Source organism: Emydura macquarii, unplaced genomic scaffold, assembly GCF_026122565.2.
Source record: "Emydura macquarii macquarii isolate MOO-44397 ecotype Brisbane River unplaced genomic scaffold, CSIRO-AGI_Emac_v2 contig_1152, whole genome shotgun sequence".
In the NCBI taxonomy this organism is placed as follows: domain Eukaryota; kingdom Metazoa; phylum Chordata; order Testudines; family Chelidae; genus Emydura; species Emydura macquarii.
The window spans coordinates 175,619-230,887 of NW_027131289.1; the positions used below are offsets into that span (position 1 = coordinate 175,619).

A 55,269-nucleotide genomic window follows, 5' to 3' on the forward strand; every position below is an offset into this window, starting at 1 on the left:
GCCGGTGAGATGGTTGGCATAGGAGGGAAGGTCTGAACGAGAGGCTGGAGTGAGGGGGGCAGGCAGAGATACGTGGACCCTCACACCTCAACAGTGAAAAAACATTTCTCCTTGGTCACCCAGCCAAAGACAATCCACCTTATAAATAGAATAGGACCCAGGAATCCTGACTCCCAGCCCCCCCTGCTCTAATCACTAGACACTACCCAGAGCTGGGGATAGAACCCGGGAATACTGGCTCCCAGCCCCCCACTCTGAACCATTAAGACCCCACTGCCCTCCCCAAGTAGTGGATAGAACCCAGGAGTCCTGATTCCCAGTCCCTCTACTCTTACTAGGCCCCACCCCCCACACAATTCACTCTTGCTGTAGCTCACCATGTGCTCGGGAATCTGTTTTCCCAGGAGTGTTCGGTTCCCCTCAGGGATCTCAGGGTCCCAGTTCTGCAGACAGGGTCCCTGCAACACACACGCTGGGGAGCGCTCGGTGTGACTGAAGGATTTCAGCTAGAAAAGGAAGTGGCAGCATTTTCCATGAATTCTTTCACCAAGAGACTTATTGAGAACATAAAGGTGAAACAGGAAACCTCACTTCTCTCTTCTTGACTCCCAGCCCCCCTTTTCTAACCTGCAAGACCCCACTACCCCACCCAGAGCTGAGGAGAGACTCCAGGAGTCCTGACCCTCCCCCCAGGGCTCCCCTGCTCTAACCACTAGACCCTGTGACACCCTGTACCCCATGTTCCCCAGTTTACAAGACTACAATCAATTTTGTACAAAGTGCGCACTCCGGGGTATCATTCCAAAAGTCGTTATCTGCTGAACATCGTCGTCCAGCTGAAATATGTGTAGCAACATCACATGTCAAGTCATAAGACTCTACTGTATGGTTCTCAGGGAAATACATTGTGCTTCTGGGCAACACCCACAAACCAGACAAAGACACACTGGCCCCAGCCAGGTGTTAAACGGCCATTCCCCGCTTTCGCTGCCATTCTCCAGCAGGGGGAAAGGTGTAGACAAGAACTTTACCTTTCATCTCAGGGATGGTTCAAATCTCACGTCCGCAAAAGATCAAATGAGAGACAGCGACCTTCAACTCACCTCCAGTCGCTACTCACAGCACCTGCAATGCTTGACCCCACTCTCCGCCAGGGCAAAGGAGACATCACTGAACTGGGTGAGGAGGGGTCCTTGCTAGGAGACTTTCCAGCCAGTGCAGACTGCTGCCGGCTTTCGGTGAGAAATTTCTTTTCACTTTTAAATTCCCGTAGCTTGTTAAGTTCAGGCTTCGTTTGTGTATTATCTCTTGTTTTCTTTTATAACCACCCCTGACTTTTATGCCTCAGCACGTGTAGCCACTTACAATCGACCTTTCTGGAGAATCAACTTCTCTGATCATTTGATCTGAACCCGCGTGTTTGGACTGAAGTGGGAGGCAAGCTCCTTTCGGGATAGCGAGGCGAGTGACTTATCATTTTCCGTTGATGAACTGATGGATTTTCCATGAGCTTGTGCTGTGCAGGACGGCACCGAGCAGGACAAGACACACATTCCTGCAGAACAAGACTGGGACTAATAAGGTGCTGGTGTTGCCTTGTATGTAATTCAGGAGTGGCTGGACAGAGCATTCGTGTATTCAGCTGGGAACAATGTCACATGCCGGGGCCTGGGTAGGAACTGGCCAGAAGTGGCTGTTTACACAGCAAAGCAGTATTAAAAGCACCGCAGGCTAGATAAGTGAGGAGATGCAGCTGTTCAACAGTCCAGATTGTTCCATACCAGTACCTCCACGCTGGAGGAAATATTTGATAGTGAGCTTGTCAGTGTTGCAGGGAAAGGTCTAACATAACCCACCAGCTGGAGGTGGAAGTTAGACAAATTCTGGCTGGAAATAAGGTGTCCGTCCTCAACAGCGAGGAGAATTAACCACTGAAATGAGTGACTGAAGTTGGAGGGGGATTAGCCATCACCGGCTATTTTTAAATCAAAGTTGAGTGTTTTTTCCAAAAGATCTGCTCTAGAAATTAATTTGGAGAAATCCTCTGGCCTGCGCTCTACAAGAAGTCAGACTAGGTGACCACAGTGGTGCCTTCTGACCGTAGAATACAGGAAAATAAAAAGTCACAGAAATTTGATATAGTTAAGTTTAACCTGTGGGACTCCCTGAGACTGGAGACGCGTGACATTAACACACCTCACTCTGTAACAGTGTGCCTGCCCCCTGAGCACTGCTGTGTGGTCAGAGGTCACCCTGCAGCACCCTGCCTCAGTTTCCCTTCTTGGACTCATCAAGCACTCCACATTTCAGTCCAAAGGTAAATAAAACACTCACCTTCTCGGGTCCTGTTCATTTCGTCCTGACACACAACAGCCCTCGAAGACCCTCACCCAGTTCAGCTTTTCTGTCTCGTAGCTAGAGTCCCCAGCCCTCCCTCCCAGAACTGTGTGACAGTTCAAGATCCCCCCAGGTGGATTAAAGCCAATCTCCCCGATAAGGGCCAGCTACCCTTTGGCAGACTTCACTGGGGATTAGTGGGTTTAACCTTTTGTATATTATGCTAGGCCTGTAGGACAGTGGTCAAGCAACTCAAATTCTACTGGGCCTCCAACATAACCCGTGGGACTCCCTGCCACTGCAGATTAGTGGGTTTAAACCGTGGGACTCCCTGCCACTGGGGATTAGTGGGTTTAACCCCAGTGTGACAGTTCTCAGGGTACCCATGACTGTGAGTCTCCCCCAAGCATTGTTCACAGCATTTTGACCAACTCTGGTGGAGATCCTGTTGTAAACATGCTGCCTGTTGACCTCCTAGCTTCTAGCCCACCCTACTCTAACCACTAACCCCCGCTTCCCTCCCAGAGCCAAGGACAGAACCCAGAAGTCCTGGTTTCCAACACCTCCCACTCTAACAACTAGCCCCTCTTCCTCTCACACAGCTGGGGATAGAACCCAGGAGTCCAGAAATAAGGTCAACCGAGCTACGCTGATTGATATCCGCTTGCAGTCTGGCCCATTTGCTCCATGCCCCACAGTAACTAGTGATTTTCAGTTGTTCCATATGTGGGGCCTGCCCATCTTGTCATCCTTACCGCAGCCAGGTTTTCAGAAAGATCAGCACTTTCTGAAAGCCAAGACTCTTCGAAGGAGTCTCAAGCCAGGAAGTCCCAAAGCTTGAGGTACACAAAATGATGGGCTGCTTTGGAAAGCACAGGCCTCCAGCCCTTGTTGTTTCAACAAGTCTCCTGCTAGGAATCCCAGGAACTTGGACTTCTAAAAACACACAGTGCTAGAAGGAGACATCTTCTGGCCACACACTTCATGAGCACAGTGAAGAATCTGCTTAGTTTTAGGTGCAGTAATAGAGGGTTTCTTTTCAGAAGCTCCTGGTTCTGGGTATTTAAAATCATTGGTAGACCTAGAACCCATGAGGTTATAAAGCCTGGTGGGAATCTAGAACCCTATCGTGAAATCAGTTTTAAGACCACCAAGTGGTTGGAGTGAACAAGATTCTAGAAAATAGAGCTTTTTAAAATTTTGAGAGCAGTTGAACCCATGGGGTTCTAGAGAGCCAGGATTCTGGAACCTGTGAAATACCATGGGGTTTAAAGCCATACAGAGAGTGCAGGGCTCTAGAACTCTCCAGGAGTCTAGCTCCCAAGGGACCCTACTAGGCATAGACACGGTAAGAAAGTTGGAATCCATGAAGATGTACAAACAGCGAATGATGTAGAATGCATGGAATTTTGTGCTTTCAGAAGAGTTCTGACATCTAAAATGTAGTTCTAGAGTCACCTAATATAGAAACAATGGGCTCACGTAGCATTTAAAACCATTTACACTCCTGGCAGCTATTGCATTCTAGAACCAAAGAGGAATCTAGAATCCTCTGGACCCTAGGGGGATTTTATCACACCAAGAGACATAGAAAATATTGAGATACCTAGAACCCAGCCACTGTAAAATAGCCAGGTCTCTAGAACCCACAGGACTCCAAGTTTTTCTTTACTTCTATATGGTCTGCTTCTCACCTGTTTCTCCCACTAGACTCCGGTCCAGGCCCTTCACTATCGGTATCCTCCTAAAAAGTCGCTTTGACCAGAGCAAACAGGGATGTCCTAAGCACCTGATGTAATGTCTCCTCCACAAACGGGTAGAGGACTGGAGTGAAGCAGACGTTGAAGCAGAACTTGATGCTGCAAATGACTGTAAGACACCTGTCAATGACTTGGGCTCTTCTTTAAAGAGCATCAGGTCGTAGTAGAGGTGGTAGGGCAGCCAGCCTAGGAAGAATGACACCACCGCAGGCACCATGACTTTGAAGGGCTTCTTCCTCCAGGCCAGCCCTTTCTCCTTCATCTCCAGCCCCATACGGCTGTAGCTTCCTTCAGTGATGCAGAAGGGCAGCAGAAAGCCCAAGAACAGCACAAGGTGTGTGTGTTTCCCTCAGGCCTTCGTCTCAGCTCTATCCTGGTCACTAGAATGGAAATAATAATAGGTGCAAATGACCCTGCCATCCTCTGCCTCCCAGGTCTCCTGGAAAACCAGGTAGGGAGTGCTGAGGATAAAGCAAGTCAGCCATTCACCCACAATCAGCTTCCTGGCCCAGGACATGGTGCGGTGTAGCTGGGACCAGATGGGGTGGCAGGTGAGGATGTAGTGGTCCAGGCTGATGAGGGAGAGGAGGAAGGCAGAGGAGAACATGCCCAGGATGATGCAAGTGCAAAGAAGCTTACATGAGCCATGCCGAAGACCCACTGGAAACCCAGGAGGACGTAGACGGCATAGAAGGGGATCAGCAGGGTGAAGAAGAGTGAACAGGAGACCAGGTGGAGGAACCAGAGGGTGGTCATCGTCCTTCTCATCTTCAGCCCCAGCATCCACAGATACAGCCCGTTCACCACCACACCCACCAGGATGGTTGCGAAGAGCAACAGGGCCACAGCCAGGTGTAGGGTCTTCATGGATGCTGGGTCCTGGCTGGAGTTTGTCCAAGTTACAGTGGAAGGGTAGTGTTGCCTGGGTGCATGGTGCCCTGAGGAGAAAATGGAAGAGAGGTTGGAAGGGATGACAAAGGAGGGAAAAAAAGGAGAGTAGATGAGGACAAAGGAGAAATAACAGAGGAGGTTAGGAATGCACCGTCAGAGAGGACCTCTCTGGGCACCCTCTAGTTCTCCAGAATATCCAGGAGGGGTGTTCTCAGCAACTGGGCCATGGCTGGTGAACTCATGGCTACAAGTAAGAGCACTGGGCAGTGGGGGAGGGCAAGTGGGATAATAATCATGGGAGGAGTGGGGAAGGGGACAGTCTAGTAGATCAAATGCACAGCTATGCTGAGAGTACCACGTGGCTGTGATGTGGAGGGCTGGTTGTCTCTGGGGGGGGGGGGGGGGGAGGAAATGGGACAAGGGGCCTTTCCCTGCTAGGAGTTGTTACCTGTCAGCTCTGTGTTCTTGGGGAACTAGAGTGCAGTACCCAGCCTGCCTGACTCATGAAGGACTCCCCCCCACCCCCACCCAGCCTCTGCTTGAACCAGAAGTGGTCTATAATCAAGCTGGTTACCAGACTCTCTCCGATCTTCCTTTCCTCTTGCATGTTCTCAGCTTCCCTATTTTACTCTGCAGCAACGCCCCTCTTACCGAAGCCAAAGATCCTTGTAACTCCAAAAAATCCAAAATCCAAAAATCAAGGGGGTTACTACCAGAAGAATTTCAGTGTGAACATGGGGATCTGTTAATCTTGTGTGTGTGTGTGTGTGTGTGTGTGTATTTGTGTGTTCAACTCATTCTGGGGCTAGAGGAACCCAGCCCTGGGAAATCTAGGTCCTCCAAAGGGAGGAGACTTGCAGAAGGGAGAAGCTGCATGGACACAAGTGACACAAGCAATACAGTGATAGAATTGCAGAATCCCACCCCCGCCAGGAATGTCACCCTTATAAATGAGCGCACCCCAAGGTGATGGGCAAATCTGGTAACAGAGGCGCCGGCTCCGGTCTGGTTTCAGGACCTGGGATTGGCTGGGGAATGGTGCTCTTGATTCCTAGCTGGCAGAAGCTGGTGCCGGTGGAACTCACTGCTACAAGGTGGAAAAAGCCATCCCTCCCCAACCCCATCTCTTCTGTTCATCTGCCGTCACAGGAATTCCTGCCACACCCTGACTTGTGAGACCGTGCAGGGACTTTTTCATCATAACACAGGAAGTCTCAATCCACCGAGCTGCTTCTCTGTCCCACAGCCGTGCTGCCAGCCCTGCAAGAGGGACCTCCAGACTATTGCCTCTGCCTGGGACTGTGCCCCCCACGGCCTTGTTAGCATGGAGAACTCTGTGTGCTGCAGAATGGCCTAATGGTTAGAGACAGGTGAATGGCAGCCAGGATACCTGGGTTCCATCCCTGGCTCTTAGAGTGGGGTGTGGTTGGGCACGGTGAGGATCTGGGGGTCATAACTCCAGAGGTGTGGGAGGGGAGTGGGGTCCTGCAGCTTAGAGCTCTGTAAATGGGGAACACCTCATCTGAGTAATGGGAAACAAAGAAGAAAAATTCACATGTCCCAGACCTCAACTACTACCTCTGTCTATGAGTGCCCCATGTTAACCCCACTGATACCCAGGGGCAGGGAGTCTCACAGGTTAACCCCACTAATACCCAGGGGCAGGGACTCCCACTGCTTTGCCTTGACAATAGCAAATTTCTGTGGCTTCTAGGTGGGCTTAGGAAGGAAATTCCCCTTCAGACCCAACGCCTGGGCTTTTGCCCATCGTCTCAACTCACCTGGGCAGCAGCTGGTGGAAACACAGGCCCAGCGCAGAGAGAGGTGGATGGTGTGTGTTTGCCCAGCAAAGCATCCGTTTGTCTGTCCCTCCACACACCCATGCCCTGCCCTGTGTGTTTAGTTCACTCCCCTTAACTCTGGGTTTTCTACACGCTCCACCCCACCCCATCCTGCTCTTTCAGATCGAGAAGCCTCAAACCATAAATGGAGATTATCATTCGGACACTGTCTTAGGGGAGAACCAAGCTAAGGAGCAGCCATGGCTTTAAAACTAGCCCCCACTCCCCTCCCAGAGATGGGGCTAGAGCCCAGGAGTCGTGTCTCCCAGTCTGCCCCTGTTCTAAACACCAGCTCCCCCGTCCCTCCCAGAGCCGGGTTAGGACCCAGGAGTCCTGGCTCCCAGTCCCCCTGCTCTACTACACTGGACGCTTGGCCAGGAGCTCATCTATTGCGACGTGCCCCCGTGACGAGGAGGGGCTGTAATTTGCACACGTCTTTTTGTGAAGGAGGCTGTACCATGACCTGGAGATAACCTCGGCCCCATTAACTCACAATAAAGGCTGTGTCACAAATGATGCAACTCCTAGCCCAGGAGTGGGTTCTCTAGTGGTTAGAGCAGGAGGGGCGGGGAGCCAGGACTCCTGGGTTCTATCCCAGCTCTGAGAGAGGAGTGAGTTTGAGCATGATAAATAGGGAACGTCTTATCTCATTGACTTGAAACAAGGTGAAGAAATTCAGCCTCTGTCACAGACCCCACATAATTACATCCCTCTGCATTGAGTCCCACAGGTTAACCCCACTCATACACTGCGTCAGGCTGCTCCATGGGTTAACCTTACTATTCCCCCATGGCAGAGTCATACCAGTTAACTCAACAAATATCAGAGGCAGGGAGTCCCACTGGTTAATACTGTCACTAGCAAATTTCTGCATCCTCCAGGGGGGCTTAGAATGGAAATTGCCCTTCAGACACCGCGGGGACCTCCGCCCGTCATCTCGACTCCCCTGCGTAGCGGGGCTGATGGAAACGTGGAGCCAACGTGGAGAGAGACTGGGCCAGGGAGAAAAGCGAATGTTTGCCCAGCAAAGTGTCCGTGTATCCACCCCCCAGGCTGTGTGTTCACTTCAAACCCCGTATCTCTGAATCTTCTTCACATCCTGCCCCCAGGCTGCTCTGTTGGCCCCGGACAACAGAAACCACAAATGGAAACAACAACTCGCCGTCTGCCTGAGCAGAATGAAACCTCACAGCCTGGCCAGGCGATAAACCAGCCTGAGGCTGCAGCACGACCCAGCCAGGGTCCAGTACGACTTACAGCCAGCGCAGTAATTACTGTGCCTGGGCTCTCAGCGCCGCCTTCCCCGTCAGGGTCCCGGGCGCTGCCCTGGGCCTCTAGGCTTCCCACTCCCTGCTGGGAGCCAGGCTGCCTCCTGGGCTCTCAGTTCCCCACTCCCAGCCTGCCAGGAGCATGACGGCCGCCCGGCGGGGAGCTGAGCGCCCCCCGTGGAGGTGGAGAGACGATGTCCTGTAGTAGGGCACTTACATGGGCGGGAGCACGGCTGTCATGGCAACACTGAAGTCATTAGGTCAACGGAAGCTGCCCTACATGGACCTAGTGTTGTAACATAGACCAGGCCTTAGATCCGGAGAGCCCGGGATACACAGAAATGTGGGGTCCATCTGCACCCCCTGGGTACATATCAGCGTCACTCACTGACCCTCGATAGGAGCCACGTTTCCAAAGGTACCAGAACTCCAACATGGCTCTCCAAAGAGGTCCACGCCCCCAAGACACAGACACGTGAGCGTCCGGGCTGATACCCTGGGATGGACATGAGCATGCAGAAAGCAAAGGCGGATTCAGGGAGTGGCTCACAACCAGGTGCTGCAGACGTGGAGCTGAGAACTGCACCAGGCCTGGGAGCCTGAGTCCTGCCCGTAGCGGATTTGTTAAATGCCCTCCTGCAGCCAGGCCTGCAGACAATCCTTTTCCTTTCCGGACCAATGCTTCAAAAGGCTCGGAAATCCACACCGACACCCGGCTTGGCTAGAAATTGGTCGTGTCTCAGCAAAGGCAGGGACAGAGGGAGTGGGGCATGTTCGGGGGTTGTGATCCTGGGGACCTGCAGTTAAAGCTGCACAAAAAGGAGCCGTGCTTAGTTTTTTCATACTGGTCTGAGAACCGGACGCGAGACTCAGATTGGCTTGGAAAGTTGGCAGAAAACGTTCAGCACGGACGCCACATTGCAAAAGTGATTCTGCCACCGAAGCTGTTCGCACCTGTGCTTAGTAGCAGTTCACACCTCTGCGAAGTGAGACCTCCACCGGAAATGGAGGGTGAGTAACACGCACGCTGAGCTGAGCTGACACTTGCAGGCTTAGAGACACAGCCCCTGTTGTTTTGATCTAAACATGGAGATGTTTGTGTTTTCGTCCCTGTTATCACAGCATCTTGCTTCTAAATCTAGACCACATCAGATCAAGTCACATTCAAAACACTGACAGACCAGGGACCCAAGGGGTTACGAACCAGCCAGGAAGCCTAGAATCCATGAGATCTGACTGAATTTTGAATTAGTGAGAGGTAGCATCTGTCACGAATGCTGGTCTTCTTACGTGTGATCAGTAGGAGTGGAAGAAGATTTTTAAAACAGAGGGGCTACGTCTAACTTACCTGTCATCCTCCACCTTGAGCTGGTGGCCTAACCCAGCCTGGCTTCCTCAGACCCCCCAGTGGGTCTAAGTGACAACTGGTACAGCACCCCAGCAATACCTGCCTGACCTCTGGACAGATTCTGACATTCCAAGGCCAGAAGCATGGTGGTCCCCTAAGCTTACCTCTTGCCGAACATCCCTGAATTAGTCGCTGGTTGAACTAGAGCAGTCAGATCTCTTAGAAACCATGCCGTCTAGCTCTAAAAATTGCCAGTGATAGAGAATCCACCGGGAAGGATTTTTAAAGTCTTTATCGTCCTTTTGATCTACTGGCTCCCAGCCTTGGCCAAAGTTTTGTACCTTGGCTGGAGCTGGCAGGCAGGATCTTCATAGTCACTAGCTGGGACGTTACCTCTTCACCACCCTAACGTGTTTCCCAGCAGGCCATTTCTCTGGCACTGCTCTTCACTCCGCTGGCTTGTTTTCCTTACCTGCCACTCTGAAACTAAGCCAGAGCATCCGCACACTAAATATCCCAGAGATCGGGTCACTCTGTGTTTGTAAATTATATCAGAGCAGCCACACAAACCTCTGGAATCCAGGGAGTTTAAAGAAACCTGGGAATGATTATTACTTATTATTTTTTATTTCGGTAGCGCTGGCAGCCCCAGTCCTTGCCCAGGACCCACTGTGCTAGGCACTGTACAGACACAGAATGAAAAGACAGTTCCCATCCCAGAGAGCGCACAGTCTAAGGAGATGCAATGGATAGAGACCTGGGCTGCAATGCAGGAGACCTGGTTTTGTTCCCAGTTCTGCCACTGGCTTGCTGGGTGACCTTGGCCGTGACAAGTCAAGTCCCCCACTCTGTGCCTCAGTTTCCCCAATTGTAAAAATCAGGAGACTGTTACTGACCTCTTAGCTCAAGTTGTTTCAGATCTACTGATGAAAAGCACTAGAGAAGAGCTAGATATTGCTATTATAATAGAGATTCTTCTATAAAACTGTAGCAAGACGCTATCACCTTCCTCGGAGCCTGAGCCCGAGCAAGGGTTGCAATGCCCCTGCTGGTCAGATCTGGGCCCTGCAGGCCACACACCGCAGGAGCAGAGGGGCGGGGCCAGGACAGGAAGGGGAAGTACAAAAGGCCGGCCTAGTAGCTCAGTCAGGGGGAAGCTGTTGCCGGAGAAGAATGTGACTTCCTCAAGGCTGAGGTCTGGGCCTGAGCCAGGACCGCAGCTGTGCAGAGCAAACACCCCAATGACCAGAGCCTCCAGGCCCTAGACTGGTCACTGGGCCCTAGTAGCTGGGAAGAGCTACCAGAGACTGCTGACTGGGAGAAATCCCCGAGGCCAGTCCTGACCTAGAGGGACTGCCTGTTGCCGGGGACCCACTGGAGCTGCCTGAGCCCCGTGTGCCGGAGGACCCACCAGGACCCTGTGACCTGGAGGAGCTGCCATCTGCTGACGGCCCCGAGAAGTTCCCAGACCTGCCGCCGGCCGACAATGAGGGACTAGTGGGACTCCCTCTACCTGTCTACCCCAGAGACTCGGAGGAAGGCCCCGGCTCCAGGAACCCAGATTCAGGGTGGGAGGAAGTAGCCCAGGGGCAGCCGACATTAGTTAGCCAGGGTCTGTGGTCGCACCAGAGCCAGCGGGTTGCGGCGGAGTCTCTTTGCCACTGACAGGGACCTGGGCTGGGATGCAGTGGAGTCAGGCGGACCTGCGTCCTCCTCCCCCATTGCTAGCCACCCTGGGAGTGCTCGGCTCCTCTGAACCTGCCTGCCAGAGGATACTGAGTGTGAACAGCCCCGCCTACCTGAGGGCTGGGGGCTACAGATTGCGTTGAAAGCCCTCCCCGCCTGGGACTGGGGCTAAAGACTCATAACCCGCTAGCTCCTTCCTGTAGAGCAAGGCACTGCAGCCTTCCTTGGAGCCTGGGCCCGAGGAAGGGTCGTGACGCCTCTGCTGGGCCCTGTCGCCAGCCTACAAATACACTACAGCTAATGGAATTTACATCTAGAACCCCCTTGAGACTTTTAGCAAAGAATCTGAAACCTGCTGGATCCTAAGTGGTTTGAAAACACTCTAGAATCCAGTGATATCCTAGAACCCATCAGGAATCTAGAACCCATGATCACTCAATTGGAATGCACTGAGAGGCTTAGAATAAATGAGATTCTAGAGCCAGCTATTGATACACAATCCAAGATAATCAATTAGGTTGAACACAATGAGGGAACTAAAGCAAACAGGTTTCTGGAGCTGGCTAGAGATCTGGTGCTATTAGGACCCCTTGAGTTTGAAAACATTGAGAGATCTAGAATAATTGGGATTCTGGAGACAGCAGGGAATCTAGAATCCATGGACTCTGCTGCATTTATAAACATTTGAGATACCTGGAACCCTTTAGTTTTTAGATATATTGGGATCTAGGAACAAATGGGAGGCCAAGTTTTCAACTCCCTGAATGTCTGGGCACCTTCGGGTCGTCTCCTCTTTTCTGTTCTCAACTTCTGATCCATGTAGCTCGTTAGATTCGTGGTCACTGCTGCCGAGATCATCAACAAAAGCAGCCTTAATCAGAGTGAGAAGAGACTTCCTGAAGACCTGCCAGAACTTCTCCCCCACGAACAGGTAGAGTATGGGGGTGAAGCAGGCATTGAAGCAGGACGTGAAGGTGTAAATGATCAAGAGGGTCCCCGACACTGACTCTGGCACCTCCTTCCTGTAGAGCTTCACACCCTGGTAAAGGTGGTAGGGCAGCCAACCAAGAAAGAAGGAAACCACGGTGGCCAGCATGACTTTGAAGGGTTTCCCAGCCCATGCCAGCTTCTTCTCTTTCATCTTCAGCCCCACCCGGCTGTAGCATGCCACGATGGTGCAGAAGGGCAGCAGGAAGCCCAGCAGGAACCGAACCACGAAGAAGGCCAGGTGGACACGTCTCTCCAGGCCCTGTGTCTTGGTTCCTTTCCAGTCACTGAAGACATCATAATTGTTGATGCAGACGATTCTGCCTCCATCCACCACACGGGTCTCCCGGAAAGCCAGGTAGGGAGCGCTGAGGGCGAAGGAGACCAGCCACACGCCTACAACCAGCTTCCTGGCCCAGGGCATAGTGCGGTGATCCCGGGACCAGATGGGACGGTGAGTGAGGGTGTAGCGGTCTAGGCTGATGAGGGTGAGAAGGAAGACAGAGGAGAACATTCCCATGGAGATGCAGGTGTTCAGGAGTTTGCACATGGCTGTGCCGAAGGCCCAGTGGAAACCCAGGAGGATGTACACAGCGAAGAAGGGGATCATCAGGGTGAAGAGGAAGTAGCAGAAGACCAGGTGGAGGAACCAGAGGGTGGTCACCGTCCTTGTCATCTTCAGCCACAGCACCCACAGGTACAGCCCGTTCCCCACCACACCCACCAGGAAGGTGGCGAAGAGCAACACGGCAGAGGCCAGGTGAGTGGCCGTAACAGCTGCTCTGGTCTGGCTGGAATTCGCCTCCATGGTTGGTGGGAAGGTCGTGATGTCTTGGTCCATGGGGCCCTGAGGAGAGAAGGAAGAGGGATTGGAAGGAAAAACAGAAGGGGAAAAAGGAGGGTGGAAGAGAAGGAAAGGAGCAATAACAAGGGGGGTTAGGAAGACACCATCGGAAAGGACTCCTCTGGGCACCCTCTGGTCCTCCAGAATATCCAGGCTGGGTGCTCTCAGCAACTGGATGACGGCCAGTGGAACTACCCCGCTACAAGATAGAGCTCTAGGCAGTAGGGGAGAGAAAGAGGGATTGTAAATGTGGGAAAAGTAGGGAAGGGGACCATCTACAAAATCAAATACACAGTTATGCCGAGAGTACCACACGGCTGTGATCTGCAGGACAGGCTGGCTCAAGTGGTAGAGAATGGGACACAGTGTCTTTCCCCACTAGGAGTCGCCAGGTCTAATCTGTCTCCAGGGCAGGGACTGGCTTACTCCGGGAGCTGGGGATTGCTGGAGGCAGGCACTGGTGCCAGTGGAACTCACTGCTACAAGGTGGAAAAAGCCATCCCTCCCCCACCCTGTCGATTGAGTTCATCTTCCTGTCACAGGAATTGCTGCCACACCCTGACTTGTGCAGGGTTCTTCTCATTGTAACAGGAAGCCTCAATCCACTGAGCCGCTTCTCTGCCCCACAGCCGTGCTGCCAGCTCTGCACCAGGGACCTCCAGGCTATTGTCGCTGCCTGGAACTGCACCCCCCATGGCCTAGATGGCATGGAGTCCTCTGGGCGCTGCAGAATGGCCTAATGGTTAGAGACGGGCAGGCTGCAAATTAGGACTCCTGGGTTCTATCCCAGGCTCTGGAAGTGGGGTGGGGAGATGGGGGTTTAGACCCCCTGGGGTTGTGATAGGGAAGTGGGGCCCTGCAGCTTAGAGCTTCATAAATGGAGCCATCTCATCTGAGTAATGGGAAACAACAGAGAAAAAGTCACACCTCCCAGACCTTATCCACTACCTCTGTCTATTGAGTGTCCCAAGATACCCCCTGTGGCAGAGTCCCACTAATCTGCCCTGACAATAGCAAATTTCTGCACCTTCTAGGTGAGCTTAGCAAATAAATTCCCCTTCAGGCCCAAGGAGGGGGCTTCTGCTCATTTTCTCTACTCACCTGGGTAGGGGGTGGTGGAAACGTGGACTCAGCACAGAGAGAGACTCGGATGGTGTGTGTTTGCCCTGCAATCCTCTATGTGTCTGTCCATGCTCCGCTCCACCCAAGCCCTGCACTGTGTGTTTTGTTCACTCCCCTTTACCTTGCGTCTTCTACATGCTCCACCCCATCCTGCTCTATAAGATCGAGAAGGTGCAAACCATAAAACGGAAATGATCATTCGGACACTTTCTTAGGAGAGAAACAATCTAAGAAACAGCCATTGATTTAAACCTCCTCTGCCAAGGCTGGGGCTACAACCCAGGTGTCCTGGCCACCAACCCCCCGCTCTAACCTACTGGACGCTTGGCCGAGAGCTCACCTATTGAGATCTGCTGCTGGGAAGAGGAAAGGCCTGTATTTTGCACAAGTCTGTTTGTGAAGGGGGCTGTACCATGACCCGGATATAATCACCGCCCCCTTAGTTCACAGCAAAGGCTGAGTCAGCCCTCCTGGGTTCTAACCCCATCTCTGGGTGTGGAGTGAGTTTGAGCATGAATGAATTTCACTGAATGAAAACATGGTGAAGAAACTGACCCTCTGTCATAGACCTCACAAAGCTACATCCCTCTGGATGGAGTCCCACAGGCTAACCCCACTGATCCCCTGTGTTGGGCTGCCCTGTGGGTTAACCTCACCCTTGCCCTGTAGCAGGGTGTCCCACAGCGTAACCCTGATGCTTGCACATTTCTGCAGCCTCCAGCAGGGCCCTTCAGACCCACCGGCGGGGCCTGTGCCCGTTGTCTCGACTCCCCTGCATAGCGGGGCTGATGGAGACACGGAGCCAGCCTGGAAAAACACTCGGCCAGGGAGAAAAGTGAGTATTTGCCCAGGAAAGGGTCCGTGTGTCTGAGCGCCCTCCACCCAACCCCCTGTCTGCTCGTTCACTCCCTTTATCTCTGAGTCTTCTTCATACCCTGCGCCCCAGGCTGCTCTGTTGGCCCCATACAATGCAAACCACAAAGGGAAACAATAACTCACCGGCTGCCTTAGCAGAATAAAACCTCAGAGCCTGGCCAGGCAATAAACTAGCCTGAGGCAGCAGCTCAGCCCAGCCGGGGTCTGTGGACACGGAGGGCCAGGGATACACAGAAACGTGGGGTCCAGCTGCACATCCTCGGCGTATCTCAATGTCACCCGGCGGCCTTCAGAGGAAGCCACATTTCCAAATGTAGAGCTTCGAGGTGGCTCTGCAAAGAGGCACACGTCCCACAGACGCGGACACGGAGGCTGGCACGTGAACGGCTGGGCTGATGCCCTGGGGTTGGACGTGAGCATGCAGCAAGCAAAGGACAGGCGGATTCAGGGGCAGCTCACAGCCAGGTGCTGCAGACGCGGAGCTGAGAACTGCCGAAGGCCGGGGAGCCCAGGTCCCCAGATCTGCTCAGCGCGATGCTGTGGACAATCCTTTCCTTTCAGAACCGACGCCTCAAAGTGCTCCGAAATCCACGCGCCCGCTCGGCTGGGCTAGCAGTTGGTCGTGTCTCAGCGAGGCCGGAGGGGGAGTGAGTGGAGCAAGTTTGGGGACTTGTGATCCCGGGGACCCACAGTTAAAGCTGCACATAAAGGAGCCACGCTTAGTTTTTTCAAACTGGTCTGAGAACCGCACATGAGACTCGAATCAGCTTGGAAAGTGTCACGCTGCCCCAGAGACTCTGCTGGAGAAATGGGCAATCATTTGATCGGGGCGTTCATGAGATGCAACCCCCTGAATATGAGCAGCTGTTAATATTCACAAATTGCATGAATGCCCCTGTGCATAGGGAACCTCCCTTGAAAACTGACACTCGGCAACGGAGGCTGGGGTGGGGTTTGTGATGCAACTTTGGGGTCACTTGATCCAGGGGTTCCCGTGATACATCCCCCACTCCTGTACAAACGAATTGAACATTTTCAGAGGGTTATAACGTTCGTGGTGCACAGCGAGGGGGAAAGAGCAAAGACTCCAAACTTCAGGAAATGTCATGCACGGACGCCGCATTGCAAAAGTGATTCTGTTGCGCAAGCTGTTCACACTTGTGCTTATTAGCAGTTCACACCTCTGCAAGGAACGGCTTCCACTGGAAATGGAGGGTGAGTAACACGCACCCTCAGCTGACCTTTGCAGGCTTAGATACAGTCACTGCTCTTTTGATCTAAAATTGAGATATTTTGTTCTCGTCCTTATTATCACCTTTGATCAGACTTTGGCTTGATGTCTTCAGCCTGAAAGAGCTGAGTTGGGACCACAACTGGTGTGTAAATCCTGTGCCATTAACTGATTCTTCAGGGCTCTGGTTGTTCCAAAAAGCTGGGCGGGGGGACGACACTCACTTGGAGACAATCCCAAAAGATTTTTTTTTATTTTAAGCAAACGAAAAGGTGTGTGGCGTGGTGGAGACCCGTTGTTTCAGGCCGAACAAAATTATTCTTCCTGAGGTTGGTATTTACTCGTTTTCAATAAAATATTTTTAAAAATGAAGCAAATTTCAAGACAAAGCCATTTTGAATAAGAAAATTGAAACGTTTCATATTGAAAATGTCAGAGCTTTGGTTATTGAGTGAAACCATTTGGAAATTTGATACTAATTCACTAAACGTTTTGGTGTCACTAAATCTGCTCTAACGGCTAGACACCATTCCCTTCCCAGAGCTGGGGACTGAACCCAAGAGTCCTGGCTCCCAGGCCGCCCACTCCAACCTGCTAGACCCCACTCCCCTTCCAGAGGTGGGACAAGAAATCACAAACTCGGACATGAAATCAGCATAGCAATAGTGATCCTCACTGACTGGGATCTGACCTGTTCATTCCCTCCCTTTCTGACTTTCAGGCTTAATTTTCCAAAATAATTGGTGATTTTTTGTTATGGTTGTATTTTGGGAGGATTCCCGTACGGACATCCTTAAAGAAGCCTGATTCTCCAGAAGAAGGAGCTAAACACTTTGTTTAGCTTGAAGGTGTCTCAAGTCAGGAACTCCCAAGATGCTGCATCTTCCTTCTAGCTACTTTACCCTCAGAGTGGAGAATCTTCTCAGTTCCAGAGATGCCACATGAGAGGTCTTGTTTTTTTAAAGGCTCTAGATTCTCTACTTTTAAAAAAATGAAGTGACTTGGAACCCAGAAGTTTCTAGAAGTAGCCACATATCTAGAATTCACAGGATCCTATTGTTTTTTAAACATATAGGGGCTTGGGACCCTTGAGATACAAGAGCATGTCATATATGATTGGGTTTCAAGACATTGTTAGACCTAGAAGTCAAGATTCAAAATCTAGCAAAAAATCTAGAACTCATGAGGTACTACTGACTTTTTAAACACACACACAGACATGCACTAGAACCCCATGAGTTCTAAATATTTGGGTGGTTTCTGAACCTCTTGGGTTCTGCATCTGACGAAGTTTTCTAAAACCCAAACAGATGTGATGTGGTCTAGAACGTCAAATATGATGTTGGAAACGAAGATGTTGTAGACCACATAGGATCCGTAGGGAGGTAAAGCTTTGACAGACCTAGAACCCAAGATGTTCAAGAACCAGCCAAATATCTAGAATGCATAGGATCCTATTGGCTTTTGAAACAAACAGGGGCTTGGAAAACATGATGGTCCAAATGTAGACCACTTCAGACCAGATCACATTGAAAACACTGACAGACCTGGGAGCTGACAGATTAAGAACTGGCCAGGAATCCTAGAATCCATGAAATCCGATTGTATTTTGAATCAGTGACAGTTGGAATCTCTCATGGCTGCTAGTCTTGTTACATATGAACAGTAGGAGTGGAAGAAGATTTTTAAAACAGAGGGGCTACACCTAACATACCTGTCACCATCCAACCTGGGCTGGTGGCCTACCCTGGCCTGCCTTCGTCAGACCCCCCAGTGGCTTCTAGGTGACAAAAGGTAGAGCACCCCTCCAACACCTGCCTGACCTCTGAATAGCTCAGATTCCAAGGCCAGAAGCATGGTGGTCTTCTAGTCTGACCAGCTGCCAAACGTCCCTGATCTGCCAGTGACAGAGAATCCGCCAGGGAGGATCTTTTTAAGTCTTTATCATAGCTTGGACATTGCCACTTCACCACCCTGAAGTGTTCCCCGGCAGGTGGTTTCTCTGGCACTGCTCTTCACTCCGCTGGCTTGTTTTTCTTACTGGCCACTCTGAAACTAAGCCAGATCATCCACACAGTAAATATCCCAGCGATCGGGTCACACTGTGTTTGTAAATTATGTCAGAACAGCCACATGAACGTATGGAATCCAGGGAGTTCAAAGAACGCCCGGGAATGATTATTACTTATTATTTTTTATTTCGGTAGCTCTGGGAGCCGCAGTCCTTGCCCAGGACCCTGCTGTGCTAGGCGCTGTACAAACACAGAGCGAAAAGACAGTTCCCATCCCAGAGAGCGCACAGTCTAAGGAGATGCAATGGATAAAGACCTGGGCTGCAATGCAGGAGACCTGGGTTTTTTCCCACTTCTGCCACTGGCTTGCTGGGTGATCTTGGCCAAGATAAGTGACAATTCAAGTCCCCCACTTTGTGCCTCTGTTTCCCCATTTGTAAAAATGAGGAGACTGCTACTGATCTCCTAGGTGAAGTTCTTTCAGATCTACTGATGAAAAGCACTAGAGAAGAGCCAGATATTGCTATTATAATACAGATTCTTTTATAATACACTAAAACTAATGGATTTTAAACCATTTGGAAATCTAGAACCCCCATAATACTTTTAGCAAAGAATCTGGACCCTCCCTGATCCTATCTGGTTTGAAAACATTCCAGAATCCAATAATATTCTAGAACCAGTCAGGGATCTAGAACTCATGGTCACTGAGTTGGAACGCACTGAGAGGCTTAGAATAAATGAGAGCCAGCTCAGAGCCAGCTAGTGATACACAGTCCAAGAGACTCAATTAGGTTAGAGCACAATGAGGGAACAAACAGGTTTATGGAGCTGGCTAGTGATCTGGGGCCCTTAAAGACCCCTTGTGTTTGAAAAAAATGAGAGACCTAGAACACATGGGATTCTGGAGACAGCAAGGAATCTAGAATCCTGGGACTCCACTGGGTTTATAAACGTTGAGATACCTGGAACCCTTTAGGCTTTAGAACCATCGGGGATCTAGGAACAAATGGGAGGCCAAGTTTTCAACTCCCCCTATGTATGGGCACCTTCAGGTCATCTCCTGTTTTCTGTTCTCAACTTCCGATCCATGTTACACACTAGACTCCGGGACACTGCCGCCGAGATCATCAACAAAAGCAGCCTTGACCAGAGTGAGAAGAGACATCCTGAAGACCTGCCAGAACTTCTCCCCCATGAAGAGGTAGATTATGGGGGTGAAGCAGGCATTGAAGCAGGATGTGAAGGTGTAAATGATCAAGAGGGTCCCCGACACTGACTCTGGCACCTCCTTCCTGTAGAGCTTCACGCCCTGGTAAAGGTGGTAGGGCAGCCAGCTGAGGAAAAAGGAAGCTACCGCAGCCAGCATGACTTTGAAGGGCTTCCTAGCCCATGCCAGCTTCTTCTCTTTCATCTTCAGTCCCACCCGGCTGTAGCATGCCACGATGGTGCAGAAGGGCAGCAGAAAGCCCAGTAGGAACTGAACCACGAAGATGGCCAGGTGGACTCGTCTCTCCAGGCCTGGCATCTCAGTTCCTTTCCAGTTACTGGAGACATCATAATTGTTGATGCAGACGATTCTGCCTCCATCCACCACGCGGGTCTCCCGGAAAGCCAGGTAGGGAGCGCTGAGGGCGAAGGAGACCAGCCACACGCCCACAACCAGCTTCCTGGCCCGTGGCAAGGTGCGGTGACGCCGGAACCAGACAGGATGGTGAGTGAGGACATAGCGGTCCAGGCTGATGAGGGTGAGAAGGAAGACGGAGGAGAACATGCCCAGGGAGATGCAGGTATTCAGGAGTTTGCACATGGCTGTGCCAAAGGCCCAGTGGAAACCCAGGAGGACGTACACAGCGAAGAAGGGGATCATCAGGGTGAAGAGGAAGTAGCAGGAGACCACATGGAGGAACCAGAGGGTGGTCACCGTCCTTCTCATCTTCAGCCCCAGCACCCACAGATACAGCCCGTTCCCCACCAAACCCACCAGGAAGGTGGCAAAGAGCAACACGGCAGAGGCCAGGTGAGTGGCCTTAACAGTTGCTGGGGTCTGGCTGGAATTCGCCTCCGTGGTTGGTGGGAAGGTCGTGATGTCTTGGTCCATGGTGCCCTGGGGAGAGAAGGAAGAGGAATTGGAAGGAAAAACAGAGAAGGGGAAGAAGGAGGGTGGAAGAGAAGGAAAGGAGCAATATCAAGGGGGGTTAGGAAGGCACCATGAGAGAGGACTCCTCTGGTCCTCCAGAATATCCAGACTGAATGCTCTCAGCAAATGGGTCATGGCCGGTGGAACTCACCGCTACAAGATAGAGCTCTAGGCAGTAGGGGAGGGAAAGAGGGATAGTAAATGTGGGAAGAGTAGGGAAGGGGACCATCTACAAGATCAAATACACAGTTACGCCAAGAGTACCACATGGCTGTGATCTGCAGGACAGACTGGCTCAGAGTGGTAGAGAATGGGACACAGCGTCTTTCCCCACTAGGAGACGCCGGCTCTGATCTGTCTGCAGGGCAAGAACTGGCTGGCTCAGGGAGCTGGGGATTGGTGCTGTTGATTCCTACCATGGAGGAGCTGGTGCCAGTGAAACTCACTGCTACAAGGTGGAAAAAGCCATCCCGCCCCCACCCCATCGATTGAGCTCATCTGCCTGTCACAGGAATTGCTACCGCATCCTGACTTGTGAGACAGTGCAGCGTTCTTCTAATTATAACACAGGAAGCCTCAATTCACCGAGCCGCTTCTCTGCCCCACAGCCGTGCTGCTAGCTCTGCACCAGGGACCTCCAGGCCATTGCCTCTGCCTGGGACTGCGCCCCCCACGGCCTTGTTAGCATGGAGCCCTCTGTGTGCTGCAGTATGGCCTAATGGTTAGAGACAGGCAGGCTGCAAACCAGGAATCCTGGGTTCCAGCCTTGGCTCTGGCGGTGGGGTGGGGTGGGGTGGGGTGGGGAGGGGAGGGGAGGGGAGCTGGGGGTCAGAACTCTGGGGCTGTGGAAGGGAAGTGGGGCCCTGCAGCTTAGAGCTTCGTAAATGCAGGACACCTCGTCTGAGTAACGGGAAACAAAGGAGAAAAAGTCACACATCCCAGACCTCACCCACTACCTCTGTCTATTGAGTGTCCCAAGGTAGCCCCAGGGGCAGAGTGTCCCAATGATCTGCCCTGACAATAGCACATTTCTGCACCTTCTAAGTGGGATTAGCAAGGAAATTCCCCTTTGGGCCCAAGGAGGGGGCTTCTGCTCATTATCTCGACTCACCTGGGCAGGGGGTGGTGGAAACATGGACTCAGCACAGAGAGAGACTCGGATGGTGTGTGTTTGCCCTGCAATCCTCCGTGTGTCTGTCCATCCCCCCCGAGCCCTGCATTGTGTGTTTTGTTCACTGCCCTTTACCTTGCGTCTTCTGCATGCTCCACCCCATCCTGCTCTATAAGATCGAGAAGGTGCAAACCATAAAACAGAAATGATGATTCGGACACTGTCTTAGGAAAGAGACCACCTAAGACACAGCCATTGCTTTAAACCTCCTCTCCCAAGGCTAGGGCTATAACCCAGGTTTCCTGGCTCCCACCTCGCTGCTCTAACCACTACACCCCACTCCCCACCCAGCCCTGGGGATAGAACCCATGAGTCCTAGCCCCCCACTCGAATACACTAGACACTTGGCCTGGAGCTCATCTACTGAGCTCTGCCGCTGTGAAGAGGAAGGGCCTGTATTTTGCACAGGTTCTTTTGTGAAGGGGGCTGTACCACGACCCAGCGATAACCCCAGCCCCATTAACTCACAACAAAGGCTGAGTCCCCAGTGATGCAACTCCTAGCCAAGGAGTGTAGGGGTCTAGTGGTTAGAGCAGGAGGGGTGGGGAGTCAGGACTCCTGGATTCTATCCCGGCTCTGGGCGAGGACTGAATTTGAGCATGATAAATAGGGAACATCTCATCTCATCGACGTGAAACAAGGTGAAGAAATCGACCCTTTGTCATAGACCTCACATAATGATATCCTTCTGGATGGAGTCCCACAGGTTAACCCCACTAATACCGCATGATGGGCTGCCTCATGGGTTAACCTTACTATTCCCCTGTGGCAGGGAGTCCTACCAGTTAACTCCACAAATACCAGAGGCAGGGAGTCCTGCGGATTTACCCTGACAGTCACTCATTTCTGCAGCTTCCAGCAGGGCCCTTCAGACCCACTGGGGAGGCCTCTGCACATCATCTTGAGTCTCCTGCATAGCGGGGTTGATGGAAAAGCAGAGGCAGCCTGAAGAGACACTTGGCCCGGGAGAAAGGTGAGTATTTGCCTTGGAAAGGGTCCGTGTGCCTGACCCCCACCCTGCCACCCCTGTCTGCATGTTTGCTCCCTTTATCTCTGAGTCTTCTTTACACCCTGCACCCAAGACAACACAAACCACAAATGGAAACAATGAGTCATGTCTGCCGAAGCAGACTGAAACCTCAGACTCAGGGTCTGGCAGGTGGATAAACTAGCCTGAGGCTGTAGCACGACACAGCCAGGGTCCTTGGACACAGAGGGCCAGGGATGCACAGAAATGTGGGAGTCTAGCTGCACCCCCTGGGCAAATCTCAATGCCATCTGCCGGCCCGCGGAGGAAGCCACGTTTCCAAAGGGACCAGAGCTCCAACGCGGCTCTCCAAAGAGGCCTGCGCCCCCAGGGACGCAGCCATGGCACCTGGGACGTGTGCGGCCGGGCTGATGCCCTGGGGTTGGACGTGAGCGTGTAGCAAGCAAAGGGCTGGCGGATTCAGGGGGGCACGGCTCGCAACCAGGTGCTGCAGACACAGAGCTCACAGCTCCCCGAGGCCCGGGAGCCTGTGTCCTGCCTGCGATGGATTTGCTAAGCGCCCTCCTGCAGCCGGGCCTGCGGAGAAACCTTTTCCTTTCCCGACCAATGCGTCAAAACGCTCGGAAATCCAGGCGCCCGCTCAGCTTGGCTTGAAATTGGCCACGTCTCAGCAAAGCCGGGGGCGGAGTGGGGCACGAAAATGAGCCACTCTTAATTTTTTCCAACCGCTCTGGAAACCAGTTGCAGACTCCGATCGACCTGGAAACCGGCACGCTACCGCAGGAGCTGTGCCCAAGTCTGCTGGAGAAAGAGGAGATCAGTTGGTCGGGGAGTTCTCGAGATGCAGCCCCTGAAGAGGAGCGGCTGCTAATATCCAAATTGCACTGACCTCTCACCCCACCCCTGTGCGTAGGGCAGCTCCCTTGAAAAAACAAGATCACTTACCAGCAACTGCTGTTCTTCGAGACGTGTTGCTCAAGTCCATTCCATTGTAGGTGGGTGCACGCCTCTGCACGGTTACCCTGAACGTTTTTCCCCTTAGCAGACCCCATAGGGCTGGCTCCAGCCCCTCCTGGAGCCCCGCGCACATGCCTCAGTATATGAGGCGCTGCCGGCCCTACGCCCCCTCAGTCCCTTCTTTCCGCCAACTCCAGCAGCAGGGACGGGGGGTGAGCTATGGAACGGATGTGAGCAGCACATCTCGAAGAACAGCAGTGACTGGTAAGTAATCCTGTTTTCTTCTTCGAGTGCTTGCTCATGTCCATTCCGCTATAGGTGACTAACAAGCAATACCTTGGAGGTGGGTCGGAGTTACCGGTGAGCTGCCCTCAGCACCGCTCTGCTGAATCCCGCGTCTCCTCTCGCCTGCTGGACGATGGCGTGGTGGGATGTGAAGGTGTGCACCGACGACCAGGTGGCAGCTTTGCAGATGTCCTGCAGGGGCACTCTCTCCGGGAAGGCTGTAGACGAGGTTGGAGCTCTGGTTGAGTGCGCTGTGATGGTTCCCGGAAGTGGCACCTTCACCTGCTCCCAACAGAACTGGATGCAGGATGTGATCCACGAGGAGATGCGCTGGGTGGAGACAGATGAGCCTTTCATCTGGTCGACCATTGCAGTGAAGAGCTGTGTTGATTTCCAGAACGGCTTTGTACACTCGATGTAGAAGGCCAGGGCTCGTCTCATGTCCAGCGAATGCCATCTCCTCTCCTCCTCCGAGCCAGCAGTTTGGGAAAAAACACGGGGAGAAAAATATCTTGGTTACAATGAAATTGGGAAACCACCATGGGCAGGAAGGCTGGATGCGGCCTCAGCTGTACCTTGTCCTTATAGACCACCGTATAAGGGGGCTCCGAGGTCAAGGCCCTAATCTCGGAGACCCTCCTGGCTGAGGTAATGGCCACCAGGAAGGCTACCTTCCATGAAAGCAGGAGCAGAGGGTATGAAGCCATGGGTTCGAAGGGGGATCCCATGAGTCTCGAGAGGACCAGGTTGAGATCCCAGGAAGGCACCGGGTCGTGGATCTGAGGGTAGAGCCTCTCCTTGAGGAACCTGACCGACATGGGATGGGAGAACAGCAATCTCCCCTCTAGCGGCTGATGGAAGGCCAAAATGGCCGACAGGTGAACCTTCAACAAGGCCAGCGCCAGGCCCTGGAGCTTTAGCTGGAGCAGGTACTCCAGAATCGCCTGCATAGGCGAGAGGCTGGGCGGAATACCCCGGGACTCCGCCCAACAGGTAAACCGCCTCCACTTAGCCCAATACACGACCTGTGTGGAAGGTTTCCTGCTGCCGAGCAGAACTTGCTGGACCTGCACCGAGCAGGCTCTCTCTCCCTCCGTCAGCCACGGAGCCTCCAGGCCGTGAGGTGCAGGAAGTCCAGGTCCAGGTGCAACAGGAGACCGTGGTCCTGGGATAGAAGGTCGTGCCGCCTCGGGAGCTCCAGGAGCGTGGGGTGATTGAAAGGTCCAGCAGCATGCTGAACCAGTGCTGCCTCGGCCAGGCCAGAGCGAGGAGTATCACATTCGCCCTGTCCCTCTTTACTTTCAGCAGAACCTCGGGCAGGAGCGGAATGGGCGGGAACGCGTACATGAAGGTCCCCGTCCAGTCCATGAGGAACGCGTCAGAAATCGACCCAGTCTCGTGACTCTGGAGTGAGCAGAACCTCGGACACTTCGCGTTGCAGGCCGATGTGAATAGGTCCAGTTGGGGAACTCCCCCTTCTGGAAGATCATAGCCACCATCTCTGGGTGCAGCGACCAGTCGCAGTGGGGTAGAAACGACCTGCTGAGGAGATCCACCTCACTCCCGGGAGGTGAGAGGCAATCAGGTGGAAATTGTGCCTCACGGCAAGTCCCACAGACGGTAGCTTCCTCACAGAGGGCTGAGGAGTGCGCTCTCCCCGGCCTATTTATGTAATACATGGCTGCGGTGTTGTCCGTCAGCACCTGTACTGCTCTGCCTGTCAGGAATTGGAGGAACACCTGGCACGCTAGATGAATGGCGCTCAACTCCTTCACGTTGATATGCAGATGCTCTCTTCCCCCAACCAGAGCCCTGGGTGCCTAGGTTGGCTCTGATGTGGGCTCCCCATTCTACGTCCGATGCGTCGGAAATTAGGGTGACCGACGGGACCAGCTCCCTGAACAGAACGCCCTTCATCACTGCCCTGGGAGTCCACCACCAGTTTAAGGAGGTTAAGACGGGCGGGGGAACTGTGACCACCCGGTCCAATGGGTGTCTGCTCAGCACATGTACCGAGGCCAACCATGCCTGAAGCGGTCTGAGCCTCAGGCGAGCTGGTCTCACTACGTACGTGCAGGCCACCACGTGACCTAACAGCTGTAGGCAGTGCCTGGCTGGTGTTGTGGGGCATCGGTGCAGCTGGGAGATGATAGAGACCATCGCCTTGAAACGTGGCTGAGGCAGGAAGGCTCTGGCCTGGGAAGCGTCCAGAGTGGCCTCAATGAATTGTATGTGTTGCACTGGGATTAGTGTGGACTCCTGCTCGTTTATGAGCGGTCCCGGCCTGCTGTACGTGGAGCAAGTGAGGGACATGCTCTCCTGCACGTGGGACCTGGACCTGCCCCTGATCAGCCAATCGTGCAGGTAAGGGAAGATTTGCACACCCTTTAGTCTCAGGTGGGCAGCCACCACTGTCATGCACTTGGCCAACATCCTTGGAGCTGAAGATAGGCCAGAGAGCAGGGCTGTGAACTGGTCGTGGGAGCCAGCCACCGTGAAATGGAGAAAACGCCTGTGGCTGGGGAGGATGGACACATGAAAGTCTGTGTCCTTGAGGTCGAGGGTGGCTTACCAGTCTCCTGGATCCAGGGAAGGGTTTATGGAGGCTGGGGAGACCATGCGAAACCTGAGTTGTTTAACATATTTGTTTAGACAACGCAGGTCTAATATGGGTCTCAGACCCCCCCTTCGTCTTGGGGATGAGGAAGTACCTCGAATAGAACCTGCCCCCTTCTGCCTTGAGGGACCATTTCCACCACTCCCAGGTTGAGGAGGGTGTCCACCTCCTGCAAGAGGAGTCGTGAGAGGGGTCCCTGAAGAGGGACAGAGGTGGAGGGTTCTTGGGGGCGGTAGATGTAAACTGTAGGGCATAGCCCCCTGAGACTATCCCAAGGACCCAACGGTCCAAAGGGATCTTTGCCCATTCGGGATGGAAGGGCCTTCACCTGTTTAGAAAGGGGCAGGGCGGATCCAGGAGAGCAGTCGGGGCACCACCCTCAGGCGCACCATCAAAATGGTCTCCTCTGGTTGCCCGACCTCCTGGGGGGCCCCTGCTGGGGAGCTGAGGACGAGCTGGGGGGCTGATTTCTACTTCTAAACCCCCTAGTCCTATAGGGTTGAAAAGGCCTGGACGGAGGCCTTAGCTGCTGCTGCGCCTGTGGTCGTGACTGACGCCTGGAGAACTGGGGCGTGTACAGGCCCAGGGAGCGAAGCGTGGCCCTGGAGTCCTTCAGACCGTGCAGCTTCGCGTCGGTCTGGTCGGAGAATAGGGCCAACCCACCACCAGGGAGGTCCTCAATAGACTACTGCACCTCCCGGGACAGGCCCAAGGATTACAGCCACGAGCACCTTCTCACGGAGATGGCAGAGGCTATGGCCCTGCCCCGCCAAGTCAGCAGCGTCACAGGATGTCTGGAGCGCTGCCCTAGCCACCGTGGTTCCTTCCTCCACGATGGCGCTAAAGTCTGCAGCCTAGTCCTGGGGCAGGGCCTCAGCGAACCGCCTGAGGGAGTCCCACAGCTTGAAATTATATCTGCCCAGGAGGGCCTGATGGTTGGCCATCCTCAACGGCAGGCTGCCGTGGAATAAACCTTCCTCCTAGACAAGTCCAGCTTCTTATTGTCCGTGTTCTTGGGAGTGGACTTTGCCTGTCTCGCTGGTTAGCCGCATCGACCACCAGGGTTCCCGGAGCCGGGTGAGTGAACAGATACTCAAACCCTTCAGCTGGGACAGAATATTTTTTCTCAGCCACCTTTGACGTAGGGGCGGCCGAGGAAGGGGTTTGCCACAGGGCCTTTACAATCTTAAGGACCCTTTCGTGGACTGGGAGGGCCACTCGGGCTGGGGCAGCTGCCGCCAGCACATTAAAGAGGCTATCTTCGGCCTCTTCTAACTCCTCCTCCTCCAGCCCCAAGTTGGAGGCCACCCTCTTGAGCAGCTCCTGGTGCGCCCTGATATCCTCCAGTGGCGCCGAGTGGTCCCGGGAGACTGCCTCGTCCGGCGAGGAGGAAGAGGACTGCCGAGTTGCGTCCTGTGGGTGCGCCCCCTCCTGGCGAAGGGTTGCACCCATTGAGGGTTGCACCCATTGAGGGTCCCTCCATGGGGTCCGACTCCTCGTCCAAGGAGTGGTGTCTATGGACTCTCTCCTGTGCCGGAGGCACGGACGGCACCCCCGATGACAGGATGGATTGGGGCCCCATCCCCATCTCGATACCCCAAGGAGCCCAATAAGGCCATTGTTGCAGCCATTGACCCTGGGGCCAACCCAGGGCTGACCGCGCCATAGGCTGTGACACTTTGTGGGGGTGTCGGCTGTCCCGACGACTGTCCCCCCGGGAGACCCCGAGTCACTGGACCGGGGGTGCCGTGTACGTCCTCGGTCCTGGGCGCCCTTCCATGCCGGGGACCGCTCTCTAAAAGCCTCCGACCTGGAGGACGATGAGGACTGCCTCCATTGCCGCGAGTGGTGCCGATGAACGGAGATGCACTCCGAAGAGCTAGAGGTACCGGAGCATCGTCTCGGTACTGATGATTTTCACTGCCGCTTGCCTTGCGGCTCTGCAGACACCTTCAGTGACCGAGCTCGGTGCTGCTCCAAACTCCTCGGTGATGAGCCGGACTCCGGTGACCGGGTTACGCGTCATGGACTACGCGGTGCCAGGTCCTCTGATGGCGACTGGGTTCTGCGCCGTCTAGCTATGGGCAAACTCCTCGGTGCCGGGGATCTGGAACGGGAATTGTCCGAGCGCTGCCTGGCAGACCTCGACCGGTGCCGCCTCCTGCCGTGCGCTGCCTCCGGTGCCAGGGATCGACGTGGGCGCCGAGATGGAGACTCCATGTCCTGTGCCGGAGCAGGTCAGCTTGATGCCGCCGACCTGGAGCGACTGCTGGGGGAACGGCTCTGCTCTACCCTCGGAGACCGTCTGGCAGGAGATCTTCCTCCCCGTACCGGGGATCTCCACTGCCATTCAAGGGGACCCAATGTGGGTTTCCCCAGGACACCGGCCCCTTCTCCCTCAGCAGAGGAGGTGGCGTAGGCAAGGCCAACAAAGCTCTTGCTGCCTGAAAAGCCTCCGGCGTCAGCAGGGGCAGTCTCCCACTCCCAGAAGTCGGGGGAGGCTCCCTGACCGGAGATGCAGGCACTGGAGAAGACTCGACGGGCCGGGTCTGGTGCATCTCCGTACTTGACCCTGCCCGTACCGACAGCGCAGGGGAGTGACCGCGCTCCGCACGCTGCTTCTTCCTCTTCGGTGCCGGCGATGTTGCGCGGTGCCGTGCCGAGGCTGGTGCCGGCGGTGCACTCTGCACTGAGGTCACGCTACAGCATGAGCAAGCACTCGAAGAAGAACGGGCGCTCTGCAACGGAGGCTGGGGTGGGGACTGTGCTTCAGATTTGGAGCTGTTGGGTCAAAGAGATTCAAGATCGAGCCTCCCCCAATGAGCCGAAGGAACGTTTTCAGATAGTTCGGATGTTCTTGGTGCAGAGTGAGGGGAAAATCTAAGGCTCGGCCCTGCCTGAAAAGCGGAGCACGGACAGCCCCTGAACTCAGCTCCAGAACTGGAGCAGGGACGGCTACAGAAATATTTCAAAAGCTGTTCCACTCCTAGAGCGTTCGTACTTCGGCTGACGGGCAGTTCACACCTCTGCGAGCTGTAGGAAGGCTCTGCTGTCGAGCCCTGCTGCTGCTGGGGGGCGCGGGCCCCATGCTTAGTCTTTGCCCCCAGAGATGAGGAGTTTGATGTTGTCCTCATCCATCTCAGCACATCCACCCTGCCGTTTTCTGGGTGTTGCCAGGCAGGTGCGGGGGCGGGGTTAGTTAGGACAGGAGGAGGCAGCCCCCATGCACCCGCAAAATTTAGAGAACGCAGGAATCCTCGCTTTTATTTGTTGCCTGCTCTAACCACTTGACCCCACTTCCCTGCCAGAGGTAGGGATAGAACCCAGGAGTCCTGGTTCCCAGCTCCACTCCCCCAACCCAAAAGACTGGACTCCCCTCAGAATTCCCCTTGGTCTCACTTATCACGTGGTTGGGGGGGTCTGTTTTCCCAGTAGAGTTGGCTTCCCCATGGGGGTGTCAGGGTTGCAGCTGCCAGCTTGGGGCCTGTATAACAAACATTCTGGGGACGGGGAGGGCTCAGTGTTAAACATGTAAATAACATAGGACCCCTTGCGGCTATTAACCTATCTAACCACTCGACCCAGAAGTCCAGGCTTCCAGCCCCCCTGCACTAACCATTAGGCCATTCTGCAGAGCAGAGAGGGCTCCCTGCTAACCAAGCCATGGGGGGGGGGGGGAGGGGGAAACACGCTGGCAGTGGCAAGAGCCCCAAGGATCCTGGTGCAGGGCCGTGGGGCAGAGAAGCAGCTCGGTGGACGGAGGCTTCCAGGGTTACAAGGAGGGGGCAGGACCCTGCGCCTCCTCAGCAGCTCAGGCTGCGGCCGCAATTCCTGCACCGGGCAGTCGAGAACCACGGGCAGCGTGCGGGGGTCACTCTGTCTTGTAGCAGAGAGTTCCACTGACCCCCGCTTCTGTGCACTTGGAGTCAACAGCACCTGTGGAAGCCCATCTGAGCCAGCTAGTCCTGGCGCCCCCTAGAGGGGAAAGGCCCCATGTCCCCTTGCCTGCTCCAAAAACTTGTGCATCTTGGGTCAGGGGCCAGGACTCCTGGGTTCTGTTTCGGATTCTGGGCAGGGAGTGTGAGCCAGGAGTGGGAGGGCGGAGTCCTGGGGTCCGTGCCCGCTCTGTGCCTCAGTTTCCCCATCTAACACATTTGCCTGGGTGTGTCCCTGCTTCCCCCTGCTGGAGAGGATGAGGCCGGCTCTGTGTGTGTGTGTGTGTGTGTGTGTGCTGAGCGTTGCTGTGAGGTACCCGTGTGTACACAGTGATTGGCAGTGCCAGAATCCCACCCAGCCACGGGGAGAGCCCTGGAGCCAGAGGCACCTGCCCAGCGTCGCGCACTGTGTGTGTGTGTGTGGGTGGGTGGGTGTGGGGCGGGGCTGTGTGGATCTAGGGAGTGGGTGAAAAAGCTGGAAAAAAAACCACAAACGGGAGTTAGAAAGGGCGGGGGAGACAGGCTGTCTCACACACACACACACACACACACACACACGGTGAGTATCTCACACACACACAGAGTCTGTCTGGCTCGCTCTCTCTCTCCCCCCACCCACAGTCTCTCACACACACACACACACACAGTCTCTCTCACACACACACACACACACACAGTCTGTCTGTCTGTCTCTCTCTCTCCCGCCCCCCACACACCCACGTGCCCAGCCCGTCCCGGCTCCCTGCGCAGCGGACTCAGGTTCGGACCCAGCCCGGGATCGAAGCAGCTCCGGTCCGTCTGCAGCCCCCGCACCGCCCGGCGGCCCCAGCCAGGTGAGTCGCGCCCGCTCCCTGCCCCCCAGCACGCGGCTTCTGAGCTCCCCCCAGACGAGATTACCCGTCCCCCCTCCCCCGCCGAAACCAGCGCTACCCGCCTCGGACGGGAAACTGAGGCACAGGAAAGGCAAGAGTCCCGGCTCCTAGCCTGGCTTTTGCTCTGCTCTACCCATTAGACCCCCTCTCGGGGCCACCAGTAGAACCCAGGAGTCCTGCTCTAACCCCTAGACCCCATTCCCCTCCCAGAGCTGGGGAGAGAACCCAGGAGTCCTGGCTCCCAGCCCCCCTCAACCTCCTGCACAATCCTTCCTCGGCTGAGTGAGTTTGCTTTTGCTGTGGGAAATTGCAGGGGAGAGAGCTGGGATTTGCTGGGCTAGAAGAGAGGACTGGGAGCCAGGACTCCTGGGTTCTATCGCCAGCTGGGGGGGTCTAGGGGAAGAGCAGCCCCGACTCCTAGGTTCTACCACCAGCTGGGGGGGGGGGGTCTAGGGGAAGAGCAGCCCCGACTCCTGGGTTCTATTCACAGGCAGGGCTGGGCTCTGCCTCCCACCCCACATCCCACTCCTCCCCCCTCACTTTCTGCCTTCAGTGTAGCCGAGACCTTGAGGATAGATGCAGTTGCTTTGACTACAGCAGTACAGCGTGTCTGGGAACATTGCGGGGGGAGCAGGACAGGTGAACGGGTCCCACCAGCAGTGGGAACTGGTAGGGGAGGGAAGGTACAGTGTGTTCCTGGCTTGGGGGCAGTGGGGTCTAGTGCTTAGAGTGGGGGGGGGAGAGCCAGGTCTAGTGCTTAGAGCGGGGGGAGGGGGGAGCCAGGACTCCTGGGTTTCAGCCCCAGCTCTGTGCGCAGAGTGCAGTCTAGTGGTTAGAACAGCCAGAGGCCGGGGGGGGGGGGGGGAGATAATATTTATACAGAGGCGTAAACGCCAGAAACGACAAAGACGCGACCTGCACTCCTTCAGCAAATCAGTAGCAGAGACAGGAATAGAAGTCCTGGTTCCCTGCACCCCTCTGCTCTAACCCACATGGGCTGCCAACCGCCCCCTAGCCAGGGCCGTCACTTATTTTATCATCCCTGTACAACAAGAGCGGGAGGTGCTGGTTGCTAACAAAAGCATCAAGAACTATCCCTGGCGCATGTAGGTGAGTCCTGCTTTGTATTGTTCGTATGAATACTAACGCGGCTAATGATGACAGCAGGTGGGGCAGCGATGCTAAGAAAACAGTCCCTTCTTTTTCTAATACACTGTTGGCACCCTTAAAAGTAGACCCCATTCCTTTCCTGGACCGGGGGAGAGAACCCAGGAGTCCTGGCTCCCATCCCCACCTATTCTAACCACTAGACTACACTCCCCTCCCTGAGCTGGGAACAGAACCCAGGAGTTCTGGTGCCCAGCCCCCCTAGCCCCTTTGTCCGTGCTCCCTTCCCAGAATCACCCATAGAACCCAGGAGTCCTGGCTCCAATTCTCCCCCCTCCAGCCCCCGCGTCCCAGCCCCTCACGCTGCCCTAGGCCCCAGCTGGAGCGACAATCATGCAGCAGCCCCGCTCAAGCCATAACCACCCCATGAGGGCAGGGGGCCCGGGGAGCTGGCTCCTGTCCCAGTGCCGAGCGCCGCCGGCCCCCCTCACGCCCCTGCACAGCACCCAGCTGAGCGCTCGCCCCCTGGGGCCTGGAAATTGACGCATTAGGATGGAAGCCTCAGGTCCAGCTGGTTGTTTGGGAACAAAGCAGCAGGGGGGTGGAGGAGCAACTGCACACATTAGCATCACGAAGTGAACAGGGGCTCAGAGCGAGGGGAGAGGGATGGGGTGAGCCGGGAATGCTGGGTAACACACACACACTTCCAGCAGGGACATGCACGCACACACCCCACAGGAGGGCTTATCCCTTCCACCACACACACACACATCCCTTCCAACAGGGAGACGGAGACAGACTGACCGACACCTGGGCCCGTGACCATTAGTTTAGCAATACAGTAGTGGGGAGGTTGGCAATGGTGGTTTAGTTAGTGAGTCCTAGCTCCCAGCCCCCCCTGCTTTCACCTCCCAGAGCCAGGAATAGAACCCAGGAGTCCTGGCTTCCAGCCCCCCCTCCACCCATTCAACCCGAGACCCAGGGAGAGAACCCCTGCGTCGAACCTTTCACAACCGGTCCCGTCTCCCCGGCAGGTGATGCTCCCCCTCAACGCCACCTCCGGGGAGGCCCCGCTGCGCCAGGCCATGAAGATCACCACGGGCGTAGCCTTCGCCTTCATCTTCCTGGCGGGGGCAGCTGGGAATGGGGCAGTGCTGTGGGTCACGGGCTGGAAGCTGCGCTGGACCCCCAACACCGTGTGGTTCTTCAACCTGGCCGTGGCTGACGTGGCCTCCACCTCGCTGATCCTGGTCACCGTCTTGTACCTGGCCCTCGACCTGGACTGGCCCTTCGGTTCCGTGGCCTGCAAGTTGGCCAACTGCCTCTTCGGCTTGAGCCTCTGCAGCGGGGTGCTGCTGCTCAGCGCCATCAGCGTGGACCGGTGCGTGGTGGTGGTGGCCCCGGTGTGGTGCCGCAATCGCCGCACGCCGCGCCTCAGCTGGGTGGCCTGCGGGGCCATCTGGGCCCTCTCTCTGGCCACCTTCGTGCCCAGCTCCTTCCTCTTCTCCGAGCTGTCCTTCGAGAGGAACCGCAGCTCCTGCAGCAACCTGGACGTCTTCCAAGACTGGACGCGCCAAGAGGCCGAGATCTTGACCGTGTTCATCTTCCTCTCCCAGTTCCTCCTGCCCTTGGTGGTCATCTCCGTGTCCTACTCTGTCCTGGTGGTGTCCATGAGACGGAAGAAGCTGGCCAGGTCCAGCAAGCCTCTCTTGGTGATCACCAGAGTCATCTTCTGCTTCTTCCTCTGCTGGTCACCCTACCACGCCTTGGCCTTGGCCAGAATCTCCAATGCCCCCATGCCCAGCGCTGTGCGCCTGGTGGCCATCCCTCTCTCCAAGTGCCTGGCCATGTTCAACAGCTGCATCAACCCCCTGCTCTACGTCTTCGCCGGGAGGGAGTTCCAGGACGCCGTGCGGAGGCCGCTGGTGCAGGCGTTCAAGGCGGCCTTTGAGGAGGCACCACCAACCTCTGTGTGAATGGGGAGGCACCATAGGGCAGGGGGTCGGGTGGGGGCTGCTCTCCCCTGGCAGCCAGGGCTGGCCCCTACGTCCCTTGTGGACCAAATTTGCTGCCTGGGTTGAAGGAAGCTCACTGGCGAAGCCTGGACCTGATTTGCCTGGGTCATGGACATTTTGCTACATCACCTACCCCAGGTCCTTTCCCTTTGCGCTAGGGGCAGGGACATGGCTAGATCCAAGTTCTCAAGCCTCACACCCACAAAGATAGGACGAGAGGTCCTGGAGGCCAAATTTAGGCTGCTGAGTAAGATTGAAGTCCAGGACCCCCATGGCAGCATTCTCTGAAATGCTTCCCTTTCCACGCACAGGGCCAGTTAAACAGGCAGAACGGCTGGGTCTGAATGCATGGATTGGGGCTGGGGGGAGGTGAGGGGTTAGGTTTATTAGGAACTGGGGAACTTTTTGGTAAAGGGGGATTCAGGGATGGGGTCCACCTAAACCAAAACGGAACCGGATTGCTGGCATGTAAAATTAAAAAGGTCATAGAGCAAGTTTTTAAATTAAGGGCTGGGGGAAAGCTGAGAGGTGCGGAGGAGCACCTGGTTCAGACAGAAACATCCCTTAGGAGAGAATCTATTAATGGAGATTCTCTATATCCTGGTAAGGAGAAGAGGACGGAAGAGGATAAAATACAGATAGGATCTAATGAGAAACAATCAAATGAAAGGATCCCATTCAATTACATATCAATGGCAGACAGCTAAAAAGAATTTTTTAACTGTTTATCTACAAATGCTAGAAGTCTAAATACTAAGATGGGTGAACTGGAGTGCCTCATATTAAATGAGGATACTGATATAATAGGCATCACAGAAACTTGGTGGAGTGAGGATAATCAACGGGACATGGTAATACCAGCGTACAAAATATATCCGAAGGACAGAATAGGGCGTCCTGGTGGGGGAGTGGCGCTATATGCGAAAGAAAGCGTAGAGTCAAATGAAATAATCTGAAATGAACCAAAGCTATGCCATAGAATGTCTATGTCAGTAATGCCATGCTTGACTAATCAGAGTATAGCAGAAGGGATGTACTACCGACCACCTGCCCAGGATGGGATAGTGGCTGTGACATGCTCAGGGAAATTAGAGAGGCTATAAAAACAAAAACTCAATAATGAGGGATTTCAACTGTCCCCGTATTGACAGGGTCCATGTCACCCCAGGACAGGATGCAGAGAGAAAGGTTCTTGACACCTTAAATGACTGTTTCTTGGAGCAGCTAGTCCTGGAACCCACAAGAGAAGAGGCAATTCTTGATTTAGTCCTGATTAGAACACAGGATCTGGTCCAAGAGGTGCATATAGCCGAACCACTTGGTAACAGTGACCATAACATAATAAAATTTAACATCCCTGTGGGAGGGGGACACCCCAAAGCAGCCCACCATGGTAGCATTTAATTTCAGAAAGGGGAACAACACAAAAATGAGGTAGTTAGTTAAATAGAAATTAAAAGGTACAGTGCCAAAAGTGAAATCCCTGCAAGCTGCATGGAAACTTTTTAAAGACACCATAATAGAGGCTCAATTTAAATGTATACCCCAAATTAAAAGAACAGAGTAAGAGGACCAAAAACGTGCCACCGTGGCTAAACAACAAAGTGAAAGAAGCAGTTAGAGGTAAAAAGGCAACCTTTAAAAAGTGGAAGTGAAATCCTATTGAGGAAAATAGAAAGCAGCATAAACTCTGGCAGGTGAAATGTAAACATTTAATTAAGAAAGGTCAAAAAAATTGAAGAACAGCTGGCCAAAGACTCAAAAAGAAACAGCAAAAAAAAAAAAAGTACTTCAGAGGCAAAAAACCTGCTAAACAGCCAGTGCGGTCACTGGATGATCAAGATGTTATTGCAGAGAAACTAAATGAATTCTGTGTATCGATCTTCAAGGCTGAGGATGTGAGGAAGATTCCCAGACCTGAGCCATTCTTTTTAGATGACAAATCTGAGGAACTGTCCCAGGTTGAGGTGTCATTAGAGGAAGTTTTGGAACAAATTGATAAATTAAACAGTAATAAGCCACCAGGACCAGATGGCATCCACCCAAGAGTTCTGAAGGAACTCAAATGTGAAGTTACAGAACTACTAACTGTGGTACGTAACCTATCATTTCAATCAGCTTCTGTATCAGGTGACTGGAGGATAGCTAATGTAACCCCAATGTTTAAAAAAGGCTCTAGAGGCACTCCCAGCAATTACAGGCCGGTAAACCTAACTTCAGTACCAGGCAAATTGGTTGAAACTATAGTTAAGAACATAACGATCAGATACATGGATGAATATGATTTGTTGGGGAAGAGTCAACATGGCTTTTGTAAGGGGAAATCATGCCTCACCACTCTACTAGAATTCTCTGAGGGGGTCAACAAGCATGTGGCCAAGGGGGATCAAGTGGATATTGTGTACTTAGATTTTCAGAAATCCTTTGACAAGGTCCCTCACCAAAGGCTCTGAAGCAAAGTAAGAGGTCCTGGGATAAGAGGGAAGGCCCTCTCCTGGATCAGTAACTGGTTAAAACAAAGAAAACAAAGGGTAGGTATAAATGGTCAATTTTCAGAATGGAAAGAGGTAAATAGTGGTGCCCCCCAGGGGTCTGTACTGGGACCAATGCTTGTTCAACATATTCATAAATGATCTGGAAAAAGGGGTAAACAATGAGGTGGCAAAATTTGCAGATGATACCAAACTACTTAAGATATTTATGTTCAAAGCAGACTGCGAAGAGTTACAAAGGGATCTCACAAAACTGGGTGACTGGGCAATGAAATGACAGATGAAATTCAATGTTGATGAATGCAAAGTAATGCATATTGGAAAATATAATCCCAACTCTACATGTAAAATGATGGGGTCTAAATTAGTTGTGACCACTCAAGACAGATCTTGGAGTCACTGTGGATAGTTCTCTGAAAACATCCACTCAGTGTGCAGTGACAGGAAAAAAGCTAACAATGTTGGTAAAGGGATAGATAATGAGAGAAAATATCATCTTGCCTCTTTATAAATCCATGGTACGCCCACATCTTGAATACTGTGTGCAGATCTGGTCAGGCCATCTCAAAAAAGACGTATTGGAATTGGAAAAGTACAGAAAAGGGCAGCTAAAATTATTAGACAAGCTTCCATATGAGGAGAGATTAATAAGATTGGGATTTTTCATCTCGGAAAAGAGACGACTAAGAGGGGACATGAAAGAGGTCTATAAAATCATGACTAGTGTGGAAAAAGTAAATAAGGATGTATTATTTATTCCTTCTCCCACCACAAGAACTAAGGGGGGGGGGTCACCAAATGAAATTAATAGGCAGTAGGTTTAAAACAAAAAAAGTATTTCTTCACATGTCCCCCAGTCAACCTGTGGAACTCATTGCCAAAGGATGTTGTGAAGGCCAGGACTAAAAAGAACTAGATAAATTCCTGGAGGATGTCCATCAATGGCTATTGGCCAGGATAGGCAGGGATTGTTGTTTACCAGAGGCTGGGAATGGCCAATGGGATGTGGATCACTTGCTTATTACCTGTTCTAGTCATTCCCTCTGAAGCACCTGGCATTGCCCACTATTGGAAGACAGGATACTGGGCCAGATGGACCATTTGTCTGAGCCAGTGTGGCCATTCTAATGTCCCACCTTATCTCTACAAGCCTCGGGCTGGAGCTAGGCAGGAATCACAAATGCTGTTTGCAAAGGAATTCCACAATTTTGTGCTGAGATTGAAAACAAAACCTAGGTAGAAAAAGGTACCAGATTTTGAAAATCACCACAAAACATTTGAAAAAAAAAAATGTTAGTTTGGGACCATCAAAACATTTCAATCCCATCAGGATTTCTAATACAATTCTATAAAATATCAATTCTTTTTAATATAAAAAAAGGATCTAAACCAAAACATGATTTTTTCCTAAAATAAAAAAAATTGGGACCTGTTTTCCTATGTGCTACCAAAAAACAGAATATAAAGCATTTGGGACTTTTCGTTTTCTCCATTGCACTATTGTTTGGGTTCCTGCACTAAAAAAACAAATCATAAAATATAAAATCAATCTGGAAACCAAGAAAAGTCATTTTGAAATGAGAAAAAAAAAAATCAAATTGTTCTTCTGTTTAAAAAAAAAAAAAACAAGTGGCTTGACACCCCCCACCCCAGGAATTTCCTCTTAACAGACACATTCCCAGCTTGTTTCGATTTCAATCGATTCACGTTTTCTGACACAGACGCGGTCCTTTGGAAACCTCTGGCCGGCTCTCCTGGCGGTGACAGCCCCTGCTAGGGGGATATGAAGATCTTGAGGGAGGGAGATCCTTGATGTAGTGACAGAGCCATGTCTGCCCCCAACAGTCACAAAACTTATAGGGATGGGGGAAGTGTTAGCCCAGGTGAGTGGATCTGCAGGTGATTGCGGAGGAGCCTTTCCCCTCTAGGAGCACAGCCCCTGGGCAGGGGACTGGCTGGCTAAGGTGGGACAGGGAATGTGGGAAACTGAAATTCCAGAGAAATGGTCACCAACCCCCTCGACACTTGGACTCAGGGCCCTCAACTTGCCAGTCGGCCCCTCGCAGCTTGGGTTGATCCCTTCCGCCCCCCAGCAACCCACCCGGGGGCTTTCAAGGGGGCACAGGATTTTCCATTACTGCTTGTCTCAGCCACGTCAGCTGCCTTTGCTCTGGGGCTGGACAAACAGCTACCCAACTGAGGTGGCTGCATCTGAGTGCCAGGCAAAGGGTCTCTGTAGAAACAGCCGCCCCCAGAGGTGGCTGAGTTGTTGCTTCAGCACTGTCAGATCCTTTTGTTCTGCCCTCCCACGAAACGCCCGCCTCTGTCCACACCACCACCACCACGCAGAAACCATCGAGCAGTTTATTAATCATGGAGAAGAAAAATAAAACGAGCTTACACAAAAAAACCCATCAGATTTAAAGTGACGTTTCACTGACTGTGTGAGAAGGAAGTGGAGGGCGCCTGCGTTAAAGGGCGTGCGGGGTTACGGACCATCCCGTATTTTCTCAGTGCACGGCCACCAGGGCGGTGGCAAAGGGGGAGAAGGGTCAGACTGGGGCAAAGGTGGTTACGTGGTAAGACCCGGAGTTTGGGGAGTGGGGGGGTTTAAACACCCCTTGACAGAGAGGATGGATCAGTGGTGACTGCCGGCAGTGCCCATTCCTTGCTGGAGGGCTCTGTGAATCCCACCCAGCCCCAGCCCCTCCAGGTGAGAGGCATAACCTCAGAGAATTTAAAGCCAGGGCGCACGGCAAGACTGACGGCCACCTGGCCTGAACCCAGGGGAAATTCTGATCCAAGGCTGGCCTGGGGAAATCGGGGCACTCAGCAGCATCCTAAGTGTGAGTTTTTCCTTAACGCTGTGTGGAGGCCGTGGAGTGAACTCTAGGCAGAATTTACCCCATGACACACACACCCCCTTGGATGGTTGCCTGTAAGATCCCAGCTTTATTCTCCCAACCCTGCTACCCCAGGGAGGGCGGGGTGCAGCCAGGGGGAACTGATCCATGAGGGTTGATTCACAGGGGAGGATTTGAGGAGTTGGCAGCTGCTCCACTGCCAGCTGGGGGAAGGGTCACATGTTCCCATCAGCATGTTACATGCTGGAGACCCCTGAGGGCCTCAGCTCTGGCGGTTTGGACCTGAAAGCCCTTTGCTAAAAGAGGCAGTTGCAACCAGTGGGAGGGAGGATAACCTGCTCCCCCCCAAAGGTGAAACTGACAAGGGAGACCTCTCCCCTCAGCCTGAAACTGACCAGCGGCGAAATGGACATTGAAGAAATCTGTTTTCAGGGGACCTTTGGGCTCCTCAGCTTAAAACCAGCCCCCGTGAGGCTTGGCGGGTGGTGCAAGTTCTGAGGTTTGGGGGGGCCGGCCAGCTCAGGGCTATAAGCAGGCCTCTGTGGGGAGGGGGTAGGGAGGGAGACTGACGACAAAGGAGACAGGGGGCTGGGAAGCAAGGAGGGCGGCCTAGATGGCAAGGCTGGGGTAGGAGAGTGTTTAATACTGCAGGGGAAGAGGAGAACTAGGCAGATTTCAGCAGAGAAGAGGAAGGAAGCGAGTGAGGAGAGCAAGGGCACAGGCCGCTCTAGCACAGCGAGACCCGGCCCCAGCTACGGGCAGAGGTTTCAGAACGCCACCTGCAATCAGCTGCCCCCACCCTGGTTAGAGATCTCTGCTGATTCCCCCCCCACACCCAGCCCGCAGGGAGGGCAGGGACGGGAGGGGCAAAGCTGCTGAGAACGGATGTGATGAGCCCTCCGGAGCAGAGCAGCACGAGGATGGGGGAATCTAGGAGCAACAAGCGGCGCCCATAGGATGCAGTGTTTGAGTGTGGGAGGGGAGACAGGGGGCCAAGTGCTGTGCCCCCCAGCAGATGAACGGGCAGAGGGGGAAGGGCGGTGATGTTCTGGACAAGTCTGGAACACGCAGCTGAAGGCAGGGGGCTGACTGGAATGGAGGCGTCTGTGTGAGGCCGTCGGGTGCCCCCAACCCACAGGCTAAGGGGGGATTCATACACATGCACAGAGGCTGGAGGGGATGGATGGGTCGGAGAACGAGGGTCCGACGGCGGCTGGAGGTCAGGGAAACGGGGCACATCCCTGTGGTCAGGCCAGCGCCAGCACTGTGGGGAGGAGAGAGCGCGAGTCAGATCCCAAGGACGCAATGCACTCAGACCCAGAGAACCGCTCCCCTTTGCAGATGGGGGTCGCCCTGAAGCCCCATCTCACAGATCATTGGAACCCCAGAAGTTAGAGGGGGTGTCCCCAAGGAACGTCCCTTGGATCAGAGAGCTGAACCCAGGAGCCTAACACAAACCTGGACCATGTAATGCTGCCCCTTGCCCCTGATCTGACACGGGGGCTGGGCTGGGGGCAGAGCCACAAGCAGAGGGGAGCAAGGAACCCACTCAGACCCTGTGTGGGGGGCTGCTGATCTCCCGGGTGTGGAGAAAAGGACACCAGTAACCCCACTACCACTGGGAGTGAAGCATCAATGTGGCATCTCCCCTTCTCCATAATTGAGCCCCCTGCTACAGTCACCCCCTTGCACACAGCAGAGAAGGGCCCTTCCACCAAGACACCCCCAAATCCATGCTCCCAGCAGGGACTGGATCAGAGTCCCCCACCCTCAGCTGGCCTGCAAGCTGATCCCTGGCTCTCCCCGTACCCGTAAGGGCCTCCTGGGCGAAGTATTTGACGTCAACGTCCTGGTCCTGCGTAAGCTTCTCCAGCACCGGCTTCACCTCGTTCTGCAGGGTGCTGCGGGATTCAGGGGGGCAGTTAGAGGGACCCACAAAGCAAGAGACATGGGGGGGCAGAATGGACTAGAGTCCTGGCACAAGGAACCCCCATTATCCCCTTTCTCACCGCAGCTGCTGGAGGAGCAATGGCAGCTGGGAGCCGTCCCTCCCTCTGATGCCCCCAGCCCTGCCCCAGCACCCCTCTGACCCACTCCCTGGCTCCAGCCCCACAAGTTTGCCTTAAACCTCCTGCACCACCTTCTCCCCTAGCAGCCCCCAGCCCCCCTGCGCAGTGCACCAGCCCTTCCCTGCAGCCCCGGCCCAACCCAGCACTCCCATCCCCACCCCACAGCTGTACCTGTTGTCCAGGATTGGTCCTATTTTCTGCAGGGACTTGGCCACATTGAAGCGGACGTTGGCCACGGCATCGCCCGCCATGCGCAGCACAGTGGGCAGCATGTGCTTGGTGGTGATCTCCTGCCCACACACCTCCGAAAGCACCTGGGGGGTGAGAGGAGAGCGTCACCCCTGCGTTGACTGTGCCCACGGTGCAAGTCAGGAGTAGAACCCAGGAGTCCTGGCTCCCAGCCACCTTCCCCCTCTAGCCCCCACTCCCCTCCCAGAGCTGGGAATAGAACCCAAGAGTCCTAGCTCCCAGCCACCTTCCCAGCCCCCCCTCGCTCTATCCACTAGCCCCCTCACCCCTCCCAGAGCCGGGGACAGAACCCAGGCATCTGGGCTCCCTGCCCCCCAGAGGGACACTCACGTTGATGCAGAAGAGCGTGGTCATGCGGTGCAGGTAGTTGGGGTCGTTGGACATGGCCAGGACTTTGGGGATGATGGTGACGTGGGCCCATTCTTTGCCGAATTTCTCCACCAGTTTCTTCAGGTTGCTGGTGGCTGCTTCCCGGATGGCATAGACTGGGAAGGAAGGAGAAACCGCGTCAGCAGGGTCACGAGAGCTCTGCGCCAACCCAGGCCGCTGGCTACCGACGGCAGCACGTTAACCCCAGTACTTCCACCCTGAGATCTGGGCCAGGCTTATTCACCCTCTGGATTTGGAGTCTTCAAGGGTCACAATTTTCCCCACCCCCTCAGCCCACATTCACGGGGTACCCCGTTTATTTCCCTTTGGATTGGCTCCCCCAAGGGCCCCCTTTTCGGCAGCGCTTGGCAAACAGTCGCCCTGCAAAATATTTGGAGGAAAACTATTTTGTCAAAGTTTTTCCTTGATACTTTTGGGAATTTTCCTTTACAAACGAGCACCTTCTGCTTCAGTTTCCGCTGCCACGGAAGAGCTGGGGATGGGCAACAAGACCCATCAGACGCCATTAAAAAACATTTCGGGTTTTCTCGTGGCCAAGAGGGCTAGAAACTGGCGGTTCATTTTACACAAGAGCTGGGATTTTTGCATGATCAATAAAGCAGGGCCCCCGTTAAATCACCCGCCGGGACCGCTGCATAGCACAGGCTGTTCCACTTCCTACAGCTCCCATTGGACTGGGACCTATAACTTGTTTGGCTAGAGCATCTGAACTAGATCAAAGAGCCCTTCACTAACTGAGATTTAGGCCCAGGAAACGGTCCTGTCCACTTCAAGGCGAGCTGGGCTCAGCCTACCACTTTGCAGCTAGCCATCAGCCTCCTCATGAGCGAGCAACACACGGGTGAATTAACAACACCTGGGTGTAATGGGGCTGAGAAAAGACTGAGCCCAGCTGTCAGGGGGAAGCAGCTGAACACAGCTGGGCACTTGGAGGATGGGGAGGACCCTGGAGAGGGAATGAGGGGGTTCTCCTCTGGGAAGAACCTGAGGAAGTCAAGCTAAGGCATCCCCAGGAAGCAGAGCATGCTGCCAGGGACGGGAAGCCCCAAGGCAGGGCCTACAGGGACCAGGAAGAGGTGAGCAGCGGGAGTCCCCGGCAAAGGGAAGCAGTGGGGGGAACGCAGCTGGGGAAGACGCAAGATGAGACATTCGGCAAGGCAAAGCAGCTGCTCTGGGCTTTAAATAGGAACTTTTGTTACCTCAGAGGGAGAAGTGAACCGACTTGGGTAGAGATCCAAGCCACCGACTCTCCAAAGACATGCAAGTTGGGAGAACACACCAGCCGGGACTGGCCATAAAGGCCAAGGAAATGGGGGAGGGGAATGGAGATGCAGCCCCCTGCAATGCCCAGGCCAGGCAGGAGAGGTGCTCAAGAGGTGAGGACGCCCCCGACACCTCCTCACTTCCAGCCTGGTACAGGAGTGTCACGCAGGCTTAGGACGCTCCATCTCTATCACTCTTTCCCACCTGCCGCCCTGCAGCTGAGGGGAATTCTCAACTCTTTCCCACACCTCATAACTCCTTGCAGGGTCACTTCCCCCAGCAGAGCCCCCATCCCCTTTCAGAGCAGGGGCAGAGGGAAACTGACTAGGTCTTGGTCACTTTCACCCTCTTACCAGGGTAGCATTGATCTCAAACACAGCTGAAGAGCCTAGTCAGTTTCAAAGCTCCCTGTAACTGACCAGACTTAGGAACTGAATTTCCCTGGGGGAAGTGACCTAGCAGGCTGGGACAGCAAGGTCACAATGAATGGGGCTATAAAGCCCCATGTGTTGGATCTGGAAGCCCTTCCACATCAACAGACCAAACGGGCAATTACTCAGAATGAGTTAAGGTTAATTTGTTTGTATTAGAGTAGGACCTACAGCCTTTGTAGTGCCAGGAGCTGCATGGACACAGCCCAGAGACTGTCCCTGCCCTAGCTGAGATCTCAGGGCCCCAACGCGCAGGCACTGCAGAACACAGCCAGAGACAGACCTGCTACTGAAGAGAACAGTCTAAAACAAAGGAAGGAGTCAGAGCCCCAATTTCTAAGCACACACAACTTGTCGGAGGTTACACCTCGTGGGTGGCAGAGCCAGGAACAGAACCCAGGAGTCCTGATGCCCAGCCCTCTGCAGGAGCCATATCTCCTGTGACCTTAGAGCCCATCTTCCACCATGCGCCACTGCTCAGTCAGAGGGTCTGGGAGGCTCCACCCTGCAGCCCCTGCTGTGGCTAGGTTTCCACTCAAACCAAGGGCCCTGGGCCAGCATTGGCCACGGGGGGGGGGGGGGGGGGGCAGTTCCCTGAGTGACGCTCACCATGATCCACCAGCCAAGCCATGCACAGGGAGTTCAGCTTCTCATCAAAGAACTCCACCCCCTGGAAAAGAAGAGACAGTTAGTCCAGGCCCTTCTGCATCTTGCGGGAGAGACAGGGCCCCTGGAAACAGGCATGGTTCTTATTTCACAGATGGAGTACTCTGAAAGAGAATCCGGGAGCCCTGGTTCCCAGCCCCCTTGCCCTAACCCACTAAACCCTGTTCCCTTCCCAGAGCTGGGGATATAACCCAGGAGACCTGGCTCCCAGCAACCCCAGCTCTGATCAGTTCTGAGTTCCCTGCAGCACAGCTCCCCTAGTAGTGCGCTGGGGCATCGGGGCCAGCCCTGGGTGGAAAGCCTGGACTCTCTCAGCCAAGTCCTGACCAGGCATTTCCCTGCTTAGCACAAGATGGGACATCCTCAGCTAGGCCTGATCCTTCCAGGTCTTCGATCCCGAAGCTGGGCCCCATGCTCCCCACAGCCCAGGGGCTCCTTACCAGCTGACCGGCCAACAGGGGCATGTACTCGATGATGGCCAGCCTCACGCGCCACTTGGCATCCTCGGCCAGCTCCACGATGGCCGGCAACAGCGACTGCGAGAGCTGCCGGATCCCGATCACCTCGTTGACGCAGTCCAGGTTCGAGATGATGTTGAGCCGAACCTCAGGGCACTGGGGGGAGAAGGGGCCAGAGCAGAGGTCAAAGGCTTTCAACAGAAGCAGGAACCCGGGAGTCCTGACTCCCAACCTCCCCCCGCCCCGTTCTAACCACTAGATCCCACTGAGATCTCTACCCAAAGAGCCAGCTATGGTTCAAAATGGCTGCCAGTGACACCAGGCAGAGCCCCGGGATGCAGCCACTTCTGGGGCAGGCACTCACCTCATCCTTGAGCTGGGCCAGGAAGAGCGGCAGCAGGTGCTCGATGGTGTTGTCTTTGCCCAGGATGGGCGAAAGCCCCATGATGACAGAGGCCAGCGCCGACTTGACGTGCTGATTGGCGTCCGACACTAGCTCCTGACCGGGGAGGAGAGTGTTAACACAGACGGACCCACTCTTGTCCTGTAGGGGCTGCCCCGCAACCCACCGCACAACCCCGCACCAGTATCCCCTACTCCACCCTCTCCCCCACCCCTTCACACTCCTGTCCTTGGTGACACCCCTGCCAGCCCCTTATGCCCCTTGCCCCCAGGACCCTTCCAGCCCCAAAACCCCATACTTACAGGTGACCCCTGCCCCTTCTAGATCCCTCCCCAAAACCCCATACTTACAGGTGAACCCCTGCCCCTTCTAGATCCCTCCTTCCCCTATGCTCCCCTGCCCTTCCACACCCACCCTGTGCCCCTCATTCCTCACACCCTCCCCCCCACCTCCCTTCCCAGCGCTTCCTCCCCCAGCCTCCCTTGGAACCCACTCTCTTCCTGCTTCCCACACGCAGCAAGGGGGATGAGGGCAGTAAGGGGACCGAGCTGAGCCACCCCCAACGTACCTTGATGCAGGGCAGTATCTGGGTCATGATGACGTTCTCGCGGCAGTCAGCCGACAGGTTCTCGCAGAACTCTGGGGAGGGCAGATGGTTATAACGGGGCATGGAGCTAACAGGGGAGCTCCCTTGGGGGTCTGGGGACCAGCTGCTTCAGGAGCCGGGCACAGGGGACCAGAGTTCAGACACGCAGCAGGCAACCTTTTCTCTCTCCCCGCAAGCCTATTCACTTCCCCAGTCCAAGGGAGACGGTATCTCACACTCAGCATCACCCACACCTCCCGTCTGAGCCCCCCAATGCCCCTCTCTGGCTGTGGGGATTGTTCCGGTCCTTCCAGAGGGAGATCCCAACCCCAACATGGACAGAGGGGGAACCAGGGCTGACCTTTGACCTTGTGAGAGGCAGCCGCCCGCACCTCTGCCTCACAGTCCTTCATGAGGTTCTGGAAAGCTGGCACCAGGTCAGTCTTGGTGATCTCAGGCCCAACGGCTTTCTGGAGCTGTGGGGGGAAAGGCAGTGGTCAGCAGGGGACTCACAAGTCAGAGCATTCAGGGGATCTGGCCCAGAACAGAGGAGGAGTCACCAGATCAACAGCTGGTCAAATTCAGCACAGGGGAAATTGACAAGCACCAAAACTGGACATTGCTCTCAATCTCCACGGGCAGCCCCCAGTGATCCCAGCCCTGGGTTCCCCCCACAACACCCCCACAGTTGTGCCAGTGCCCCTCTCTGCCGACCACAGCCCCCTGCAACATCAGGTCACCATAAAGCACTGGAGTTAGGAGGGAAGCAGCACTCACCTCTGTGAACTTATCAGCCACCATGTACCGCACCCGCCACGATTTGTCCTCAGCCGCTTGCCGTAGCGTGGGCATCACCAAGGACTCCAGGTCTTCCTGGGGCAGGAGCTGAGCGATATTGACACAAGCCTCCACGGCCAGCAAGCGCACCGAGTCCTGCGGGAGAGAAGCAGGGACGGGGTTAACTCCAGACCCCACTCCCCCCTCAGAGCCAGAGAACAAACCCAGGAGTCCTGGCCCCCAACCCCTGCTCTAGCCCCCCAGTGGCTCTCACCTGCTCGTCAGACGCCAGGTTGGAGAACATGGGGATAATCTCACCCTTCACATGCTCCAGCTCCAGGACCTTGGCGAACTCTCCCAGCTTGGAGGCTGCCGCCCGCCTCACCATGGGTGTGTCATCGGAGCACAGGTTCCGGAAGTACCTGCCAAGGATGGGAGAGTGAGACGCCCCGAATGATCCCTCCCTGACACTCAGGATCTGCCCCAAGGGCCCATCTAGCCTGGAATCCCACCTCCTCCCTGCCACCCCGGATCTGCCCCCATGGGCCAGTCTAGCCTGATATCCTGCGCCCAGATCAGAACCATCAGAGGTGAATCTCCACAGCCTCCAACAGGAGTGGAGAGGCAGTGAACTCAACTAGCTTGAAGACGGAAACTGATCCATTTATGAAGGGAGCCAGAGGTCCCCCCCAGCCCATATTCAGCCCCACTGAGCAAGGGGGTCCCTCCCAGCCCCACGGGGGCCTCACTCACTGCCGGAGCTCTGCCTTGACTGAGCTGGACACGCGAGGGTAGCAGACGCTGAAGAGGCCGCAGGCCGAGGTGCGGGAGGTGAACCAGTCGCCCCCTGCCAGGCGCTTCACCAGGGGCACGAAGTGACACTCCAGGTCCGCGGGTGAGTGCTCATGGGAGATGGCGCGCAGGGACTCCACCGCCTTGTCCCGCACCACAGTCTCCTCCACCGTTGCCAGGCTCTCCAGGGGGGGCTGCGGGGACAGAGGGGGCAGTGAGATGGGGGCTGGACTGATTCCTACCCTACTTGGAACAGGGAAAGAACCCAGGAGTCCTGGCTCCGAGCCCCTGCTGCTCTAACCCACTAGACTCCACTCCCCTCCCAAAGCCGGTAACAGAACTCAGGAGTCCTGGCTCCCAGCCCACCCGCTTTAACCCTCTACACTCCACTCCCAGAGCTGGTGAGAGAACCCAGGCGTCCTGACCCCCAGCACCCCCATGACACGGCTTCACACCCTAGGCGGCAGGAGTCTGACCTACCAGTAAGCAGTGCACATATTCAGGTCCCCCGACCAGAGCAGTGAACGTGCCCAGCTGCTCAGCCAGAGCCAGCAGCACCTCGTCCTCATCGTAAATAGTGTCTGCAAGAGAAGAGGCGGGTGAGCAGGGAGACGAAGAGGCAGCTGACGCCTGGGAAAGGGGCCGGCCAGATGCCTGAGTTCAGAGGGGTATCGAGAGCCATTAGCTGACTGAACACAGGATGCTGTCTCCAACTCACCTAGACACAGGGTTTGATCTGTAGTGCTCCAGAGCCCTCTCCTTCCCTGAAGGGGGGTTGAAACCCTATAGCCCCCTCCTTCCAGCCCCGCAAACCCCCTCCTAAGCTCCCACACTAGCAGCCCCCTCCACCACGACAGCTGGCTGTTAGCCACCATTTAAGAAGCAGAGATGGGGGGTAGTTTATCGAAGGACAAGGTGGGAGGGGAACCCAGAAGTCCTGACTCCCTGCCCCCCTGCTTTAACCATCAGCCCCCACTCTCCTCCCAGAGCTGGGACAGAACCTAGGAGTCCTGGAGGCCAGGCTGGAGCCCACTGGTTTACCTGTGAGGAAAGGCAGGAGCTCACTGCGGGTCCTCTCCACACCAAGGGCCAAGGCGATGGTGGAGAGTTTCTTGATGCTGTTGAGACGTAGCTGTGTGGAGAGGGGAGAGCGAGTGAGAATCAGGAAACCTCGCCGACGGTGAGAGGACGCTGGGCTAAAACCTAGGTCAGAGCCCAGAGCAGGGCGACTGCAACCACCACTGAACTCGAGGCTTCCCACACAGTGTTAAATTGCCTTGATTTAAACCATGATTTAAAGCAAGGTGATTTAAATCACCGAGTGGAAAGCCTCGATTTCAATCACCCAGTTTAATCAACTTTTCCATTTGGACTGGGGTGATTTTCTAAAGAAAGGTGCAGTCTCGCTGTTGATGTGACCATTAAAACATTTGATTATAGCAAAATGGAGCCTTCCCCCTAGATTTGGTATGTTGTTTTGCTGCCCAGAAGGAGACACTAACTATATACACGGATTTAAGCAATTCTAGAGCTTAATATTTTCAGATCTTATTAATTACACATTTGTAATATGTTAGAAAATGGTGACTGACTTATAGCTTAGTCACTACATAAATTTACTTCTTGCTCATGATTTGTGTTGAACTGGAATTTATTTATACACACAAAACAGCATGTGTGCTTTATTTTTATTAAATAATCTCACACCCAATACTGCAGGTTCTTGGTCCCCCACAGTATCAAGCGCTTAATGCAGTATGTGACCTATTGAGCCATATTTACAGAGTTTAACCTCAAAAGCTAGATGGTTTCCCCTGATTCTTTCTTTATACAGAAAAGCAGCCTTTAAATCCAAGTTTTTGACAGAAGCTCACAGATTCAGCATTTGTTTATTTAAAAGTTTTAAGAGACTCAAGTTCAGGCCTGCACATATTGTACTAAACTCATTTAATTTTAAACCGGTCTATTTTAAAAACTTATTCTAATTTAAACAAAATAAAAACATGATTTAACTGTAAAAATCATCATTCTTTATCCATTCTGTAGCCACTTGGGCATTACTGCTGGGACAGGAATTGATTTCCGCCCGACCTCAGACCTCACTCCTGGGGGCAGCTTTTGATATTGACCCCTGCCCTGCTGAGAACAACACTGAGAACCTACCCACCAACTCATGACATGCAAGAAGCCACCAAAGGGCACTGATTACTCTTCTGAACATGTATTTTTCCTTGTGTCCCTTTGCTTCCCTCATCAATTTTCTATAGTTCTTAGTTTCTGATTTATATTCATTATTATTGACTTCACTTTTCTTCCATTGCGATGTACTTTTTCATTTTTTACAGCTGCTTTCACTCTCCTTTTAAACCACGTCGGTTTTTAACTACTATGGCCTTCTTCCTCCACTGGGGAATACTCAATCATCAGTTCCACTTTAATGAGAAGGTGAGGCCTAATAGAGAATTCCCCCATGTTGGATGCAACCATTTTTAAGTTAAGAAATTGTTGTCTATAATGTTTAGACAATCAAGGATATTTTAGTACTGGCAGCAAGAGGGGTCCAGCATGCATCACCCATACTGAAGCCCCCCCATGATCACACACTTTTTCCCTTCTGCACATTATAGATCGGTCTTCCTGTTCCCCAGTGTGGTTCGGCGGTCTATAGCAGACACCGACTAATATCCCATCTGGAGCTTTCTCTGTTAGGACATTGATCCATAAGCACTCAAATCCATTTTCTTCCGAGCTATCAGTGACTCAAAAACAGGGGATGCCATTTGTGAGTGCCCCTCCCCCCCTTCCGCCCACTCAATCCTTCCCAAATAGTTTATAACAGTGGTTTTCAACCTTTTTTCCATTTGCAGACCCCTTTGGAAATCTGAGGCAGTCTGTGGACCCTCTGGGGTCCCCGGATGACAGGTTGAAAGCCTCTGGTTTATGACCATTGATATTAACATTCCAAACGCACAGAGCATCCCACCAGGTTTCACTAATACCACCTAAATCACGTTTATGCTCAAATAATTGCAATTCTTCTTGTTTGTAACCCAGACGCTTTGCACTGGCATACAGGTAATTCAAAAATGTCTTCTCTTCATGTCATTTTGTTCCTTGACTCATTTTGTTCTCAACATCTCAATTCTGTGCTCAGTGCTCATCTCTTCCCTCTTTTTATCCTCCCCTTTGTTATTAGTTTAACACCCTCCTGACTACTCCAGGCAATCTCTGAGAAAATCAGTCCTCCTTCTAGTGAAATGGAGGCCACCCAAACAACCCTGCCCCACTCCCCATAGAAAGTGGACTGATGTTCACATTCAGAAGAAAACAGAACCCAGGAGTCCTGTGCTCTAACCCACTAACCTTCCGGTGCTGGGGATAGAACCCAGGAGCCCCGGCTCTCAGGCCCCCCTCCATTCTAACCCCTAGATCACACTTCCCCCATTCAGCCCAGAGCCCTTCCCCTCACAGGGTCTATTCCCACACCCCTTCCACCACTGGTGCAACCTGTCTCTCCAGTCCTGTTCTTCCTGATAAACACACCTCTGGAGTCACACCCTGGAGATAGTTGGGTAGGGAAGGCCCTGGCAAGGGACAGATTCCCCACCCCATGGTATGTCATCATAGGAACATGCTGAGAGTCCCATGGCAGCCCTAAACTGATGTATGTTGATCTAACACCCTCCCCCATTAGCCCCATAGACAAACCCCTTCAATCCCATGGTGGTAAGCATCATCTCTGCTCCTATGTCCTCCATCCCCCACCAACCTCATCATTAACCTGAACTCAAACGACCTGATCCCATGAGCACCCCTGCCCAAATCCTGTCTGAGCCTCCCCCCCAAAAACGGACAAGACTCCAGGATTGCACCCTCTCCCCATATACACCATGGTGATATGGCAGAAACTTTTCCAGTCAATCACACACAGCTGTCTCTCAGGCTAGCCCCAGGACCCCTGGGGATCACACCCCAACCCACCAGAGCCTTTCCAGCCAATCACGTGCAGCAACTCATTAAGGGGAGCCATTGGATTTGTTTTTGCAAGCCTTGGCCAATGTAATAAACCACAGCAAGAGTGTAGTCAGGACCAATCACAAGGTATGCAACACGGAGAAGTCCCAGGATTGGCTCTCGTAGGCCACACTCTCCGGCCACTTTCAGCATCTCCCAGGGGAGGCCTGGGATTGGCTCCAACAGATCACTTCCTCCAGATATACCACAGGCCAAGGGCAGGTATTGGCTCCCACAGGCCAGGCTCCCCATGACAGAGACCTCCCCAATCATCCACAGAGAGCCCAGCAATTGGCTCCCACAGGCCCGAGTGGTATATCAGGGCACATGGTCTGCAGGAGCCACTTGACCCCCAATATACCATGCCCCCCACCAAATCTGGCCAATTAGCAACCACCTGTCATCCACCTCAGCCTTAGGGGACGAGGCACAGCCAATCACAGGCTAGAGGGAGAACATACCCAGGAGGGAGCCAATCAGACACGCCCTCACACCAGACCCTAGGTCACGTGACGAGCCAAGTCCCATGATTGGCTCTGCCGCCCTATTAATGCCCAGGCACCCCCCAGGCTAGCCACAGCGATGCAGGGCAGGGCCAGGGAGGCTCAAGAGAATGAGAGAGGCCTCCAGGCAAGCCAAGGGACGCTCCCACTGGGATGGATGTAGACGCTCAACCAATCAGGGGCCTGCTTTCATCTAACCCACAAGGTTTGGGGGCTCAGACGCCCCCATTCATCCCCAGGCGGTGGTCCCACCCAATCAGGCGTCTACTCTCACTCCCACAGCGCGGTTTCGGGAATGAGAGGTGCCCTGTGATACGACGCCGGACCCCGGACTCCGCGCGGCTTCCTCCCGGCCGCAGTCCAGCCTCCCCAGCCCCGGCCGGTACCTGGACGTCCTCGTTTCGCAGCTCGTCGATCAGCACCGCGATAGGGTAGAGCGAGTCATCTCCGTCGGCAGCCGCCATCTTAGCTCCCGGCTCCAGCACTAAGGAGAGCGCGGGGTTGCTTCGCCCACTTTGCAGGGGCGCCTCCGCGCTCATTGGCTAGCGGCGACCGTAGTCCCGCTTACTTTCTCAGCTCATTGGCTAATCCGGTACCAACCTCGCCCCTCCTGTCACACCATTGGCTGACACCCAAATTTGAGCTGGAATCCCATTGGCTGAGTGTTTAACCAACCCTCTGAAATTCTATTGGTTTACGGGGCGCCTTGCTACCGCTCACTCTTCAAACCCATTGGCTCTCGGTGCCCTAGCTCCGTCTCCTCCGTAACCCCATTGGCTAAAGGCCCGCCATAGTCCCACCCTTGCTAATATCCAATTGGGTGAGCATTTCCAGTCCTGCGTTCTCCCAATCCCATTGTATACTATTTCACACATTTAAGCCTGCCTCCTTCCTCACACTATTGGTTGAGCCCGCCATACATCCCGCCAAATCTCTCAGCCTATTGGCTGCTTTTCTGGAGTGACAGGCAGAAAAACCCACCCCAACCTGATGGTTTGGAATAAATGGGGGCGGGGCCGTGAGGGGTATTGCTACGCGTTGCCTCGAGCAACAGTTGTGTCGGCCATCTTGGATTCGTCACCATGGCAACGGAACAGTACTAACACAGTGATGTCACAGCACAGTGATGAGGTCATACAGCTGTGATGTAATGCCCCACAATGATGTGACACAGCTATTGATGATGTCATAACATCTACCATGACGTCACAGCAAACGCACATCCAATATGATGTCATCATGCATCTGATGGTGTCATGCATCAAGTATGGGATCATGGTGCCAGAGATGATGTCATAACACCCACCATGATGTCACAGCAGCAGTGATTACGTCACAAAGGGCCAGTAATTGTGGCACATCATATACAACAATGTCACAGCGGGGGCAGGATACTGGGCTGGATGGGCCGATGGGGCTCATCCGGTTTGGCAAGGAGGGGTGGGATACCCGGCTAGATGGGCTCACTGATATGATGCAGGACAGCAGGGAGGGGGTGGGATACCGGGCTAAATGGACCCTGCCATAGTCTAGCTGCACCCCTGCCCCTTTGGCAGCTTTATCCAAGTACCCCCTTCCAGGCTTTAGTCCTCCAGCCTTCACCTCCTGGGTCTGGAATCGCCCCATTCTTCCCGCTCAGAGCGGGCGCTGGGCTGCAGCTCCATGGACTCCAGCCGTGATTGCTCAGCCAGATCTGACGGGCTTCAGGACCCACCCGCTTTCCTTTGGGGAGCCAACACCAGCACGTGGTGTTAGGGTTAGTAGTATATAATTTAGGTTTGTGTAAGAATTTAGGTCTGTGTATCTGCCTGAGATGATATTCTGGGCTTGCTTTCAGGCCTGCTTGCCTGCCTGAAAGTTAAGGTCCTTACGATATACATGTAAGCAAAAAACAAAGACATAGTGTGCTACTATTGCCTATCCACAACCAGATGGGTATTCTTTATTCCTGTGAGAAAAGATAAGGGACGTAGTTAAAATGTGTTGAGGTGTAGTGAGGGTTGATATATGAATGCACAAATTAAGGAAAACTCCAACTCCTCTTCAAGTCAGACACCAGAGCAAGGTTGAGCAACCGGTTGGGAAGAGCGAGGGAGGTGTGAGAAAGAAACACTAAAGGGCTATAAAGTTACCATTTCCAAAATGTAACCTCACTCCCTGTAGACCATGAAATTTCAGCACTAGGCTGGGCCTACTTATAAAATCAAGCTACTCCCCCCAATTAATAAGTTGCGGCATATTGCAGAGTATGTGAAATGGACCATGAAATTTCAGCTAGGCAGGGCCTACTTATAAAATCAAGCTACCCAATTAATAAGTTGCATATTGCAGAGTATGTGGAAAAGGTGTGATTGTTTCTCATTGCAACACACCCAGGCTGTCTTTCCATTCTCAAAGTATGTCTGGTATTTCATTAAGATAACTGTTTATTAATTGCCTCTCTTGTCTGGACCATCTTCCCTAATGAACTTATCCTCTGGGAGTAACTCATCTGTGCACTAAACAGAAATGTGTTAAATGCAGGGCGTGCTAGACCTCCATGGCACCAGACCTCTCAAAATACCTTATGATCAAAGCCCATGGCTGGATGCCACCCCAGGTATTGCTCAATTTAATCACAACAACCCCAATACCCCTTTGTTTGAAGGGTGGAACACTGAAACTACACAACACAACTAGGTGGCTAGCGTCTTTTTCCCTAAGAAAAGCACACGGGTCTCTCCCTCTTGTATTGTTTTCTGAAATTCCTGTGATTAATCATGTAAATAACCAGAATGCTTTGAAAAACATTGGATTTAAGAATATAAAAGAAAAGCAATGGAAATAAGCAAGGCAAGCTTCAAGAGTGAAGAATCACTCTGGACAAGAAACCAAGAAGACCTGCCATCTTGCCCAGCTGCCTTCTGAGACCACGGATCCAGGCTCTCGGGGGAAGCTGCTAAGAAACCATCACCGCCTCTTGCCTGCATTGGTGAGGATAATTGCTTTTGCAGCTAAAATATACTGGACTTTAGGTTTGGGG

General features: G+C 53.8%; 4 protein-coding genes and 1 pseudogene across 4 annotated transcripts; 1 reads left to right on the top strand and 4 right to left on the bottom strand.

The window, feature by feature from the left end:
• Positions 1-4,081: 4,081 nt before the first annotated feature.
• Positions 4,082-5,029, bottom strand: LOC137152290 (probable G-protein coupled receptor 33; annotated as a pseudogene).
• Positions 5,030-11,834: 6,805 nt separating this feature from the next.
• Positions 11,835-14,072, bottom strand: LOC137152291 (probable G-protein coupled receptor 33). Its single transcript, XM_067546825.1, has 2 exons — positions 14,064-14,072; positions 11,835-12,965 (listed from the first exon to the last, which is right to left on the bottom strand). Exon 2 carries the CDS (start codon positions 12,957-12,959, stop codon positions 11,835-11,837), a length of 1,125 nt encoding a protein of 374 aa, XP_067402926.1. The 5' UTR covers positions 12,960-12,965; positions 14,064-14,072.
• A 5,224-nt stretch (positions 14,073-19,296) lies between these two features.
• On the bottom strand, positions 19,297-21,478 carry LOC137152280 (probable G-protein coupled receptor 33). The gene is made up of 2 exons (XM_067546821.1): positions 21,455-21,478; positions 19,297-20,310 (listed from the first exon to the last, which is right to left on the bottom strand). The coding sequence occupies exons 1-2, from the start codon at positions 21,476-21,478 to the stop codon at positions 19,297-19,299; spliced, it is 1,038 nt and encodes a 345-aa protein (XP_067402922.1).
• An 11,834-nt stretch (positions 21,479-33,312) lies between these two features.
• Positions 33,313-34,251, top strand: LOC137152281 (chemerin-like receptor 1). The gene has a single exon (XM_067546822.1). The coding sequence runs from the start codon at positions 33,313-33,315 to the stop codon at positions 34,249-34,251; it is 939 nt and encodes a 312-aa protein (XP_067402923.1).
• Positions 34,252-39,132: 4,881 nt separating this feature from the next.
• On the bottom strand, positions 39,133-52,916 carry PPP2R1A (protein phosphatase 2 scaffold subunit Aalpha). Its single transcript, XM_067546809.1, has 15 exons — positions 52,634-52,916; positions 48,772-48,862; positions 48,211-48,311; positions 47,692-47,924; positions 47,213-47,360; positions 46,939-47,094; positions 46,523-46,637; positions 46,144-46,214; positions 45,537-45,671; positions 45,155-45,328; positions 44,658-44,718; positions 42,295-42,449; positions 41,887-42,029; positions 41,456-41,547; positions 39,133-40,910 (listed from the first exon to the last, which is right to left on the bottom strand). Exons 1-15 carry the CDS (start codon positions 52,784-52,786, stop codon positions 40,894-40,896), a joined length of 1,845 nt encoding a protein of 614 aa, XP_067402910.1. The 5' UTR covers positions 52,787-52,916; the 3' UTR covers positions 39,133-40,893.
• Positions 52,917-55,269: the final 2,353 nt, after the last annotated feature.

Excerpts from the sequence above, each read along its gene's own strand:
- LOC137152291 (XM_067546825.1), bottom strand. The coding sequence starts at position 12,959 with ATGGACCAAGACATCACGACCTTCCCACCAACCATGGAGGCGAATTCC.
- LOC137152280 (XM_067546821.1), bottom strand. The coding sequence starts at position 21,478 with ATGTTTCCACCACCCCCTGCCCAG. Across the intron at positions 20,311-21,454 it reads TTCCACCACCCCCTGCCCAG|GGCACCATGGACCAAGACAT; the intron begins GTGAGTCGAGAT and ends TTCTCTCCCCAG.
- LOC137152281 (XM_067546822.1), top strand. The coding sequence starts at position 33,313 with ATGCTCCCCCTCAACGCCACCTCCGGGGAGGCCCCGCTGCGCCAGGCC.
- PPP2R1A (XM_067546809.1), bottom strand. The coding sequence starts at position 52,786 with ATGAGCGCGGAGGCGCCCCTGCAAAGTGGGCGAAGCAACCCCGCGCTC. Across the intron at positions 48,312-48,771 it reads GCTCCTGCCTTTCCTCACAG|ACACTATTTACGATGAGGAC; the intron begins GTAAACCAGTGG and ends CTTCTCTTGCAG. Across the intron at positions 47,925-48,210 it reads AATATGTGCACTGCTTACTG|CCCCCCCTGGAGAGCCTGGC; the intron begins GTAGGTCAGACT and ends CTGTCCCCGCAG.